At 35.5% G+C, this 72089-nt stretch overlaps 2 protein-coding genes and 1 long non-coding RNA gene across 5 annotated transcripts; 2 read left to right on the top strand and 1 right to left on the bottom strand.

The window, feature by feature from the left end:
- Nucleotides 1-22706: 22706 nt before the first annotated feature.
- On the bottom strand, nucleotides 22707-23821 carry LOC108994968. 2 transcript variants are annotated; one of them, XR_001996789.2, is made up of 3 exons: nucleotides 23468-23821; nucleotides 23100-23326; nucleotides 22707-22952 (listed from the first exon to the last, which is right to left on the bottom strand). It is a non-coding gene; the product is annotated as an uncharacterized LOC108994968 (long non-coding RNA). The 2 variants fall into 2 exon arrangements; XR_004801906.1 differs by having other exon boundaries at nucleotides 22707-23326.
- On the top strand, nucleotides 22923-27272 carry LOC108994967 (receptor-like protein kinase FERONIA). 2 transcript variants are annotated; one of them, XM_018970408.2, is made up of 9 exons: nucleotides 22923-22981; nucleotides 24438-24545; nucleotides 24691-24890; nucleotides 24975-25201; nucleotides 25502-25628; nucleotides 25706-25777; nucleotides 25871-26054; nucleotides 26146-26278; nucleotides 26790-27272. In XM_018970408.2, exons 3-9 carry the CDS (start codon nucleotides 24737-24739, stop codon nucleotides 27039-27041), a joined length of 1149 nt encoding a protein of 382 aa, XP_018825953.2. In that variant the 5' UTR covers nucleotides 22923-22981; nucleotides 24438-24545; nucleotides 24691-24736; the 3' UTR covers nucleotides 27042-27272. The 2 variants fall into 2 exon arrangements, with proteins under 2 accessions (XP_018825953.2, XP_018825955.2); XM_018970410.2 differs by lacking the exon at nucleotides 22923-22981 and having other exon boundaries at nucleotides 24283-24580.
- Nucleotides 27273-30121: 2849 nt separating this feature from the next.
- Nucleotides 30122-51737, top strand: LOC108995086 (cell division cycle protein 27 homolog B-like). The gene is made up of 16 exons (XM_018970591.2): nucleotides 30122-30285; nucleotides 37197-37269; nucleotides 37415-37524; nucleotides 37622-37668; nucleotides 38544-38641; nucleotides 39978-40297; nucleotides 40706-40861; nucleotides 45816-46032; nucleotides 46383-46606; nucleotides 46762-46827; nucleotides 47058-47177; nucleotides 47481-47557; nucleotides 49535-49654; nucleotides 50393-50612; nucleotides 50706-50987; nucleotides 51179-51737. The coding sequence occupies exons 1-16, from the start codon at nucleotides 30181-30183 to the stop codon at nucleotides 51227-51229; spliced, it is 2286 nt and encodes a 761-aa protein (XP_018826136.1). The 5' UTR covers nucleotides 30122-30180; the 3' UTR covers nucleotides 51230-51737.
- The last annotated feature ends 20352 nt before the right edge of the window (nucleotides 51738-72089 follow it).

Here is a 72089-nt window from a genome sequence, read left to right as displayed (position 1 = left end):
TATTAGCTTCATCACTTTTTGTTGCTTCTCTTGAAACATATCGAGCAAGTTTCTCTTTGTTTCAAGCTTTACAAAATAAATACTAAGTTAAATAGTAGGATACAAAAGGAAATACACATTTTGACATCAAGAAATGAATATCGAGTCTGCATTTTCATACTATGCACCAATGCATATGCTAGAAACTGATGAATCAGCATATTAGGGGTATTCTATAGATAACAATAACCTGCCGTGCATACAATAAGGGAACTATAAGGCCTTTATGTTAAGGAAGGAATTTTACTTATCAAAAAAAAATGTTAAGGAAGGAATTTAGAAAATTGACTACCATCCGATAATCACATATTATGGTGGGCTATTCTAGCAGAATTCTGGGAGAGACTTCACCAAGACAGAATACATGTTCATCTACACTTGACACTTCTTAATTTCATAACTTTCCCGTTTCTCAACCCAAACACTCCATAAAAAGAATAGTGCACCCATTTTTCTCTTCTCATAGAGCTTTTTTTTTCAAGTTGAAAAACTCAATTTACCTAAGCCAAAAGGTTGCATTAGCCTCAGTTGAGCGCAGGTGTCCATTTCCTCAAATCCCAAATGACAAATAACCATATAATCAAGATCTTTCCCCATCTTCTTCAGAACCAAACAGTCTAACAGAGGTTGCATTCAAATGCTAATTAAACACATTTTATTACCTTAAAATTATTTATGTCCCACACCATTTAGGTCCCGAAAGAAAATACTCTAAATCCCCATTAAAAAAATATAGCAAACAAAGAATTCTGATAAAATACAGCACATAGCAGTCACCTGCCAGTACCATACACGCACATTCACACAAAAAGATGTTTATGCATAAAGTTCGCATACCTAAAAGAAAAATGATCTAAAAAAACTAATTTCTAAAATTAAAAAATAAAAAATAAAAAATAAAAAAGGGAAAATGTGAGATAGAGAAAGAATACGGACCCATCAAGGCTTAGGATCTAAGTCCGGCACCGAAACCGATGAACCGGCGGAGGTTTCGGATCAAGGCATCGATGAATCAGGCGGGATCTTCCTCCGCACGGCCTCATGGCTCTCGCCATCACCGGATCCACTGTACATGGCCGAGACATCCCTCTGAGTCTCCGAATCGACTCGAACGAGCTCGGCGTTCACTTTTAAGTAGTAAAACTGGAAAAACGCTACAGCCAGGAGGCATTATAGCGAATGAAACAAACCCATTTATGTAGTAGATGATGTACGGCTTCGTTTGGTTACCAAACATCTCTCAACTCATCTCAATTTATTATTACAATTTTTTTAAATTTTAACATAAAATATAATAAATAATTCAACTTTTTTAAATCTTAAAATAATAATAATATTTAAAAATAATATTTTAATAATATTTTATTATTTCAACTCAACTCAATTCAACTCATTTCAACATTCAAACACAACTACTGCCCCAACTGAGTTTTGTAAAAGTTGAGGGCAAGCCAAATATGTAGTGCAGATAGTGAAAACTACATAAATAAACAAATTTACGAGGCTACTTGTGAAAGTTGATTTAAGAATCAAGGTTTTTTTTATAATTTTCAGGAATTTATGAGTAGACCATGTAAATGCCTTGAGGCTGATTTAAGTTTAGAGATAAGATGAGATAGTTTTAAATAAAAGATAAAAGTTAAAAAAATATTATTTTTTTAATATTATTATTATTTTAAAATTTAAAAAAATTGAATTGAAATTTGAAAAAGTTAAATTATTTATAATATTTTGTGTGAAAATTTTAAAAAATTGTAATGATAATATGATATAAGATAAAACACTTTACGAATCCAAACAGGATCTTAAACTCCATTGGGCCTCTGACCTACCCTATCTATTAATTTGACAATTTGATTTCAAGTCCTTCCATTTTAGTTGTTCGCTATATTAGAGCATTTTCAACAAAATAGTTAAATTTTGAAAAAAAAAAATTTCAAATAGCTATTAGGACATATAAATTGATGGCATTAGATTAGACAAATTCTAAAAAAATAGACTTCAACTACATTAAATCTAAATTTTTGGTCATATTTGAATGTGCACTGTAGAATACCAAATCAATTATTTACTATTATTTCATCCCTCTACTATGGCTTTTTCTCTATCTAATGAAATCTATGAAGGAAAAACTTCAAAAAAGGGTCTAAATAAAATTAAATAAATTAGGCAATTAAAATTAAATAAATAGATAGAATGGTAAAATACAATAAAATTAAATAAATTAATAATTAAAAAAATTAAATTAATATTATTTTATTACTATTTAATGAATAAATAAATGATCCAATATGAAGATTTGATGTTAATGGAATAGCCAAAGTCAAATTCATCTCATAATATTTTATTATTATATAATAAAAAAATAGCTATTAAAATGTGAGAATTTGATGTGAATGAAATAACCAAAATAAAATTCATCTCATATTAGCTAAAAGTGAGGTTTAACTTTGGCTAATCCATTGAGAGTGTTCTTAATGACACCATAAGATTTGATTTGCAATTTTATCTCTTATTACTAGAAATATAAGCTAAAAAGAACTGTTTATTTTAAGCTAAAAAAGAATGCTAAAACAAGTAAATAAAGTATTGTGCCTTTTTAGATAAGTTGGTACTTAATAATAGAGAATATGTTGGTTTTGGAAGTATGATCCAACAATGTTTGATTTGCTTGCATAAGCTCAAAAGGTTTTACCACTATTTGGAATTGTGCTTCATATATTATTTACTGAAGTAGTTCTATTTGGAATTGTCTAGATGGTGAAAGAGAAAGTCGACGCATCTGCCATAACACTTCCTATCGCAAATTCATCAATCCAGGTATTGTGATATTCTTTCAATAGTATCGTGTGTTTATTTTATGTGTAGTCACTGTCCACTTGGGTTGATTAACATTATTGTGCTATATGTTAGGACATATCGAAACCACTTTATCCAGACTTTTCAAACTACATGCATGGTTACTACGCTCCAGTGCCTCTTTATGCGTGGTTTCCACCTTTTGTGCCTCCTCCAAGTATCAACTCATATCCATGGAGTAACCAGGTGATGAGTTGGATGATTAAATAGTTCATATGCTTTAATTTTATAAGCTTGAACATTTGTTTTAATTATTAATGTTTTAATTATTTTTTGTGATGAAATTGTAGCAACACCCATATAACTCTCTTCCATTGCCATGTCAAGTTTTGCTGCTTTGAGTAGTTCCACTGCCTTGTATAGTTCTGGTATACCAGTAATGAGACCTCCTCCAACTACCTACCCATATCTATGGAGCAACCAGGTGATGATTTGGAGTTTTCATGTACTTAGTGTCATTCAACGTTTTTATCTTTTTTGATAAATTGCAGCAATATCTATGAAATTCTACTTCTGCTATAATGGATACTTCCGCTGCCATGTCTACTTCTACTTTCATGTCTAGTTCCAGCTCCTATGTCAGTGCAAGCTCTAGTATAGCTGCTAGCTCTTGTTTCGCTTTATCAGCATTTGTTCCCCTAACAGATGTCAATCCATATCCATGTGACAATAAGGTGATGTGTTGGGAATTTCTTTTATATTTTCCACAACAAAGATTGTCATAAATAATATTTTTTCCCTAAACTGCAAGAAAATAAAGTGCAGCAAAATCACTTTGTTAAAGAAATTAGTGAGACCACACTAGACTCGATAGAAGTTGAAGCGCAATCTACTGCCTCTTTGGGTAATATTGTTGATACCAAAGAGGCTAGCAGTTCGGGGACACTTCATGTGGAGCCTACTGATGGGGTGGTACCATTGAGGAGCCAAAGACAAGGATATGCTTTGAATTGGAGCCAAAGTTGATATCTTACTATAAACAATAAGAGAAACGATGTGGTTTTGGGATAATGATGCAGAGGAGTAGAAAGGAGAAGGATGAAACTATCAAATATGTCACTCTGGGATGTGCTCGTGGTGGCAAGGTACGGAATTGAACGTCAAATGTTTCTAAGCCTCAGCCAATAAGTAAGATAGACTACAAGGTAAGGATGAATGTGATGTTGAAGAATGAGAAGTTGTGTGTCACATCGATCTTTAACACACACAATCATGTGCTAAGTCCAAGAAAACCCAGGTTCTTTAGATGCAATAAAGAAGTTAATAAATCTGTTAGGAGGGTGCTGGATACAAATGATTAGGATAGCATACAAATGAATAAGAGTTTCAAAGCTCTCATGACTGATGCAGGTGGGTTTGAGAACGTAGTATTTGAATAAAACAATTGTCGTAACTATATTAATAAGGCACGATACCTACGCCTTGGTAAAGGTAGTACTCAAGCGCTATATAAGTATTTTAGAAGACTGCAAGTTAAGAATGATGGCTTTTTTGCTTTCATGGATTTGGATGATGATGAAGTAATATGAACACGCAGGAATTGAATCTCTTGAACCCACAATCAATTTGAAAACTCCTCACGAAAGCCAAAATCAATTCAATAGATGGATAACCTATACCTGATGAGAACTCGTTTCAAGAACTTAGATTGTATTAAAATCTAGACCCGTTGAATAACCTGTCTCAAAAATCTAGATTACAAGGAGGAATGCCACAAAGGTTGTGATTTACCTTTGATAATTTCAAAACTTCAATCAAGAACAAGATGAGTAAAACTCAACTCACAATAAATAAATTCATCAAATTTCATAAACTTCTTAACATGAGGTTACAAATAGTATTTAAACCAAAACCTAATAATTAAAACCCTAGCCAAAATAATGCCCCATCTTCCAAAAATACCTATGAATGAATAGTGCCGCAGCTACAGTACGGCGCTACAGTACTTTTGAAACCTTAGTTCACTACAGTACTTCTTGAAATCCTAATTCAACAAAATAATAAATTTCTCAACATGCCCTTAAATAGACCCCCTTAAGTCCTTCTCATAATTAAACCCAATAATTCTAAACTAATAAAATAAGTCATTTAAATGAATTAAACAAGTTGAAAGTCTTCAAGGACCCAAAGCCTTTAAGTCATGTTATTGCCCTCTTCCATAGCTTATCAAATGAATCAAAACTGAATCTTCATCCTTTAAGCACATCCTGAATGTTGGGCTCTTGCTAAACTCATCTCAAGTGGATTGCATCAATTCTTGCTTTGCCTCCTTGATCTTCTTGGCCCTTGAACTTGTAATTGGCTCATCTGGAACTTACAAAATATCTTTAAATCTAGGCTCACCTTGGTTCCCATCATGAAGGATGGGGAATGTAAACTACCATGGACAGACAATCATTTTGGGTGCAGATCTTATTTCAAGTGAGGATACAAAATTGTTTGTATAGTTATTTAAAACATGGCTTGAATGCATGGATGGGAAAGCACCGAATGTTATTATTACAGATTAAGATCACGCAATGAAAAATAGGATCGTTATCGTCTTCCCTAACACACGTCATAGATATTGTTTGTGGCACATACTGCAAAAGGTACCTGAGAAACTTGATGTCCATAGTCAATACAAAAGTGGCCTGAAAAGTAAGTTACCATCTCCTGTCTATGACTCCCTTATTGTCGAGGAGTTTGAAAACTAATGGAATATCCTCATTACAACGTTCAACTTGCATGAAAATGCATAGTTGCAAAGCTTATATACAAAGCGAGAGTTTTGGGTCCCGATATATTTGAAGAATTCGTTTTCAGCTAGAATAAGTATAACTCAACGCAGTGAAATCATGAATGCTTTCTTCGATGACTATGTGTATGCTAGGACAAACCTAAAATAATTTGTTGATCAGCTCGACAATGCATTGAAGAAAAAATTGAGAATGAAAACCAAACAGACTTTCATTTATTTAACTTCACAATTTCTTACATATCACACTTGGCACTTGAGAATAAGTTTCAAAAGATGTACATAAAAGCAAAATTTAAGGAGGTTTAACAAGAGATAATGGGGACGATTATTATATACTAAGGATATGGTTGGAAAGTTGTATGTGATGAATGATGTATGCTACACCTCGAATATAGTTTCCAATGTTTGAGTAAATATTGTAAATGTAACCACGAAAGGAAATTCTAAAAAAGTACCAAGTCGCCATGTTGTTAGAGGCAAAGGAAGACCTCGTCTAAGAGGAGGATGTCGACGATGGAGGAACAAGTGAAGAAAATAAAAATTAAGGCTGTTAAGAAGCACAATGATAAAGGAAAAGACAGACTGGTGAGAGTATTTGATAATATATATATTTTAGTATATGATAATATATTATATTTCCATTTATTTGTGAACTAAATATTTTTTTGGATTGTTAGCAGCGTGGATTGGATACCAAACTATTGGAAAGCAGTGGAAACCAATTCGGCTCATCCATAATGGAGACGCAAGAAAATGTACAAAACTTCGTGAGGGGCAACCAAGAAAGTGTACAATAACCAGTGATGGGAACACAAAACACTATACAAATCCTAGTGATGGCCACACAAAAAAGTGTACAATTACCACATTTAAGTTTTATCATACTTGTATTTTTTATGTTGCAAAGCTTACATTTTCTGCTATTACATTCATAGACACTACTACGAATGGATGGAACATAGCTGGAGACGACAAATAGAACGTAGCCAGATAACTTTTTGTAGCAAGAGTTTGAGATATTAGAGTATGTTTTGTGTTGGTGGTGGTTTAAAATGTTATGTGTTGGTGGTGGTTTGAGATGCATTTTGGTGGTTTGAGAAACGATGTGTTGGTCATTTGAGATGTTGTGTATTGGTGGTGGTTTTAGAACTTGTGTGTTGGTGGTGGTTTGAGAAGTTATGTGTTGGTGATGGTTTTGGATGTTGTATGTTGATAGTGGTTTTAGATGTTGTGTGTTGGTGGTTTAAGATGTGTGTTGATGGTGATTTGGGACATTACTTTTTCTTTACTTCTCTAATTTACTGTTTTTATTAATCTCGTAAATCATTGTTATGCAAACATGTAATTGAAGTTATTTTCTTATATCAGGTACAACAAACTTCAATTTTGGATGTCATGGATGCATTGCATGTCTAAATGGGAAGATTTATATAAAAATGAAGTACTCGATTTTATAAAATTGAAGTATTTAAACCAACTATATGAGCAAACGTTTTGTATTCAAGTACTCAAATTATGTACAATTGAAACGATGTAATTAGTTTAATTTATGTCAAAGGCTCTCTCTTGCACAAAGTCTTGCCTTTGAATTGTTTGTTTCATTATGTCTGTGAGATCTCAATTTTTGCTTGTGTTTTAAATCTTTATTTTTACTTAAATAGTGTTATTTTATTTGTGTTATTTTAATTATGTTGTTTATACTCTTGGTATTTTATTTTTAAGTGTGTTATTTTATTTTTGTTAATTTTATTTTAAAGTGTTATTTTATTTGGGCTTGTGTTTTTGTTATGAGCTTATTTTTTTTTGTTGTTTTAAATTGTTGTGTTTGGGCCGTGTGTGTTGTGTGTGTGTGTTTAATATGACCCAGCCCGTTTGTGTGTTATGAGTGAAGCCGTGCGACCCGGCCTAGCCCGAAGCCCCAGCCCAGCCCGTGCCGTAAAGCCCAGCCCCTCCCCTTAAGTCGAATGATGCCATTTGGAAAAGAAACCCTTAGGGTTTCATGTGTTTCCCTTCATGCGCCGCACGCCCCATCTTCTTCTTCTTCTTTCTTCTTTCTACTTCTCCCTTCGTGCAGCACGCAGCAACTGTCTCCTCCCCTTATTCCACCTCATTCTTCCACCTCCACCTTTCCTCTTCGTCTCGTGTCGTTTGGCATGCATCCCGAAGTGCTAGTTGTCCGGCTCCTACCCCACGCGGCCGCCACCTCCTTCCGCAAGCTCCTCGGTGGCGTTGTGCATGGCTTCCATGTGAGATGCCCTTGCTGCCGCACCACACGTCTGCGCGAGATCGTCTCCACTGCCACGCACGGCTAGCGGCCGTTATTTGCTTCTCCCACTGTGCGACACGCGTGCCATGCAAACCGCCTTGCATGGGCTATTTATAGGCCACGGCTCCTTCAAGCTAAATGCATCCGAGATCATCCTTCTCTTGAATTTTGGGTTGGTTATTTTTCTGTATTTTTAGTTTGTAAATCTGTGAGGTGTTGTGGTTTTGCCGAGCTCTTTGTAGTTTCAAAATCTTGGATTTTGCTTGAGTTCGTGATAGATTATTGGGTTGTAAATTGTGGATTTGTGAGTGAATCCGAAAGTTGAAGATTTAGCCATGCTTGGTGTTTGTGCTAAATTGTGAAATTTTATTAGTTGTTGCCGTGAATCAAAACCCAAGTTTTTTGTGACTGTTTTGTCATTGTGCCGCCACCTTGAGAAATGACTTTTCGAGCGATCTTTCAGATTTATTCCCATTTCGTCATGTGTATGTAATTTCTCAATTTTATAAATAAACTGTTGTAATTATATTTTGTAAACTGTTATCTTTGTTGTAAATATTGATTGTGTTGGAATTGTTGGAAATTTAGCCTTGGGCCGGTTTGGAGGATGGGATACGTGTGTAGATGTGAAATTGTATTTCGGCGTTTATTGAGATTTTGTTAATGAATTATTAAAGGTGTATTCCATTAAATGATGAATTGAATATTTATCGTTTTATTAAATTGTGTGGTGATGTCACGATGTTTGTTGGAAATTGATATTGTTGCGTAGGTGCATGTGTTTCATGACCCCAAGCCGAGATGGAGCATTATCTCGGTGGAGCTCCTCTGGTCACTCGAGAGCGTGACAGACTGACGTGACATCCCCTGAGTTGTCGCAGGACGACGACGGGAATGGACGAGACGGTAACGCTCTCGTACCGATTATGTGACCTTTGGCTGGCGAGGTTAGAGGATGTTTGGCCATGTACGCGCTGAGTGCGAAACTGGGCATCGCTCGTTACGAAGTCTCATGCACGGACGTTACCCGTGATGTGACGAAGAGAGCCAGGTCGTGCAGATGGTCCATAGGGGAGACCGTGGCCCATGCTTAATAAAATAATGGTTATGATTGGACCAAAATGAGATTTTGGCGTGAGTGGTTTAAAAATGGTATTTTGGAAAAAAGAACATGTGCTGTTGTTTTATGTGGATTATGTCTGTATGGGGACGCGTGATTTTTATATATCTCTTGAATGTTATTTTGGTTAATTACTTGCTGAGATGTCATAATCTCATTGTGGTATTTTAACCTACGGTTCCGTTTTAAGGTGCCGTAGAGTCTGACGCAGAGCCCGAGTTTGAACCTGAGAGGCCGACTCCGCCAGAAGTATAAGTTGCTGATTAGTTGTTCAGCGTTTTGGGATTTGTTTTCCTTATGATATTTCATGTCTTTTATCTGTCGGATGACTGTATAATTCTTGTAAAGTTATTTTACTGTTTTTGAACAAATTCTGGTACTTAATAAAGAAAGACTTTTTATTTCTCCGCTGCGAATATTATTTTATACACTTATTGCATGTTGTACACACTCTGAGCACTGGTTGATGGAGTGCGTGATCCGTATGGTCATCATCCCGGTATCACGAACTCCACTAAAATAACATGTGGGGGTCGAGGGCACCACAATGTCCAAGGGAAGTACATAAATATTTAAACATACCAATTATTTTCAACAAAAACAATAATCTGATCCGTGGAATGTGGATTATTGACATATTCATTTCACAAAACATCGAAACTTTGTTAAGAAGTAGTGGCACATTAAACTAAAATAAAGTCTCGGGTACAAAACAATTCAGTGCGCCAGGATTGGAACTCTACTAAAACTAAATAAAGTCTTAAGTACATAAGCCAAAAACTTTCAAGTTACAAGCGTTAAGCCCCTAACACCAGTGATGGCGGCTGGTTGGTAATAAACAGGGTGGACCACTTCATAATTACAAAAGTCCCAATCAATTTGATCGTATAAAATACAATGAAATAAATATAGTGAATAGCCAATACACACGAAATAGTGTGTGCGCGTGCCGCATGTCAGCTTCTTGCCTACAAAGTTGGGCTTCATCATTGTGGAATGTCAACTCCATCTTCCTAATCTCTTCTTATCTATTTTGAAGATCTTCATTTTTCCTTAACAATTCTGCTTCTCTCTTTACAAGGGCTATCTCTCTAACATCACTACTATCTATTTACTTGAAATATTTGTAACAGTATAATCCCATATTATACACAAATCACAAAGTATGTTTGATGTTAGAATTTTGAATAAAACATTAATACATAAGTACTATTAACCACTTCTATCTCTTTATTGTACTATGGATATCCAAAGAATGGTCGCCTTAGATTTTTTGGAGTATTTGATATTCTAAGTACAACTTGTTTTCTACAGATGCAAATTGGGTCGTTCATCAATTTAAGATTAACAAGCGATGATGAAGTAACCGATAATGACATTGTAAATTTGGCAAGTTTTATTACAACTGATAAGCGTTATTTTTATCTGATAAGCGTTATTTTTATGTGATTTTTATCACTATTTTATTTATGAGAAATATCATTTTCCCTTTAATACTATTGATTTTATTTTATTTCTACATATTTTTATTTATTTTCTTAGATTTGAAAGAATGCGAAGATTTAGTATAAAATGAGAGCATTTTAGTACAAGAGAAAATACTAAGGATCCAGACCGATGAGAGGCAGGGAGATCTGAATAGAGTCAATGAGATTTGGGTGAGAAGTCTTGTCCCACGAGCTGCAAAGAAATCTTTCTCGCCCAAAGGTGAGAAGACTTACCTCTCAGTAGGCAAGGAGACTCGCAACCAGAAGGCGTGACCAGAAGGTGCGAAAACTTGGCGAGAAGGCTCTAGGCAGTTAGATTGGGCGACTAGTCTAAATGATCAAGTTAAAAGACCAACCTAAACTACATCGTGGGCAACAACTAGAAAAGACGAGATGAGTCTTTCATCCTGGTCGGGAGTCTTTCTACTCGGAAGGCGAGAAGAGGGTCGTGTGGTCTTTATCACCTCCACGCCCACCAGTTATATTTAGAGCACATGACATCTACCCAGTGGGGCCTTTCCGAGTTCCGCAATCAATCTATTGACAACCAAATCTTCCCGAACTTCGCAATTCAAGCCACATATCACTGAATTTTCCATTTTACATAATTCCGATATTCTTGGGATAATTTCTTTTTATGTTAACATCTATCTTTAGAAACTATTTCTCAGATTTTTAGGCTAGATTGTAGCCGCATTTATTTTGTTTTTATATTTGAGTTTTGACATCTATTTAATCTCGTCTTATGGGATGAATATGGAGTCTCTTGAGTCTGGGTTCTTAATCTTAGTTTTAGTTTGAGTCTTTGGTTTTTGAGTTTTTAGTTTTGAGTTTTAGAGAATCTGAGTTTTAGGTTTTCGATAGTTTAGAGTTATTCTTTGAGTTTCTTTTGAGGCGGATCTGGAGAGCAGAGGCAAGAACTTCATGTTTCTTCAACCGACTTCAACGAAAAATACCAGTTTTATTATTTTTCTTTCTAATTCCATTATGAACTAATTCTATTTTCTAGAGCTTTGATGTAACCTAGCATTGAACACATATTTTATTCAAAGTTATTTTATTTTCAATATTTCTATGATTGAGTGTTTATTCATTGTTCTTAATGCTTACAATTCTCTAACTAACTATTGTTCGACATTTTGGATTGCAATGAGACCGAGAGGTAATTTGTGATTAAAGTTCTAGGATTAAACATCATTAGTTGAGCGAAAGCAGAGATGCTTTACCGCGACTAGTGTGATTTTTAAGAAAAATCCAACAAACTTAATGAATCTCCAATTAGTTCAATTCACATAGAGATATGAAGTTATTAGTTGGAAATATTTTTTGTATTGTTCGAGAGAAAATATTGAATAGTTAATAGATTTTTATCATAAACTTGGAATAATTGGGATTCTATAATAAGGAAGAATAAATTGTGTGAGATTTGCTAGGTGAAGTCAAATGCTGTAGATCTATTCTCATTATTTTTAAAATCTTAATTTTAATGTTCTTGTCTTCAGTTTAATAAACCATTCTTCAAATTTCAATTTTCCGAATAGTAATTAATTTAGTCAATTTCAATACTCAATAGCATAATTATTTCCTATGGGTTCGATAACCATTTTCTTTAAAACATTTTACTACTTGTTACGATTTTGTGCACTTACAAATATATTTTTATTCGAACACAACTACATCACATTACAAGGAGCATCAAAATGAACCCCAAACTCCCTTGAGAACAAAATGGAAGTAATAGTTAAGGTGAGTCAAGTGACAACGAAATTTGAATCCATTCAATCAGTACATTAAGTAAGCTTAAATTTCAAAATGTTCATAAGTAAATGAGATCTAAATAAGACAGTTGATATATAGTTGGATTATTGGCAGACTATATATTATAGTTTCATTATTCTAATCCAGGCATTAACATGTCTCTTTAAGAAAAAAAGAATAGTTTTTTTTATTTGTAGTTGTAGGAAAACTCACTAGATATGCCAAGTATTTGTGGAATGATTTCTCATAAACTAAAAAAGTCAACACGTAATTGTTTAACACTAGCTTTGTGATTCAGCAATATATTTGTTTCACCCAATTGCCTAATGTGATGGGATCGAGTGCCACAAGGCACTTCTACCCGTCTAATTATTCAAAATCTCTTTGCAATCTTGTGAGCACAAGCATGTTCACTTTTGACATTCTCATCCCAAAACCTCATCCTCTGGTGAGATGCAAAGCAGGATGATAAAAGAATCACAAGTCAATTAGCATAAAGTGAGCATAAATTCTTCACTTCTGTCATCACCAGACCATGAACTCAGTCAACTAATCTGAATATGAAAGCAGAGTGATATTACTCCTATTTACCTTTGCTTGGTACTATTACTGGTATTTGCTTATAAATGCTCAAGGCATATTTTTGGCACTAGAAATATGTTGTAATTCCTATATTACTTAAACAGATCTCCAGGTATGTATTTTGTCATTAATTTTGCAATGTATAATAACGAGTTCAGTAAGTATATATATACTGTCAGCTACCTTTATGAGAATATAAATCAAGTACATAGCTTAAGAAGCTTCCATTTATAACTTGCATAATTGGTAGACACTAGGTTGCATCTGGATGTTGAATTGAGTTGAGATGAAACTTAAAAGTTGAATAAAATATTGTTAGAATATTATTTTTTAATATTATTATATTTTTATGATTTGAAAAAATTGAATTGTTTATTATATTTTACGCTAGAATTTGAGAAAGTTGTAATGATTAGAAAAGATTAGTTGAGATGAGTTTGATATCCAAAAGCCCTAAAGCTAAGAAAACAAAGGTAGTTTCCACGTGCAAGAGAACAACTCCTGCAAATCAAATCAGTTAAAACTTTTGAATATCCCTAAAAGTTTAGATTTATAAGGTACTTCATCTTTAGTTTATAATTCTAAATTGATTTGCAATTTAGAATTCTAAATTGATTGTCTTTTTAAGTACAATATTAATAACAAGGTCAAGGTCAAGTTTTAACGCAAGTCATGTTAAGACTTTTCTATTAGTATTAGTAGCATTGGCTCATTAAGTACTAATTATACAGAGTCCCAATTTCATTTTATTTCCTATAGCTTTATGGTGACTTATAAAGCCAAAGATAGAAGTACATAACTCCTCTTGGTTGGGTTTCCAATTAGCACCTAAGCCAAACCTAGTTTCAATGTTAAACAAAGGTTGTGCTAAAAATAAAAGCCACAAAATGATAGAGATTTTAATGACTTTTTGTTCTTTTTTCTTTTGGGGCTCAGTATAGAGATGATCATAATTAAGACATATTAGCCAACATATCAAATAAGGTATGGTGTTTAACCAAAGAAAAATTAGTTAGTTCATTAAGACATCATAGATCAATACATCTACTAATCCAAGATGTAAATGCATGACAAGCAAGTCAAATTCTCGCCACAAGAAAAATCCATTCAAGATCCATCCATCCATTCAAGAAATCACAGATCAATACATCCATTCAAGATCAAGACAAATCCACTCCACAAGAAAAATTAGTCGCTTCATTAGTCCTATCCAAGATCAATACATCTCTACTAATTCATGCTAACTAATTAAAACCAATCTACATTTAACCATAGATGCATACATAGGTTCAAATCGAACAAAAAGAATATGTAGGAAAAATATTTCAAAAATAGACTGAGATTGGAGTAGTGAGTTACCCAGGACAAAATCGAACCGAAAGAGAAATCCTCAGACACAGCAACCCACACCGCGTTAGGGTTAGTGTTTTGTTTTGTAATGGGAAGGAGAAGGAGAAGTAGAAGGGGAGAAGGGGAACCGAAAGCAATATGGGAAAAGAAGAAAGAAAGTCGAAACACACCGTTTAAACAGAAGAGGAGAGGCTAATCGTATTTAGCTCGAAACACACCATTATATTTAATCCAAATGGTGAGTTTCAACTCCACGTAGGAGGTCGTCCACGGGGCCCTGCGCACGACGCTTGCGTTTAGAGTTTTTCTTATTCAAATATAACTAAAGAAATCGCATTCGCATTATCACTTATCGAGGTAAAGTGTTTCTTCGTCATCATTAATCTTTGGATACCAACAATATTTGGAAACATTTAGGTGGATAAAAAAATTCTTTCAATTCATCTCATCTATTCATTACAACTTTTTCAAATTCTCATACAAAATATAATAAGCGATTCAACTTTTTCAAATATCAAAATAATAATAATATTTATTCAACTTTCATCTCAACACATCTCATCTCAATTCACTATCCAAACCTCTCCTTAAGAATTGTGATAAATCTCTTGAAATCTGGTTTTAGAAGAAGAGAGAAAAAAAATGATTATTTTTTAAAAAAAAATAAGTATTGTATTGGAGTTTATGAGGTGGATAGACAAAATTAAAAAAGCGTTTGAATAAACTTTTTTAATATTATTTTTGTTGTATTGATTTTTATTTTTAAGTAATGATCAAATGATGATTAGATGAAAAGTTTAAAATTTAAATATAATTTTTTTTTTTGTATTTTTGAATAATGTTTATGAATGAAGTCATGATAAATTCTGAAAATTTTGTGATTTGCCAAACATCCTCCAAACTAGCCTTAACTATCTATAAGTTTAAAGCTTTATTATACGTTTACTTGGCAAATGAATGTTACAATGCTCCTTAAGTTAGGGCTGCTCCTTGCCCTAGTGGACAGGCAGTCGACCATCCTGCCCTCCGCACCCGCATGGGTGATGGATGCATATGGACCCCTACACCTAGCCTATCCCACATGGGCAGGTGACCCCGCCCAACTGCCAGGCAGATGGATGGCCTCATTGTCCTGTCCAAAATTTGTCAAATTCCTAAAATCTACATATATGTTAACCAAATATAGATCCATCCACCAAATTCACACATCAAACTTCCATGGCCAGGTGGACGGATGGGTCATGGCGTGATCGTGGGTTTGATCAAAGAACCATGGCCATAATGGGTCGTGGGTCTTTGTAAAGACAGATCCATGGCTATGACTAGTAGTGGATATCTCGTGAAGAACTACCTTGAGAATAAAAAGTGGAGGAGACGTGATGCGGGGCTTGGGGTCGGCGACGAAGGAGGGGATGAAGAAGATTGGGGGATTGAGAAAGAATAAAGAAGGAAAGAAAGAGATAGGGAATTGGGTTTTTTTTTTGCCTTATAAGGCTTATATACCCTTGTGAGAGAGAGAGACAGAGTTGTACTCCAATACGAAATGAAGCGATTTCATTATAATTATATATATACATGTGTGTGTGATATATATTTATATAGAGAATTTATATCATAAAGTCATAATGTAGAGCACATTTAATAATGCACTTATATGTTATAATTTGATTTAGAAGATAAAATTTAAAATTAGAATATTGCAAATAAAATCTTACTATTTAATTAATGTGAATGATAAACTTTACATACCGACTTGAGAATAAAATAACTCATATATATATTGGGTCGGACGAAAAGGTGAAACCTAGGTGGGGCCAACGCACGGCCCGGCACCCACCCCCCGACATATTCCATGGGCAAGTATCCACCCGTCGTGTGCGTGTAGACGGGCGGGGTTCAATTACCCAATCCCCAAGCCTACCCTATGTTATAAGTTGATGTTACAATATTCAGATGTAAACTAACATTTGAAAAATTGATACTTCAAGTATCTGGACTTACCTATAGAAAAAATCTATTTATAACTTTACTTATTAATATGTCAACCAACTTTTTATATCTGCTAGTATAAAAATATACTTTATATTTTGGTTTTTTTTATAAATATAATTGATTTCATGATAAGTTTATGACTTGTAAATAACACAATACTTACTTTAGCTAACAATACATTTGGTGAGGTTTGGACGTTGAGTTGAGTTGAGATGAGATTAGTTGAAATGAAAGTTAAAAATTAAATAAAATATTATTATAATATTATTTTTTTTAATATTATTATTAGTTTGAAATTTGAAAAAGTTGGATTGTTTATTATATTTTGTATGAAATTTTAAAAAAATTATAATGATTAGATAACATGAGTTAAAACTATTTTTGTATCCAAACCCAAATTAATTTGGGATAGACAATGTTTCTGATCTCGACCCAAAAAAAAAAAACTATAATTTCATGGTCACACTTGCTATTAGGGCTATGCAGAAAAGCCGTCAACCCACACCATCCGTACCAACCGACCCGACCCGACTTGACCGATAAAAGCGGGTTGAACTAACTTGCGGGTCAAACCCGATAACTGTCAGTTTCAATTCGACTAAAACTCCTCAAATTGTCTGCCATCCCTCCCCAAATCTCAAACCCTAACTGTCATCCCTCCCAATTTCTCTTTGTCATCACTGTCATTGTCGTCAACTCCATTCATCCTCATTGTCGACTCCATTTATCTTCCACGTCGACTCCAACAAGCAACAAGCACAACATCAAACAGAGAGAAAATAAGGAAAATATAGGAGTACCTCGTCCACCAAGCAACCAGAAATTCACTTCACTTCCCCACGACCCAATAACATAGCCCTCATCCACCAAGCAACCAGAAATTCATCACAAGTTGGCTGATTAATCGACAAAGCTCACCTTAAAACATTTTGGTAGCCCGAAGAAAAACATCACGCTACCCAACTCATCCCCATTGAGAAGAATGTTGTCGATACGAGAATGGAAAGAGTGGAAGAACTAATTGGCAGCGAGTTTTGAAGGGGAGGAGGCGAAACGATTCTGGAGAAGGGAGAGGAAGATGCGGGTGTCAACGCAGACTGCTGGCACTCGTTCAAGAAGTCCTCCACAATAAGTCCTATAAATTCACTCGACCATTCAAAGTGCAACAACAACAGCTAAAGGGAAATGCGATTGTTTTTTGTAGTGTAGAAGAAATGGGGGATGAGATGGGAGGAATGACTGTTTAGGGCTTGGAAAAGAAATGGGGAGATCGGTATCAACTTTTCAATTCTAAAATGGCAAACGGGTTGACCCGACTAAAGTTGGGTCGGTTCTTTTCTTGTTGGATTGGACACAAGTTGGGTCGAATTTGGTCCAAAATCAGTGCGGGTTAGACGGTGTGCAGGCCTACTTGCTATAATAAAAAGAGTTTTTATTGGACACTCTAAAAAGTAAAATCCTAATTCACATCATGATTTTAATCATAGTTTGAGATCAAAACAAAGGAAATCCACCACATAATTTCTGAGTTTAGTGCTTCTTATGTTGTAGTGAGGTCTAATCGTGTGCATACTACTTGTCCAAAACTCGCCAAAGAGGATGGCTTTCTCAAGAGGACCATGTTCTTGTTTACCGCTTGTCTTACTTGTTTACGGAATATGTAGGCCCCCGCCAAATGATGGCAGTTCAAACGATCTAAAAAAAAAACAACCGCATACTAGGTAAATAAGAAAAAGTCTTCCCACTATATGATTAATTGATCTATTTTTTTCAACCTATTGTTGGTAGTCTCAGTTGGGAGCATCTCAATGATATGATAGGACGTACCAACAATCATTTTAGCAGTTAAAAGGTAACTAATAACTATCTCTAAGAAAAATGAATTTTATTAATTTAGGGTATATAAATTTCGTGTAGGTAAAAATAATTACTTTTTCGTAATAATTTTTATTTGTTTTAAAAGGTATGCGTGATATTTGTATATATCTGTATTTATATTTTAATTATAAAAAACTAAATAAAAAATAATTAATTGATATGTTAGACCTATCAATAATTCATAAACAAACTTAACGATTAAGACTCCGTTTAAATACAGAAACATTCTCAATCCATCTCATTTTATCTCATCATTATAATTTTTTCATATAAAATATAATTAAAAATTTAACTTTTTTAAATCTCAAAATAATAATAGTATTAAAAAATAATATTGTAACAGTATTTTATTCAACTTATTTAACATTATCTCATTTCACTATCCAAACGAGCACTAAAACTTGTTAATAACTTTTATTTGTGACAAAAAATAACTAATATAATTGTGTACTTTGTGTGCACCTTTATGCTCATACGAACGTTTATGATTTAGAGCATTCTCATTGATTTGGATAAATGCATATTTAAAATTTAGCCAATATCATACTTTTTTACATTTGCCTATTCTATTTAAATTCAATCCCCACATTGGATTAGCCATTCACATTCTATATAATACTAAAATATTATTATTTTAATAATTAATTAATTAAATTTATTTTTATCACATTTTATAGTTCTACCAATTAAATGTTAATAATAATTATATTCTAGTTAAATTAATATTAAAAAAATTAATATTAAATGCTAATAATAATTATATTCTAATTAAATTAATATTAAAAAAAGTTTTATTAAATGTTAATAATAATTATATTCTAATTAAATTAATATTAAAAAAAGTTTTATTAAATGTTAATAATAATTATATTCTAGTTAAATTAATATTAAAAAAAGTTTTATTAAATGTTAATAATAATTATATTCTAGTTAAATTAATATTAAAAAAAGTATTATTAAATGTTAATAATAATTATATTTTAATTAAATTAATATCAAAAAAGTTTTATTAAATGTTAATAATAATTATATTTTAATTAAATTAATATTAAAAAAGTATTATCAAATGTTAATAATAATTATATTCTAATTAAATTAATATTAAAAAAGTATTATCAAATGTTAATAATAATTATATTCTAAATGTTAAATGTTAATTATATTCTAATTAATTTAATTTGTTTGCTTGGAGTGAGAAATTAGTATTTTAATATTTGGAGAACTAATTATGGTTCTCTATATTTGGTCAATGACTGTAGTAAAAATACAAATTATTTTGAAGATGGCCAATCTAATGTAGAGTTTTTTTATACAAGTTATCTAAATTTTAGATAATTTTCTCATTTGGCCAAGCCAATGAGAATGCTCTTAGTATGATCAAATTTAGGTCTCGTTTGGATAGTAAAAGTATTTCATCTTATCTCATCTTATCATTATAATTTTTTTAAATTCTTACACACAATATAATAGACCATTCATTTTTTTTTCAAATATTAAAATAATAATAATATTAAAAAATATTATTCTAACAATATTTTATTCAACTTTCATATAAAATTATCTCATTTCATATTACTATGCAAACCGCACTTTATAAAAAAGAATTCTATTTATTATCTCAATATCACATATTTATTGGGAGAAAATAAATAAAAATAATTAAAAATAAAAATATGTGTATGATATAGAAATACCGAGTAAAATTCAATTTACAAGATCAGGTGCCAACACTGTACGAGAGTACTAAAACCAGTCCATGTCACTCTACGAAACAGAAGAGAAGAGAGAGGTGTGGAAAACTATGGGTTGTTGCGGGGAAAACAATATCCTGTCTGTCGCTGACAAGTAAGTTTGATATTCATTCCCAAATTATTATTTATCCGTTACAACAAAAGAATAGAGGGAAAACGTGAATTCCCAGCAATTTCTGCAGTCTGCTTTACGCCTTAACAAGCGGGATTCGTGGAATAAATTAATAATACCAAGTAGTTTTTTCAACGGTTATAGGTTTTGCAACCATTAAGCTTGACCGTAGACTGTAGTAGTATTGGCAAATAGGGTGACGCCAATGTTGCATCATGCGTGATGCAAGATGGAAGTATTCACTATTCCTCATTTGTTTTCAAAAAAATATTTTATCACATCTCATCTATTCATTATAATTTTTTCAATTTCTAATATAAAATAAAATAAATTATTTAATTTTTTCAAATTTTAAAACAAAAATAATATTAAAAAATATATTCTAACAATATTTTTTTAATTTTAATTTCAACTCATCTCATCTCATTTCTAAAAACAAACGAGCCAAATATGAGTATATATACTTATAATTTTTACTTATAAGACTCATTTTATCAATTTTCTTTTGAAATCTAAAATTTATAATTTATAATTTTCAGCATATCAATGTCGACACATGAAGAATTAAGTTTTTCGTAAATACAAGTAACATTTTTCTTAATATAGAGTTATTATATTATCAAGTCGGTATATAGAGTATATCATCTCAATAACTTGAATGGTGGTATTGGATTTGTAAAATTCAAAAATTTTAAAATTAATCTTTCAAATAAAATTATATCATATAAACATGAAGAACTATACAGGCTCTACGCACTAAATTGATGATAGAGTTTTCCTAAAATATGACTAGTCCCAAATTCAATGTGCAAAAAGAATAAACTTATTATATGACAAATGATTTATATAATTAAATTAGCATACATTAAAACATCATATAATAAATAAAACCTTTAAAATAGTATAATTTTGGTTTTCAAAATTGAGAAGTACTATATGTACTTAAAATTTTACGTATAAGATTAATTTTATCAGTTTTATTTTTAAATTTATATTTTATAATTTTTATTATATCAAGAACTAGCACGTCAACACATATCATTATGTAAATAAAAATTGTAAGTACAAATAAAATTTTCTTTCAAAATTTTAGTTGAGTAATGTGATCTATAAATTCATTACTTTTTTTTCCCTATGTTTGGTGAGAAATCTGGCAAAGTTTATTTGAGAAAAATATAGTTAAGGACTATATATAGAGAAATAATAGTTGCAGTTATAGAGTGTGTGAGTAAATATAAAATTTACATAAAAAATTATTTTTTTAATAATAAATTTCAACTCTTTTTGCGTCACACACTTATTTTTAAAAAAGTTAGTAAATATAAAATTCACATAAAAAAATTAATTTTTTAATGATAAATTTGAAAAAGAATATGCAGCGCTTGCACAACTCATGATTATATCTAGTATTAATCTTATGTATACAATGTGACAAAATAAAAGTACACTGGTTGAGAAAATACAAAAGTATTTGTTATAAAAAACTAAAATATCACTAAATTTTAAAGAGGAATTAGTAATTTAGTTTATATATTATTTTTATTTAATAATTTTACTTGTCAATAAAAATGGTAATAAATTGGATATATTATTTTTTTTAGAAAAATGTTGTCAAAAACCCCTTGCATTTTGCCCAAATCAAGATTTGCCCCACACGTTTTTTTAGTAATAGGCTAATAGCTCCTCATGCTAGAATGAATTTTGAACAAGCCTCCATTGGAATTTCCGCCCAACCTAATTAGTAGAGAACATGTGCAGTCCGTAATACCGCCGTTTGGAAAAAAAAATTTAAAACTAATAAAAAAAAAGTTAAAACAAAGAAAAGGGAAAAAAATGTTCACCTTCAACCTAATCTTAAGATTTGGTCCTTTTTGAATAGAGGCACCTCATCTTATCTTATTTAATTTTAATTAATAATTTTATTATTATTTACAAATAATTTTAACTCATTTCATCTCATTTTATTATCTAAATAGAGCCGACTATCACCTATGACTATTTACTTGGCTATCACCTCCGAAGAAATTTATGGCCTAACTAATCTCATAAAACCAGTTTAACAAGATATGATTGTTCATTCATTCTATAATTTTTCCTATGGAAGTCTCTGATACCATGAAGAAATTTATGGACCTCACTCATCTTATAAAATCGATTCTACAATAGAGGATTGTTCATTTTTTATAAATTTATCCAAGACCTTATCCGCAGGTAATGTAAGATTATTTTTCAACAACTTCATCTCATCTCACTATCCAAATGGGTTCAACTCATCTCATCTCATCTTAATTACTTGGTTATCACCTATGACCCTTGCTTTGGCCGCCGCTAAGATGGTCGAATTTGGCCGGCCTAATGGTGGCCGAACTCGGCCACACAATGGTGGCCCGAGCTCACTATTGTGTTCCATAAAGAAATAGCAACCTTGCAATATTGGATCAGAGGGTGATCTATTGTTTTCTTGTTATTCCTAACACATGATATGACCTCGTAGAACACTTCACAATATATACTCCTTTCTTAATGTGAGCCCCATACCAATCTATCTTCATCATTGCTTCCCACCTAAGTTGAATACAACCGATAGAAAAAAAAACGATGAGAAGAGGTCCACTTCCCAATCATTGGAGCATTAGTAAATTAACACATCAATAGAGAAAAAACATGTGAGAGTTAAACAATGATCCTGCACAAAAGTATCTTTAAACCGTGGGGTTTTGGAAGAATGCAGGTAGTGAATCTTTCAATAGTAGATCTCCACACCATAAGAAAGACATCAACCAATCTTAAAGTTGAAGAACATGGTTAGTCTAATTATACAAGGGTTAACAATAACAGAGAATCAACCACAGTTAAGTTCTGGCCAAAAAAGACAAAAAACAGAAGCCCCCACATAAATGGTCCCCTCCCCCTCCCCATACACAAGATCTTCGACCTAAGATACCACTGTCCCGATTAGGATGATTTTTGACCCAAAAGAAAAGAATTCTTTACTCTTCAAACGAGCCAGAGTCAGCACTGGAAATTAAAAGGCTACAAGGTGTAAGGTATGGGAAGCCATAAATTTCTTAACGATTGTAGTAGTTGCATGGTAATTTTCTATTGTAAAAGTGGGGGTGGGGGGAAGAAGAAGAAAATAAAAGAAAGCAGAGGTCATAGTCATACCCTGAAAGAGAACATGGAGTTGATCAGGAGGAACTAATCTTTTTGTAGTTTGGCCATGCATAAACATCCCCATTTTTGCTGCCACAGTCTGAGACAACAGATCCAAACATTATACTGAGGAAAAATCTAACTCTCTCTCCCAAAAGAACCTCTCGCTCTATCTCTCTCTTTCGCTCTCGCTCTCGCTCTCAGCTCTGACACGGGCCGCTTGTACCCAGCTTACAGACCTGCATAAAATGACAATCTCATTCCCACCAATCTCCTTCCACTTTACAGCCTAACCAAAAACCATAACAAATTCAAGGAAACAAACAAAATAAATGAATGAGAGAGAGAGAGAGAGAGAGAGAGAGAGAGAGCCCAAAAACCTTCGCTGGCCCCTGTCCACAGCTCAACTTGTTACACGAAATATAAATATATACAAAAACAGGCAAAAGGGAAGCAAAATTCGAATTCCCATTCAACGAAGAGATATCTGGCCATGGAAACCGAACCGAGCACCTGTTAAGCTCGCTGTAGTATGTTGGCTTAGCTCAGCTGTCCGTGACCCCATCTGAGGAAGAGTCGAATCTCTTTATACAATAATAGGAACTCCCTCCCTTCTTTCCAGATCAGATGACAAAAAAGAGGCAAAAAAGGGAAGCCAGAGTGAATTCAGGGAAGAGACTTGGAATCGATATGCTGATGACTACCTTTTCTTTTGATCCCCTTCAATAATTATGTCTTCCGGTGCCTGCCCATTTAAAGTCACTTTTATCCCTGTCCACATTCACATAGTAATTTGAAAATAAATAAGATTACAGTTGGTAATAACAGCTCACATGGTGATTCATTGATTTCATACAGGGGCTACTCAGCTTAATGATCTCTTTATATATGTCCAAACAAATCTACGAGTGTGTTTAGAGGTTATCACCTCTTTTACTTGATTGTCTGTAAATCAAATGACTCTCTGTTCTACCTAACGTATGTACCAAATCTTTTAAGAGTATCAAATGAAGCTTTCTTTCCGGGAAATTAAGCAATGTCCATTGTAAAAACCAGCATGAATTCTACCAGCAGTAACGGATATGGTAATAACTTCTCCTTGATATTTTCTACTAGTGCCCAAAACATCCCTCCCCCCACACCGGGGTAAAACCAGAACCCATCTAAAAGAAGGGTTTGTTTTGAAAGGACAGCATGTTGTTCATTCATAGGGCTCTCTAGTGTCATTTTGATGAGGTGGTGAATGCTGGAAAAGGGAAGTGGGGTACTTTGACAAGCAAATGAGTTGTCTTCTGAACCCTACTTAACATTTTTAGCAGCATTGATCCTTAACAAATACCCATTTCCCAGGTGGATGCCTCAGATCATTAAGTTCACATTTTTGGGCACTTCTCGGCACCGGAAGTGCTCAAATGCCATTGTAAACGAGGAGGAAGGGATCTAAAATTTCAATTGCTGGTATAAAAGCTTCACTCTTATATTCTTTCTACAAGGTTTCCGCGGAGTAAATCTATCCTGGGTCTAATTTACTTTTCCTTTTCTTTCAACAAACATCAGGTTGTTTAAATTTTTTGATTACTCTTGGGTTCTCTTTCCATCACAGATTCCATGTTCAAGTTTTTTTGGGGAAGACACAAAGGCTCTGTGACATGTCAAAGTCGAATGCAGCCATAGTTGGGGGTGCTGCAGGGGCGCTTGCATTCTTGGCAATAGTCATTGTACTTGCGTGGTTCTGCAAATCACAATGTAAGAGCTTTTCAAACAAGAATTCAGAGACAGGTTCTTCAGATCCATCTGCAGTAGGTAAGGTTTCGTTGCCACTAACACTAACCATGTAGATTTGAGATAGCTAATTCATGTCAATCTCTATTCATCTCCACATCACAGCGGAATGGAATAGAGGTGGACCGAGTTCGGCGGCAGCCTCGTCTGAGGCACAGGGAGCCAAACAGTTCACAATGATAGAATTAAAACAAGCTACAAAGCATTTCAGTGAAAGCAATCTCATTGGCTATGGACGTTTTGGACCAGTTTACACGGGTTTTCTCAGCGATGGGACTGTTGTGGCTATCAAAAGGCGTCCAGCTCCTCCTCAACATGATTTTGTTGCAGAGGTATTATTACTAGGTTTCTTCCAAGATATTCGATTGATGTCTATGTTCTAGCTCTTTTTTTGTCTCCCTGCACCCCCTTTGTTCCGATACCACTAATGACTGAATGCACAATATCTGTAAGTACTCATTAATGTTTTCTGAAGTTGATGAACATTTCCACACCCCTTTGCTTTAACAAAGCAGGGAGTATTATAAGCCTAATTTGGCTTCTCAGTAGACCATGTTAAAAATGACCATCGTAGGCATACTAACTGTATATTTCAAATATGTATACAAAGTAATGGTTTGTATGGCAAACAGGTTAGGTATCTGTCAGAGATTCGACATCGCAATCTAGTTTCTCTTCTTGGTTACTGCCAGGAAAATGGATCTCAGATGCTAGTTTTTGAATATTTGCCCAATGGAAGCATGATCAATCACCTATACGGTATGACCCGTTTCATGGCATTGATTTCGGATGATGATGGAAGGATATATGCCATTTCTGACTCTCATCTCTGGCAGCTACTGGAATAGATTCATCAACCAAATTGGAGTTCAAGCAACGGCTAACTATAGCTATTGGGGCAGCTAAAGGTAGATCCAACAAAAATCCTAATGATGCTGTTCTGGAACTGACAAGAATCGATAGAGAGTTGAATTTAGAATTGATTGTTTTCACTAGTGCAGGTTTATGCCATCTTCATGGCCTAAGACCTCCTTTGGTGCATAAGAACTTCAAAACAGCAAATGTCTTGGTTGATGAGAACTTCATTGCAAAGGTTTCAGATGCAGGGATCTCAAGACTGCTTGAAAAGATAGACGAAGCAGGTCCATCTCGAACATCCAGTGTCAATGTTTTCCGAGATCCAGAGTAAACTTAATTTCCTCTGATTGCATTTACATTTTGGTGTTAAATAAAATGACTTTCACCTATGCATATTATCATGTATGCCAATGTTTAGGGTAGGAGCATCAGGGACGATCTCTGAAATGAGCGATGTGTACAGCTTTGGGATATTTCTCTTGGAGCTTGTGACTGGACAGGAGGCTCTGCATATTGACTCCTTGGGATCTAATGAAAGTTTTTTCCGTTGGGTAGGTATAATGCTCTTTATTTTTATTAATTGTTTAAAAGAACTCTTTCCTTCCTCTCTTTTTTTTTTTATTCTTTATTCTTTTTTTTTTTTTTTGGTGCAAAAAACAGTTTTTTGTAAGTTTTTCTTAAATACATTTAATATTTTTTCTCGGACTTCTAAAATGCTGAAGTGTATATTTATTGATACGACCTTTCAAATTACGTCAAACTTAAATTATCAAATTTGTAAACATTTAACACAAAAATGGATGACGTAACTCAACAATGACAAAGAAATCCGCTTCAAAAAGTATCCTAGCTCTTATTGATCTTAATGTTGTTGAGAAAGGTTATTGTTTAAGCAAGCCCAAGGCTACATTATTTTCAACGAAAAAAGTTCAGACCTAAGCTAGAATAGAATTATAGAACCCTGTTTTAGTAACCTTTGATCCTTTCAATTAGCAACTCACACAAAGGACTGGCCACCATTGCTTTGTTTTTGAACATCTCTTATTTTTTAAACTTGTGAAGGTCGAATCAAGGTTGAGTCTAAATGATTTTGTGGACCGAAGACTGGGGGGAAGTTTCACCGCCGAGGGAATGAGGGATTTGATCAGGCTGACACTACAATGCGTGAGTTTTCCAGGAAAAAGGAGACCAAAGATGGAAATGGTTGTGGTGGAGCTTGAAAGTATACAAGAGAAAGAGATGGCAATGACCACAGTCATGGGTGAAGGTACTGCCATATTTACTTTAGGCAGTCAGCTATTTACATCATCATGAAGATGAGTTTTCGTTGGTGTTTGTTAATGCTTGGGCCAAGCTTAAGCTCAAAACACCGCATCCAAACAAACAGCTAGCTAGCTGTTTGATTTATTATTTTGGGAGACACGAAGAGAGGTCAAAATGCTGTAATTTTTTTTATTTGCTAAGCCAAACTACTACGGTTGAAACCCATGTAAGTATGATTGTATAAAGTCAATGAAGCAAAATATTATTGGCTTTCCATTAAGAACGTTGGCTTTCCAGCCGTGACCGTTGACCCGAGACTTTCTTGAAACGACACATACATCAACCACGGTTTCGTTTACTTGGTCCCAGCTGCAAGAGGAAAAACGTAGTAAATAAGGTAAGAGTGTAGACCACAAACAACATAGCATTGTGTAGTAAATTAAGAAAGACATTAATCAACAGACGGATTAGGGTTATGAATCTATGAATCCTATCTTAGGTTGCTCATATTTCTAATCTTGTAAGAGAAATAGTTTAGTCACAAATAAATTACAGAAAAATAAATCTACAAATTGACATGACTTGATGCGGTACATTAGATTGTAAAATTATTTTTATTATAATATAAATCTAACGGATCACATAAAATCACGTTAGTTTATAGATTTATTTTTATATAATCAATTTTTTTGTGTCCGTAGCATTTTTCAACTTGTAAAGAAATGATTATTTCTGCCAGACTTTCAATGTCTCTGATGTCGCATGAATAGTAATTATTCTCCAATATGTATGCGGATATTATCAAGTGTGTCTATGGTGTTACAAATACAAGACAGGCACTCCCCACCTGCTTTGCCCGCAAGATTCCCTACCCCATTCGTGTCCAACTAAAATCCACAACGATTTGTGTCAAGGGTCCACCAAAGATTTAGGTTATCCTAAACATCCCCCCCAAAAAAAAAAAAAAAATTGCTTTCCTTAAAATCATTTCAAGAAAAGGTAATTTATATTTCCATAATTCATAGCTCCCACAGACACTGTAATAAGTAAGGACAAAAAATGAGTGATGCAGCGAATAATGCAAAAGAAAACAAGTGGTTGTGTGGATATCTTATGATAAGGTAAATTAATATTAAACTTTAATTAAAGATTGAATCACCAGACAAATACACAATTTTCATAACTTTACTTTATGAAAATTGAGAGAAATTCTATAAAGTTGTAAAACACAAATACTCTTTATTTTCAAACAAAATAATTTTACGAGAAAGAAAGAAAGAAAAAAAAAGAAGAGTAACTCAAGGGTGATGAATCAAAAGATTGTCAAGATTTGGAAGGTAAAGCGTGACACCTACATGATATGAAAAGAGTTTGAAAACCACGTGCAGGAGAAAACCAAAGCAATTATGAGGATAAAGAAGCTGGGATCATGGGGTAGTTATATGCATTGGGGAATCGAAGATACCGTTTGAATAGTAAGTTGAGATGGGATGAAAATTGAAAGTTAAATAAAATATTATTATAATATTATTTTTTAATAATATTATTATTTAAAAATTTAAAAAAATAAAATTATTTATTATATTTTATGTATAAATTTAAAAAAATTATAATAATAATTTTAGATGAGATAAAATATTTCTTATATCCAAACCGGAACTAAGGAATCATGGTGGGGGAAAGCCAAAAACATTTCGATACAGTGAGGACGAATGACCATTCGATCAAAGGTTTTGTCATAGCCTCCAACATCTTTCTTTATTTCTGATCTCAGGAAGTGGAAATTTCGTGAGCAGCTTCTGTAGCAATTGATCAAAATGTGGGCTTCCAAAGTCTCTTCTTTTTACTATAGCCTAGAGAAAAAATTGGTCAATTTGTTTGATACATAAATAATTTCATCTCATTCTATTTAATTTTATTATTATAATTTTTTTAAAATTTTATATAAAATATAATAAATAATTTAATTTTTTTATATCTCATAATAATAATAATATTTAAAAATAATATTTTAATAATATTTTATTCAACTTTTATATAAATTTATATTTTCTTACCTCACTATCCAAACATTAGCAAATACTTTATTCAACCAAGAAAAAGCAAAAGCATTGGAGGGTATCACTTCTTTATGGTCCATTCACATTTTTTTTTTTATCCATTTAACTTCAAATGAGGATAAAAGTTTGAGAGGTGTAAAGTGTGATTTTTCCTCGTATGTAATTATTATTTTCTTTCAAGAGTTGTCATGGAAATTGAGAGTTTTCTCTCTAAAAGTTGAATCCAAGGTATACTATAAATAAAATAATATAAAGTTGAGTTTCAATAAAAGCTAAAGAAACAATTAAGCCCTATTTAGATTTATTTTATTATTATAATTTTTTTAAATTTTTAAATAAAAATAAAATTAAAAAATATATTTTAACAATATTTTATTTAACTTTTAACTCTCATTTTAACATAACTTATTGTTCCGTTATCCTAAAAAAACACATATAGATGAGTACAATGCATTAGTACTTTGAAAATGTCTAATAATTATTTTATGATAAAGAGAGTGTGAGATCATCATCTTGAAAAAAAGAAATTGTATTCTGTGAATACCAAATAACATAGTCGAATCGTCGTCCTTCTCCAAAAGATGGAAGGAATGAATGAAGCGATCGACCAAGATGCCTTCTGTTTTGGTTTTCCTTGGATCTCTAGAAACTGCAAAAGCCGAAACCACCTAATTGCCTCCATTAGAAAAAAAAAAAAAAACAAACCAAAACCTTTTAATTCAGGGAGGGACAGCGTTGCCCCCATGTTACGATTGATGATCAAAACCCAACTCAGGCTGTCTGCCACGGGTAAAGAATAAAGACCTTCTGTCTGTCTGTCTGTCTGTCTGTCTTCAGCCTCTCGTCCAATTGTTTGGATCTTTGGATCTTTGGACCTTTGACCATCACTCCTCACAAACTTGGATTGGGCCCAAATGTTAGGGTAAAACGACGACGTTTATACTCTATCATCCTGCTGTTAAATCCCCCATCCCTCTCACGTGCCTCGTGACGTGCCGCCTCGATTTGAACCTAAGCCGGGTAAGCCCCCAAATTTAGAAAAAAAAAAAAAAAAAAAACAATCCCCTCCTGGCTCCACCCCCTCGGCCCTCCCCACCCCCCCACCTCTCTCTTTGAGAATCGAAGCAGCTATGGAATCAATACTGGTAGAATGTGTACAGAACAGCCTTCGCCATTACATGTACCGGAACGCCATTTTCATGTGCGAACGCCTTTGCGCTGAGTTCCCTTCTGAGGTACTTTTTTGTTGTTTTTAAACTGTTCACTCGCTCTATACTTCCTCGCCTCTTTGCTAAAACTAAAAGGAAAAGTTATTTCTTTCAAATCTTGCGGCATTATGTATCTCCACTTGTTTTTTTCTTAAATCTGTGTTCTCAATCATCCAACTGAGGCATTAGGTTCAAGTATCAAGACTGACACTTCAAATTTTTTTTTTTTAAAGTAATCTTAGTTTAGTTCATTCTATATCTATATCATTTTTTCTTTAGTTGGTGTGATGAGAACTTTGCAGGTTTATATTGGGGGTCCTCCCGCCCCCGGGGAGAGGGTGGGGGGGGGGGGGGGGGGGGGGTTATGCAAATGTGGCATAGAGTTCAAGAAATGTGCTAACATTTTACTTCTTGTTTTTGTATCCTCCCTGGTTGAAGTTGTGGGTAAACTCGTAATCAACTTACTTACCCGCTGCCCTAAAAAAGGAAATTCCACTAGTGGAAACGGTTCATGGAATTGGTTTACTTTACACGCTTTGTTACTTCCTTGGCTTCGACTAGGAACTCCTTCTGGCAATTTTCTGAAAATAGCAAAGCAAAGTGGTTTTTAGTTTTTCTTTCGGGTGGGGGATCAATTTCTGTTCATTACAGCACACATTGCTTGCCCAAGTTTTTGCTTTGTTGAATGATAGTAAAGGATATAATTATTATAGGCTAAATTTATTATCATGTCTATCAAGTAATTTTTTCTCTCCAAATTTTTTTTATTTTTTTCTTCTCTCCGTACACTTGAGGGAAAATGCTGTGTCTCTCTGTTGGTGTTCTGCTATTGCTGGTTGAGACCAGTGTTGTTTAGCTCAGTTTTTTTTCCAGTACTTTATGAGTAGTTGTGTTGTGATGGGGTCGAGTAGCAATGTTGTTATTGATCAAAAGTGCTTCAAGTTTAAGAAGATGAATGCAAGGTGGTGGAGAATCACTGAGAGCAGCTGTTGCACTGTGAATAACATTTTCATTGATCAAGACTCGTTGGGATGGTTGGTTGTCATGGTGGAGGAAGGTGTAGTTTTTGAGGGACCCTTTGTTTTCATCAGATCGGATAAAAATGGCTCTCAGGTGTTGGTGATGCAGAGGTAGCGTAACTCTTATGGGAGCTTTTTCTCCTAATCGGAGTTCGGTCAAGAGAAACGGTGCGGCTTACTAGTGATACCGGAAGGGAGGAAAGGGGCAGGTTGGAGGAACTTTGGAGAGTTGTTGAAGGAAATTTCTGGAACTTCATCTGTTTTGGGAAGGAATAATAGAGGGAGCCACCCATGGATGCCTCCTCCACCGCAGGGGCATCAAGTCTTCTCTTCGTACAGAGAGGCCTTGTGTCGAGCTCCAAAACCTGCAGAGGGGTCAGGTGCTACTTCCTCTCTGGTGAAGGTGCGGCTCTGTGAAGATGCAAGTTTGGGCAGGTGTATGTCGGGGCCAAGTTTGGCAACTCTGCTGCATGCTTTGGCAGAGATGGAGATGCAAGTGGGGGGGTTTACTTCTTAATATGGGAATATTAAACTGCTGCATTGAGGAGGGATTGCAGAGGGAGAAGGCTCTCTAAATGGGCCGGTTTATGATCCTGGGCTTAAGTGCAAAGGTGTGGCTTCTGATGGGCCTCAATCGCAGGCCAGTGGCCCAACTCTATGGCTAAGCCCATCTCTCAGGCCTAGGGCACGAAGCCTGCTTGGAGACGTAGGGCTGCCTATATAGAAACCCCGTCGTCGTCCTAACCTCCACCGTTGGTGGTGGGTTAGGGGTCGACGTCGATGGTGGTTAGTTCGTTGGAGGCGGTGGTGGGTTCGCCGGAGAGGTATTGGGTGTCGGAGTTGGTGTCGGTAGGGATTAGAGCTGATGAGCCGAATCTGAGTAGTGCCGTGAGCTGCTTTTTATCGCCGGAATCTACACAGAAACAGAAATAGACGGCTTCCCTTGCGTCAGCGACCCAAGTGACGGCAGCCACAGGAACGACAACCCAAGCGACGGAAACCCTCGATGTAGCCAATTGTCTTGCGCAAGTTTTGTTGGAGCACGAGGAGCTTATGGATGGGCTACCACCCATTGAGGTGGCATAGACTTTGTCGCCGGCATGCTCTAGCCTATTTCTCGACTCTCTAGCAATGTTTTGAATACCGTACCGGACGTCGTACCGGTCAAGGTACTGGAACGAAATATTTCGGTACCGGTACCGTTTCGGGATAGCGTTTCGGGATAACGTTTCGGAATAATCGATATATAAATAAATTATATATATAAATATATATAAAAATTATATTCCAAAATAATAATCTATATATAAATAAATTATATATAAATACATATATATAAAAATTATAAATAGTCTAGTATGAATTAGGGGTTAAAAAATAAGTTTGTAGTTTGAAAAAACGAAAAAAAAAAAAAAAAAAAACAGGCGAAATATGGTACAATCCGTACAGGCCGAAATTTAGTCCGGTATGGCCGGTACCGGCCGGTACGGTCGGTATTTTAGCCAGTACGGAACATATATAGTACTTGTATCGGCCGGACGGCCGAAACGAAAAATTTCGGCCGTACCGGCCGGTACGGTACAAAATTTAAAACACTGCTCTCTAGTGGCGAAGTCACTACCAGCGTTGTCACAATGTGTTTTGTTGGACTTGCAAAGTCTTGAGAACTTTGTAGGTTTATATTGGAGGTCCCCCCGCCTGGCACTACCAGTGTCTGAGCACTGTTTGTGCCGTCGACACCTTCTGGGTTGGTTATTGTCCCCTTGGCGGCAAAGGCATTGGCCCAAGTGTCGGATCAGGTTGTTTCTTCGGGACTGGAGATGGAAGAAGAGTCCTGTGTCTTCAAAAATGTTGGCTCTTTGGTTCTGTTTACTACTAATAGGGATGGGGAGGATGAACCTACTCCACTCTACTCCTTTCATCCCAATGTGTCAGATTGGGTTATTCAGAGAGCGATGAACATTAAGCATATGGTAGGAATTTCTTACGGGGATTTCGAAGTTGAAATTATGGCCCTACTTATAGCTGCAGAGGCTGTGAATGCCCAATCCAAGTCTAATCAATCCTTGGCTTCGGCCAAAATAAGGGAAAGAGAACTCAAAAGGCTAGATTGGTTAATGAAAGAGGATGGAGGTGAGAAGAGCTCTACTTGGGAGCGTAGTAAGGGGAGGGGTAAAATGGTTGTCCCATGAAACCAAAAATAATATCATGGAATGTGAGGGGGCTGCATGATCCTAAAAAGCGGCTCCAAGTCAGAAATTTACTTCGGCAATGGAAATGGGACATCATATGCTTACAAGAGACTAAGTTGAAAGTTATCACAAGACAAGTAGTTTGCAGCTTATGGAGAGGACAACATGTTGGGTGGTCTTACCTACCATCAAAAGGAGCTTCCGGGGGAGTTCTAATTATGTTTGACACAAGGGTGGTGGAAAGGGTGGAGGAGTGTGTGGGTGATTTCTCGGTTGCATGTTTTTTTGTTAATCTAGAAGACGGCTTCAAATGGGTTTTCGCTAGTGTTTACGGCCCAAATATTGATTCAGTGAGAAGATTTTTTTGGGAAGAACTGGCAGGAGTACTTAGTTGATGGGAGCTACCAAGTTGCATTGGGGGGGACTTTAATACATCTCGCTTTCCAAGCGAAAGGTCGGGAGTTCCTCACATCACTCCAGCCATGAGAGATTTTTCTGATTTCATTTTAGAATAGGAGCTCATGGACATTCCACTATCGGGAGGCACGTTTACCTGGTCCAACAACTGTGATTGTCCATCTTGGTCGAGGATTGATAGATTTTTGCTAACCCTCAATTGGGAGTCACACTTCCCGGATATAGCTCAAATAAGATTACCCTGTTTTTTTACTTAAAAAAAAAAAAAGATTACCCCGTTTATGCTCTGATCATTTTTCCATCATTTTAGATTGTGGAGGCATCCAAGGGAGTAGAAGGTATTTTAAATTTGAGCATATGTGTCTTAAAACTGACGGTTTTGTAGACAGGGTCAGACAATGGACTTCTATAGTTTCCAAGGCTTTCCAAACTTCATTATGGCAAAAAAATTGAAAGCGCTGAAACAGGACCTGAAGATGAACAAGTTTTTGGCAATGTGTTTCAGCAGAAGCGCTCTCTTATGGAGGAACTACAGGGTCTGGAAGGCGAGGAGAAGGCCAGAACCCTTTCTGAACTTGATAAAATTCGTAAGAGTTAGGTAGTTGCTTATCTTGAAAGGGTTACTTTGATGGAGGAGATTTCATGGAGACAGAAATCAAGGGTACTCTAGCTTAAGGAGGGGGACAAATGCACGGAATTCTTTCATAAAATGACTAACTCTCACAGGAGGAACAATACTATTGATACACTGATGGTAGATGGGGTAGCTTCTTCGGATCGATGGTTATCAAAAACCACATTGAACATACTATCAACAACTCTTATCTGAAGAGCATAATTGGAGATTAAGAGTGGATGGTTTGTCTTTTTCCACATTAGACCAGTTGAGTGCAGGGTGGTTAGAAAGGCCATTTACAGAAGAGGAAGTGGACAATGTTATCAGAGGTATGACAAGTGATAAGGCTCCCGGTCCGGATGGGTTTACTTTGGGTTTCTTTCAAGTTTGTTGGGAGGTGGTCAAGGAAGATAATTATGCAAATCGTTCATGAATTTCATTCTAATGCTAGATTTTAAAAGAGTCTCAATGCCACATTTTTAGCCCTCATTCCTAAAAAGGTGGGGTCTAGGGATGTGAGAGACTATCGCCCTATTAGTCTTGTGAATAGGATGTACAATATTCTATCCAAAGTGTTAGCAAATAGACTAAGCTCGGTGGTAGAAAAACTAATCTCTAAGCTGCAAAATGCGTTTGTCAAAGGTAGGCAAATCCTTGACTCGGTACTTATCGTAAATGAAGTCTTGGATGGTCAATTGAAGTCTAGAGAACCCAGGCTACTTTGCAAGTTAGACATGGAGAAAGCATATGATCATTTCAACTAGAAGTTCATTCTTTACTTATTTGGAAGATGTGGTTTTGGGAGAAAATGGCAGAAATAGGTAAAATTTTGTATCTCTTCAGCTCGTTTCTCTATCTAGGTAAATGGCTCACCGATGGGTTTCTTCAACTTCTCTTATGGCTTGAGACAGGGAGATCCACTTTCTCCTCTACTTTTCTTATTTGTCATGAAAGCTCTCGGCAAGATGATTGAGGGCCTGGTGGATGGTGGGTTACTCCATGGTTTTTCGGTGGAGAATGGCGATCTCAACATTTATCACTTGTTATTTGCTGATGACATGCTTATCTTTTGTGGTGCACACCTTGGACAAGTCCAAGACTTAAGGGCGCTACTCCTTTGTTTTGTTGTTGTGTCAGGTTTGAGCATTAACCTCGCAAAGTCGGAAATAGTGCTAGTGGGGGCTGCCCCAGATGTGGAGATTTTAGCTACTACCTTGGGATGCAAGATATCTTTGCTTCCTATGAAGTATCTTGGCTTACCGTTGGGTGCCTCTTTTAAATTTGAAAGGATTTGGAATGATATAGTTGAAAGGGTGGAGCACATATTGGCTGCTTGGAAGAGACTATACTTGTTGAAAGGTAGTAGGTTGACTTTGATTAAAAACACTCTTTCTAACTTACCCATCTATTTTTTGTCTTTGTTCCCGCTTCCCACAAAGGTGGCTAACCGCATTGAGAAGTTACAAAGAGATTTCTTATGGAGTGGATTGAGGGAAGAGTTCAAATTCCACCTGGTTAATTAGTCAACAGTTTGTACCCCAATTTCTGGGGGAGGGTTGGAGATTTGCCACTTGATGAAATTCAATCAAGCTCTTTTATGTAAGTGGTTGTGGAGGTACCAAAATAAAAGGGAGGCCTTATGGAAGTCTGTTATAGATTCTCAGTTTGGGGAAGCTTGGGGAGGATGGTGCTCGAATGAGGTACGAGGCACTTATGGAGTGGGTTTGTGGAAAAACATAAGGAGCCTTTGGGGGACCTTCCGAGGACATGAACATTTTGTTGTAGGTGATGGTTCGTGTGTCCGTTTTTGGTTTGATATATGGTGTGGTAACCATTGTCTACGAGATACCTTCCCTGCCATCTTTGCGCTTGCTAGAGTAAAGGAGGCATCGATTGCTAACCTTCTGGTCTTTTCAAATGGCACCCTTCAATGGAATATTGACTTCATTAGGGCAGCCCATGATTGGGAGTTGGAGTCTATTACGGAGTTCTTTGCTGCATTATATTCCGTAAGTATTCTGGAGGGCTCCGGAGACAAGATGCATTGGAATCATTCTAAGAATGATATCTTCTCTGTGAGTTCTTTTTATCAAAAGCTCTCGAACTCTGAAATGTCTATGTTCCCGTGGAAGAGCATATGGAAGACGAAAGCTCCTTCAAAAGCAGCTTTCTTTGTCTGAACATCATCTTTGGACAAGATTCTCACCACAGATAATTTGAGGAAACGACGGGTTATTGTCCTAGATTGGTGTTGTATGTGTAAGAAGCATGGGGTATCAGTTGATCATCTGCTTTTACACGGAAATTCTTAGGTAGCAGCAATTTGGAGATTGGTACCAATATGCATGTGTTGGTGTATTTGGAGGGAGAGAAATGCTAGATGTTTTGATGATCAAGAGAGAACAATGGATGAACTTAAAGTTTTCTTTTTTAAGTCATTGTTCCTATGGGCGGGGGCTATAGTTTGTAACAGACTTAGTGTCCATGATCTTTTTCTTTCTATTGTAACCTCTAGCTAGGCGTTTTTTCATGTATACTTCCTATGTACCTGAGCTTTGCCTATTTCTATGAATACAATATCTTTGATTACCTATAAAAAAAAAAAAAAAAAATTTATCATGGTTATTAGATGTTTTCTGTCATTCCTCTTATTTTTACTTAACTCCTTTACACTTTAATTTTTCTTATATGCAGATGAATTTGCAATTATTGGCTGGCTGTTACTTGCACAGCAATCAATCTTATGCTGCATACCATATTTTAAAGGGTATTTGCCAAAGTACTTAAAAATGTTTCTGCCATTGTTGAACCAATCTGTGATTAAGATTTTGCTACTTTCTATTGTGCTTAATTTATTGAAAGTTTTCTCATCCACTAATCTCTCTCTCTCTCTTCATTTATTGTATATGAAGGAACGGAAATGGCTCAATCGCGCTACTTGTTTGCACTATCATGCTTTCAGATGGATCTTCTTAATGAAGCCGAAGCAGCATTATGCCCTCCTAATGAGCCTGGTGCAGAGGCAAGTTTATGTATTTTTTAAGCAAGTGTATACTTGCTCCGTTGATTTTCAGGTGATGATGAATTGCTTGTTGTTGTTATTTATCTTCTTTCTGCAGATTCCGAATGGTGCAGCTGGTCATTACCTTTTAGGACTTATTCACAGGTTTCTCTTTTTTTTTTTTTAAAGTAATAATAATATGTAGGTTGCTCGATATAGATGTACAAGGGCTGTATCATTCTGTGAACTTACAGGGCTGTATTTCCCTTTGCTAGATATAGATGTACAGCACAAATCAGAGACAGATAAATCATACAATACATTATTTACTTGTCTAATAAGCAACATTTGTCATGACAGAATTAGGCAAAAGAAGCATAATTAATTTAAGTTTTCTTTCCTTTTTGCCCAAGATACAGTCTCTATCATTCTCAGCGTATGCTTCTTGTTTCTTTGCTGCCTATTATTTTTTTTTTGATAACCGAGGGTGTTTGGGCCAGCTTGCGCACACCTCGACTAATCCCATGGGACCCTGAAATTAACGACCAGGTAAACCTCCAGTGGCCCTAAGGAGACTCGAACTGGTGACCATTGGGGAGCAAACCCAAGGCCGGACCAGCTGAGCTACCCCTCAGGGTTTTATTAGCAAGGATACAAGGCCACATTCTCTTATTTATTCCTTTGTTTGTTTCTGTTCAGAGGCACTCTAGCTACTCCAAAATTCTGGCTTGAACTTGTGCTTAAACAATGTAAACAGGGTCATTAAAGCCCAATTTTTTCAATTTCATTATATGTAGCTTTGTATCCTTTGTGCTCTACGTATTGTGTTTACCTTTTTTTTATGACTAAAATAGTGGTTCTGAGTTCATTTAATTGTCATGTTTGAATTTCAGAACTAACAGAAATTCTGATATGGTTAAGCGTTAGTTTTTTCATATGCAGATTGAATAATTGTGTCCATTTATATCTTCCTTGATATTGTGCACTTTTTATTTCAGCATATTCGCTTCTCATTTATTGAGGTTTTTATTCTGTTTTAGGTACACTGATAGAAGGAAAACTGCCATACATCACTTTAAGCAGGCATTATCCACAGATCCTTTAATGTGGGCTGCATATGAGGAGCTTTGTGTCCTAGGTTTGTACAAAGAATACCGCCACTATCAAGTCCTTGAACTGCTGTGTCCTGGCATAATTGATTAATGAGCAATACTAGACTCTCATCTCACTTTCATCCCACTATGTAAAATGTGACACTTTTAATCACCCTTGGATCACCCATGCAGCTACTGATCTGTTATTTCTAAGGGCTTAACATGTTATGTTTAGGAACTAAATTTAATTATGAGCCAGCGTACTTCATATATTTGGTTTCCTTTTGACTTGGTAATTATTATATCAAAATTGAATTTAGCTATTAATATTAGATAAATTAAACTCAATCATTAATATTCGATGATTTCCCTGCAAATGTTCTTTTCTCATTTGAATCATCTCACCTTGTGAATCGTTCATGGATGCACCTAATGCCATTTTGCTTGCTCTATGATGGCACAATTCTAAGAGTGTAAGTTTCTTTCCTATTCTAATATTGAAGTTGTAAGTTTCTTTCCTATTCTAATATTGAAGTTGGCCATGTGGATGTGTGATATCATAATCAAAATGCGTGCTTGCAATTCATGGTAAGTTGATTACTTAACATATTTTTAGTTATAGTTATGGGAGAGAAATCATATCCTGCCTGCATGGATGGTCGTGATTGATGATATGGCTCTAACCAATACCAATATAATTTGAAGTGGTCTACCAAAAAAAAAAAAAAAAAAAAATTTGAAGTGGTCTCAGCTTCATCAGGCTAAAACGACACCTTGTCCTATTGCCTCACTAAGTCCCACATTGGACGGAAGAAATAACATATAGGTGAATGAGTATGATAAAAGCATATTAAGTGTCAGGTCCCACATTAGTTCTTTAGTATGTAGAACTTGGTTTTATAATGATTCTAACTTGTTGTAGTTAGAATAAGTCCAGGCGTGATTTGGATTTTCTTTGGATAGTTCCAAATAGTATAAGAGCTGACCTAGTAAACACCACGTGGAGTTGGAAATGTGACGTTGGCCCTGATGAGGATGTCACGAATTTGAGTGGGAGAGATTTTAATGCCTCACTAAGCCTCACATTGGGTGGGAGAAGTATGATAAAAGTGCATTAAGTGTCAAGTCCCACGTTAGTTTATTGTTTGGTGGAATTGAGTTTCTAAGGATTCTAAGGAACTCCAATTGTAGTATTGACTAATCCTTTTGGATAATCTTAGACATGGATTGGAATTTCCTTGGACCGTCACACTAAATCTGATTAAGTAGTTTTCTTATAATTGAGTGGTATAGTATTGGTTGCTTAGTGACCTTTGATGCTTGACTTTGTACTCTTGGTCCATATTTAATCAAGCCTCTTTTTTCTTTTCATTGTTCTAGGTGCTTCTGATGAAGCAACTATAGTTTTTGGTGAAGCTGCAACTATTCGCATACAAAAGCAGTACTTGCCCCAGGGATCATCTTCCCAAAGCTTGCCCATGTCAAATGAGGATCATAGCTTAGTTTCTGCTGGCAACTTTGGCCCAGGTTCAGATGACACCAGTCCAAGGCAATTGAAACACATGCAAGGAAATAGCTTAAGAGATATTCCTGTCAATTATTATGGAGCAGCTGCACTGGGAGGAGCTGCTACTCAGCCTTCAAATGGCGGTTTGTCTAACATATGCTTCTATAATACCCCTTCACCAATGGCCTCGCAGGTAAAATAATGTATATATTGCACCTCATGATGTTGTAGTGGTTGGTAAAGTTTTACATTCTTTTTTTTGGGGGGTATACTACCAACTAGTTACTACTGTAGTTAGATCCTTCAAATTCTAAAGGAAGTTAATGTTCTTATGCTAGTGAAATACAAGGTTCTCTCAACTTTTTTGGGCACGCTTTCATGTGAGCAGTTCTACATTCATAATCCAATTTGATGTTGCTCGTTATAAGTCATGGATGCAAGTGAAATGTGGAAATCTTCCGCCTCTTTTCATGTATAGATTATGGACACAATTTAAAAGAGATTTTGTATTTTGCACGAATATGTATAGTTAAATACGTATTTTTTACTTCCAATATCTCTTTTTACTGTGAAGATCAATCAGTGCTGCTGCATTTTACAGTTGTCGGGTGTTGCCCCACCACCTATGTGTAGAAATGCACAGCCAAATAGCCCGAACCAAAGCACAGTCAATGCTGATAGCTCTCCAAGGTCCACAGTGAACTCTACCATTCAAGCCCCTCGAAGAAAGTTTGTCGATGAAGGAAAATTACGGAAGGTTATAGCTTTGCAAATTCATGCTTTCTTCTTTTAATGTCATTATGTCATTCAGATATTAAAGACTAGTTACGTGCATCACTGCATTCATATATCACGTCTCTTAGAATAATATGACTATTCCATTATGCAGTAATTCGTTCTTAAAAATTTCACAATCTTGAATATCACTTTTCCTCTCTATTAGTGTGCATCTATTGTACATGAAACTTGGGAACCTATATAAGTTATTGCTAATGTATGTGGTAACATGTAGGCCTTTTGAATAAGCTAGAATTGAGCTGAGTCTCATCAGCTTTAGACTCTACATGATGTTCTATAAAGTTGGGTTCGAATTGTTGTAGGTATTGCTCTTTTGAATTTGGAAACGCTTTTATGTGTTAAGTTGTGAACTTTTGCAGATGGCACTGGTCTTTAGTTTGCCTTTGAGATAATTTTGCCATCTGGTTTGTGCTCTTTTTATTTTCATTTTGTGAGGTTATCTGGTTTCAGAATTTCTGCTTTTCCTTGCCTTTTTTGGGTACTAAATTTCAGCTCATAGCTGGACTCTTTTGCTTGTTGGGCTGATACAGCCTTCAGTTCATTACATAGTTCCACCATCATAATCTGCAGTTTAACTTGCCTATACATTTTGTTAGAGGACATGTTTGTAATTAGTATAAGTGGGGGGGCGGGGGATAAAATCATCATTTTAAAGCTTCGATTATAATCTTCAAAGGAAGTATCAATTTACTCTAGCACTTTTCCAATCTCTGCACCATGCCATCAGCCATTACAGAGCTCAATGCAGGAATTATTGCAAGACAGTATCAACAATAAAAATGTTTCTTCAAAAAGCAAATGAAGGAGAGTTCAACTCATACTCAAAAGCCATTGAACAAGCCAGAAATTGAAGCAAAAGTTCCCCAAGCATCATCCTTAGGCTTCGTTTGATTCCTTAACTCCTCTCAACTCACATCAACTCACATCAACTCATCATTACAACTTTTTCAAATCCCAACACAAAATATAATAAACAATTCAATTTTTTTAAATCTCAAAATAATAATAATATTAAAAAATAATATTCTAACAATATTTTATCATCTCAACTCAACTCAACTCAACTCACTTTAACATCCAAACACAACCTTAGTTTCATGTTGTTAGAAGACATGTTTATAATTAGTAGAAGTGTGAGGGTGTAAGTGTCAATTTAGTGTATATATACATTTGTACATCAATGAAAGTGAAAAAGATCTTTCCCATATGTATCTACATGGTATTAGAGTGTAGTATAAGTTGGATTGATCGTGTACGGTGGTTCACGCCCAAATCGATATGGTGCTTCCTTTTGAAGTGGTTTCCAGCCACTCTCCGGCGTCTTCTTCGGTACTAAGCACCAGGTGTGGACTCACCGGCCTTGTCTATGGTTACCAGCATCGTCGTTGCCGCCGGAATCGATACGGTGGTTCCTTTTGTCATCGGGACCGAAAGTGTTTGAAGTGGTTTCCGGCGTCTTCTCCGGTACTGGGCACCAGGGGTGGACTCGCCGGCCTTGTCTGTGGGTACCGGCATCGTCGTCGCCGCCAGAAAGGGCCTCCATCACTGGCAAAAGGTTGAAGCCTGAATTGTTTGGTTGCAGGGATAAGCTATCCAATCGTTGAGTTTGAATAGCCAAAACCTAGAGTAAGAGTGTATTCCTATCCAGAATAACACTTGTTCGACATCTATGGGGACCAATCATGTGAAGCATGTCAAATTAGTAAACATCATCGTGTGTCGTTTATACCTCGAGTTGATAAACGAGCCTCGAGTTCTTTTGAATTGATTCACTCTGATATATGGGGACCAATCAACATTGAATCAAACACATTTCAGTATTTTGTCACATTTATTGATAACTACTCTCGTGTGACATGGGTGTTTGTGATGAAGGCAAGATTTGAGCTCCTTTCCATATTCAAAGTGTTTTGGAAAGAAATTAAAACTCAATTTAACAAAAAAGTTCAGATTTTGCATTCTGATAATGCTAGAAAATATCTATTTGGTGCCTTTGTTGCTTACTTAAGTAGCAAATGAATTGTTCATCAAACTTCATGTTCTTATACACTCCAACAGAATAGGGTGGCTGAACGCAAAAATCGTTATTTGTTAGATGTAACCTGAGTACTTTTACTGCACATGCATGTTCCTAAACGATTTTGGAGTGATGGTGTTCTTACTGCTTGTCACCTTATTAACCGTATGCCTTCATCAGTTCTCGATGGTTCCTCTCCTTTCTCCATCTTGTTTCCTTCATCTCCACCATTTACCCTTCTTCCAAAAATTTTTGGATGTGCTTGCTATGTTCATAACCTTGGCCCAGGTTTTGATAAACTTGATCCACATTCTACCAAGTGTTTTTTTGTTGGTTATTCTCGAACTCAAAAAGGATATCGTTGTTATAGTCCTGTTCTTAGACACTACTTCACGAGTGCTGATGTTATCTTTTTTGAGTCCATACCCTATTTCTTTGACACAGTTTCGAGTGTTAAGTGTGATCCTCTACCATTACCTACTCTTACATTTTTTCCTCCTGTTGCCGGTCGTCCACCTCCACCCCCTCCTCCAGTTCGTTTACAGGTTTACTTTTGTTGCTCACGGCTACCAGCTTCCATGCCTTCACCAACCGTGTCTCCATCTTCGGATCCTGAGTTACCTAGTATTTCAGACTCTCCACCTATTGCTCTTCGCAAAGGTACTCGATCTCGTGTTACTCAACATCCAATTAGTCAATTTGTCTCATATCATGCCTTATCTCCTTCATTCTCATGTTTTACCTCTCAACTTTCAAAACTTTCTGTTCTTAAGACAGTTCAGGATGTTTTATCTGATTCGAGATAGATGATAGCTATGAAAGATGAAATGGATGCCCGTCACCATAATGAGATATGAGATCTTGTTCCACTACCACCTGGTAAGTAACCTGTTGGCTGTAAATGGGTATGTACAATCAAATTTCATTCTGATGGTACGTCAGAAAGCCCTCTTGGTTGCTAAGGGTTACACTCAAACATATGGCATTGATTACGAGGAGACTTTCTCCCCGGTTGCCAAAATCTCCTCTGTTCGAGTGTTGATCTCTCTTGTTGCTAATTTAGACTAGTCCTTATTTCAGTTGGATGTTAAGAATGCATTTCTGCATGGCGACTTGCATGAAGAAATTTATATGGAGCAACAACCTGGGTTTGTTGCTCAGGGGGAGTATCGAGGTACTGTATGCAAGTTAAAAAATGCATTATATTGTTTGAAACAATCTCCTCGAGCATGGTTTGGGAAGTTTTCTAATGTTGTATTGGCATTTGGTCTCCATAGATGCCAAACAGATCATTCGGTATTTCACCTACATAGTGATGCATGTCACATTTTGTTGGTTGTATATGTGAACGACATTGTAATTATTGGGAGTGACTCTGTTGGAATTGCTAGGCTGAAATAGTGTTTACATGATCAGTTTCAGACAAAAGACTTGGGCAAGTTGAGATATTTCCTTGGAATTGAAGTTAGTAGATCTAAAGAGGGTATCAACCTATCTTAGAGGAAATATGTACTTGATCTTCTGGAAGAAACTGGCATGCTGGGTGCACGACCTATTGACACCCCTATGGATCCAAATCGTAAATTCTTGAAAGAGGAAGGGGAGTTGTTTGGAGATCCAGGTAGGTATCAAAGACTTGTTGGAAAATTGAATTATCTCATTATCACTAGGCCAGACATCTCTTATGCAGTGAGTGTACTGAGTCAATTTTTACAAACGCCTAGAGTCTCACATTGGGATGCTGTAATTCATATGCTTCGTTATCTTAAGCGAGCACCTGGCCTTGGATTTGTATCCGACCAAATGGACATCTTAGGGTTGAAGCATTTTCAGATGTTGATTGGGCATGATTCCTTTTAGATAGAAGATCTACTACTGGATATTGTACTTTTGTAGGAGGTAACTTGGTTACATGGAAGAGTAAGAAACAGGTAGTAGTAGCTCGGTCTAGTGCAGAAGCTGAATATAGGATAATGGCTCACACTACTAGTGAGCTGGCATGGTTGCAACACTTCCTTCAAGAGATTGGGTTTCCAGTTCCTACCCCTCTTCAGTTATTTTGTGATAATCAAGCCGCAGTGCATATTGCCTTTAATCCTGTGTTCCATGAGAGGACTAAACATATAGAGATTGATTGTCACTTCATTTGAGATAAGATACTAAGTGGTGACATTGCTACACCTTTTGTGAAGTCTACAGATCAACTCGCAGATGTGTTTACTAAGTCTTTGTGTTGGAGTCGGTTAAAACTTATTTGTTTCAAGTTAGGTTTATATGATATATATGCCCTAGCTTGAGGAGGAGTGTTAGATGATATGTTTGTAATTAGTATAAGTGTGTGAGGGCATAAGTGTCAATTGTATGTAGTGTATATAAACATTTGTACATCAATGAAAGTGAAAAAGATCTTTCCCATATGTATCTACACATTTTATTGCAAATTTCTACCTGATCTTAATAATTTAATTGTTATGTTTGTTCTATTCTGTGTACAGTAGGTGAAATTTACATTTTGTTCATTAGGCTTCGTTTGGAATCACAACTTCTCTCAACTCATCTCAACTCATCATTACAACTTTTTCAAATCCCAACACAAAATATAATAAACAATTCAACTTTTTCAAATCCCAAAATAATAATAATAATAATAAATAATATTCTAACAATATTTTATTATCTCAACTCAACTCACTTCAACATCCAAACGCAACCTAAGTCATTGAGCTCATCTTAATAACTTCATTTCTTGCAGTAATTATTTGTACTACTTGCTTGGTATATCCATGTGCAGGTAGTTTGTTGGAGTGATTTTATGCCATTTTGAGATTTATATGATGCACCATATGAATCATTTTTCCCTTAAGATTTAATTTTGTTTCTCTCTTTTTCTTTTCAGATTTCTGGGCGATTATTTTCTGATTCTGGTGCTCGACGAAGTACTAGGATTTCTGGAGATGTAGGGGCCAACACAAATATGAGTGCCACAATGGTAGTTGGAAATGGAACTAGCAACTTTTCAAAATATCTTGGAGGTTCCAAGCTGAGTTCGATGGCATTTCGTGCTGTGACAGTTCGCAAGAGTCAGTCATGGACCAATGAAAATATTGATGAAGGTAATGAATCTCTTTCACTGACTCAGTCAAATATTCTATCAAGTGAAGATTGAGATGTGCAAAAACAACAATTTCTCACTGGTATTGCTTTTCATAGTTATCCTCTGCCACTTTGTTAATAATTGAACTTCATTGGAATGAATGTTATAGTAGTTACTTAACTCATGTATAAATTGAAATCAATTGCATTGTGGATGTGACGTTTGTGTCCTATAGGTCACAGATGATGGTGTCCAATACATCAATCTGAAATTGGCCATCCATTAACTCGAATTATTTTTATCATGTGATATTTCTGGCTAATGGATATTAAAGTAACACCCTAAAGCTGTCAAATTGATCTCGTTTAGGGATACACAATGAAACTTTTGCTGATCCTCGTTCAAACATTATATCAACAACTTCTAGTACATCTCCCTATGGTGATACTAGATCTCTTGATCAAGGTGCAATGGTTCCAATTAGTGGAGGTATCATGAATGATTCAAGAGCCATTAGTGGCGCTTCAGAAATAATCGACCTTCTGAGAACTCTCGGGGAAGGGTACAGACTTTCGTGCATGTACAGGTGCCAGGTATTACATGATTATCATGGAATAAATAAAAGAGATGGTTTTATTTAAGGAGAACAGGAAAGATGACACGTTTGATAATATTAATGGAATTATATTAGAAAGCACCAAACACTGAACCTGAGATAATTTTGTATTTCCTGGCTTGTGTTGTACAGGAAGCGCTGGATGTCTATCTTAAACTTCCACACCAACATTATAACACTGGCTGGGTGCTTTCCCAGGTAGTTGGGTAGTTTAAAATTCTGTCCTTGACTCGTATCTGGACTTTATAGCTCTCTACTTATGCATGCTTTTTATTAATGTACTGGCTTTTGTACATGCCATTATCCCTAGATGACTTATTTATTATTATTTTTTTCTGAGCACCTAAATGGCTCTTTTGCTAGAATGGTAGAATGCGTGCATATTACTGATTGATTGGCATGTTAATCCATTCATGTTTCAAACACAGGTTGGAAAAGCATACTTTGAAATGGTTAATTATTCAGAAGCTGATGGGGCCTTCGGTCTTGCCCGTCAGGCATCCCCTTACGGTTTAGAAGGAATGGATACATATTCTACAGTTCTTTATGTGAGTTCTCACTATACTGTACTTGAAACAAGTGCTCTTCTTTTCTCACCCTGTGCGGGGGGGTGGTTAAAAGATGCAATTTGAAAATTTACTCCCTTCGATGGGTAACTTCAGTGAATTCAGCTGACCACAAGCTGCAGGCTTAAAGTTGTCGTTACTCTACTTATTTTGTCCTAACTACTATAATCTTAAGCAACGACTCTAATATTATATTAACTTGCATTGCATTTGTGATACTGGATGTTTGCAACAGTAGTGTTTCCTTGACTTGCTTCACTGACGATTATTCCATTTCCATTGCAGCATTTGAAGGAAGATATGAAGTTGAGTTATCTGGCTCAAGAACTTATATCAATTGACCGCTTAGCTCCTCAATCTTGGTATTCTTTATTAACCTTTCTTTAAATAACACTGTACACACTTCCTTTGTACTGGGGTAATTGACTCACTCAAAAATGAGTAGCACAAAGGCTATCCCAAGTGCAGGAGGATGTTGCGTAATAATTAGAAATAAATTCCTACATCGTCTCCTTAGGAAAAATTACTTAAAATCAAACTCGTTTAAAATGGTGAAAATATTCACAAAAAGAAAATAAAAATGATAGTATGTACAATGAATGGAAGAGTGCAACAAGAATGAAAATGACACTAGTCATGAACTAGATTCATATTTTTGGATTTTTGAGTGTCAAAATGAAATGTAAAAACAAACTAACAAATTGAAATTAACAATAAAGAAAATCAACTAAACTAAACAATCTTAATTAATCTGAAAATTAAACAATAAAAAGAAATTATTTAAGTCCTAATTAAGTTTTAATCGATCTAATATGTAATGAAACTGAGAGTAATAAAACTAATCTAAGAATTAAATTAGATTAGAAAGTAATTGAAAAAATACGAACTGAAAATTGAAAAGCCCCAAAATCAAGATTCTAGGGTTCATCCTTGTATTCAAATCACAAATTCTCAAAATTAATCCATAGCAATTGTAATCACTGTTAAATGAAGGCTTAAAGAAGCGAGAAAAATAAATAACAAGAAGTAAATAAATAATAAATAAAATGCCCAAAAGTCTAAGTCAAATGTCTCAAAAATAAATCACAAACTTTAAATTAAAATTAAATAAATAGTAGAGAGTGAAAAGAGCAAGCCAAATGAATGGAGATGGAGGTGGTAGGCAATGGAGGAGGCGGCTGGAGCGGCAATTGGATCCTGAAAGAGTTCTTCAAATGTGCGGCATTGCTCTCAAAAAGTCCCCAATTTCGTGCTAATGATATGCTTAAATATGGTAGGAAAGAAACCCTAATGTCTTCATATTCCTGCACACAAAATCGCTTAAATTTTAGGACTCAACTTGACAGCTATGTACGCGTTTCAGGAGTTCGAATTCGGAAATCCTTATTAGAGACAATTTTGTAGTCCTTTAAGATAGCTTTCCAATGCATCAAGCATATCAATCTGAAATTTGAGCAGAAAGTTATGATTAAAATACTAAAGTGTGTCCATTCTATCTCCTAACGCATTTTGGACTTTAATCCGAATTACTTTCAAGCCCCATCATTATCCTTATTTGAAGAGTCCTATACTCTTGAAAATTCTTAGGTTTCAACGTCTTGTCCACTTGAAAGTCCTTTGAATTTGAAATTAAAAATAAAATAATAGAAATTAGAAATAAAATAAAATAAGAATAATAGAATATAAAAAATATGTTGTGCATGTGAATGAACATTGTCCAATTAAATCACAAGTTATAAAATTAAGCATAAATCATGCTATTAACCAATTTAAATCACAACTTGGATTTATTTATCTTAACCATTTTTTCTTCTAAAAATAATAATAATGTAATGAAATAAATAAAATATATTGGTTCTAAATGTATAAAATATGCAATAATTCAGCTCAATCAAGAACGACCTATTCAGTCCGAAATAAAATTCACCTTACAAAAATAACACGGTGCATTCTAGCCTTAATTCTTTAATCATTCTGTCTGGGACGCCAGGTTTTACTTGCAGACCTCAGGGTGATACAGTGGGTAGTTCTATTATTTTTTATCTATAAAACTCTTGATTCTTGAAAGATATGGAGACTCTTATTTCCTGTCTAATTGTTCAGTTGAGGGATGGGAAGGTTTATCTATGATGGCTACTCATAGCAGTGCAGTGATTTATTGGTTTGTGGGCATTAATCACCTACTTTTCCTGTCAAAGTTAAGCTGGGACATCAGTCTGAATTTTCAAAAGCTTTGGGTTACATTACTAGCATTGTTTTTGGTAACAGTATTCAGTGTTCTTAGTTTTCATGAGCAACATTATTATTCTTTATAAGTTCCCTTTTGAATGGACATGTAGGTGTGCTATTGGAAATTGCTATAGCTTGCAGAAAGACCATGAAGCTGCACTTAAAAATTTCCAGCGAGCTGTTCAACTTAATCCAAGATTTGCATATGCACACACCCTTTGTGGTCATGAGTATGACAGTCTCTTTTTCCCGCCCTGATTTAACCCTTAAAATTGAATACCTTGGAGTGTACCTTTGCTTTGATGTTCAATTCTTACTTTTTATTACTTCAGCTATACGGTGATGCTGCGTCCAACTCAAGACCCTTTTCCATTGAAGTGCGTTTGGAGGTTTAATTTGCCTTCCAAAGTTGCTTTGTTTGGTTGGATGGCTTCCCATAGGAAATCTCTGATTGTGGACAATCTGAGAAAACGTGGGCTCATTGTTATATATTGGGGCTACATGTGTAAAAAAATCTAGTGAATTTGTGAACCATCTGCTACTTTGTTGCGAAGTGGTTAGGGCTTTATGGGATGATATTTTTAGGACTGGAACTGCATGGGTGATGCCCATGTAGGTGGTGGATCATTTTGCTTGTTGGAGAGGTCTTCAACGCATCCCACAAATTATGGCATTTCCTCTGTCTCGTGGTAGATTTGGCTTAAAAGGAATTGCCGGAGTTTTGAAGATTGGGAACAATCTTTGGAAGATCTTAGATGTTTCTTTTTGTGTACCTTATTTCTTTGGGCCTCAGCTATTGTTTTCATTTCCTTGTATCCATCTCTAGCTCCTACTTGTAACTAAGTGTTCTCAGTTGTTTACTTCCCATATATTTGGGTTATGCCCAGTTCTTGCTTTAATAATCTTTATTGTTATTTATAAAAAAAATAAAGTTATTAATGATATTGCATTTTCATTCTTATCTGCAGATATGTAGCTTTAGAGGATTTTGAGAATGGAATTAAGAGCTACCAGAGTGCACTTAGGGTTGATGCAAGGCATTATAACTCCTGGTATGGGCTTGGAATGATATATCTTCGTCAAGAGAAGTATGAGTTTTCAGAGCATCACTTCCGGATGGCTTTCCTAATAAACCCACGTTCTTCTGTTATATTGTCTTATCTTGGTACAGCTTTGCACACGTTAAAGGTTGGACTCATTGTAATATTGATTCTAATATTTTGCCTTCAGGAAGCCATCGTCTTTGAAAGCTCTCCTAATTTTGTTTCTATCATCTGACAGAGAAGTGACGAAGCTTTGGTGATAATGGAGAAGGCTATTTTAGCAGATAAGAAGAATCCCCTTCCCATGTATCAGAAGGCTAATATACTAGTGAGCTTAGAAAAACTGGATGAAGCTCTTGAAGTCCTGGAGGAGCTTAAAGAGTATGCCCCTCGTGAAAGCAGCATATATGCGTTGATGGGTAAGATTTATAAGCGGCGTAATATGCATGACAAAGCGATGCTTCATTTTGGTCTTGCTTTAGATTTGAAACCACCTGCAACAGACGTAGCTGCCATTAAGGTGATTGACTTACTTCATGACTATTTGTTGCTTGTAAAATTGCCCATCTGCCATAAAGCATGCGTCTTTTAGGTTTTTCTGCCATTTTTGTTTTTGTTTTTGTTTTTTTCGTTCTAATTAACTTTGCAAATGAATTGTAGGTCTTCGAACTTTTGCTATATGATTCTTTGTTGTCTTTAATCTTGTGACAGGCTGCCATTGAGAAGTTGCATGTGCCAGATGAACTACAAGACTACTTGTAGATCTACTCGATATTGGCCCTTGACAGGCAGAAATGGAGGGCGATTATTCGGCTCAGATAATCCAGCCTCCAAGGAGTTTGACCTGCTTGTGCTTTCGATGGATGATGAATATAACGGCTACATGCTTGGGGCCTGATTGTTTGTGCTGGTGCCCCTTTTAGTTGGCAGATCATGTGGAACTGACCTCGTTCTTTTGGTGATTCGCATGCGACCCGAGGTTTTGATATAACAAATGGGTTAAAAGCTATGATGCTTGTATGGAAAGTGGCATTACAATGCCAAAGAAATCTTTTATAATTAGTCTGTATTAGCCATTCGTAGGTGTAGTTGGCCTGCCCATCCAATTCATACAAGGTCTTAATATGTTCTATATTATTTAATTCTGCTGATCAACATGTATAGTCAGATTGCTGATCTGCATCAACTGATCTAACCTGTGAAAATTAGTGATTTACTTTTTGATTTGAACATTATGACTCAATTATATGCTGTGTGAATTGTCTTTTCAGACTATAGCTTGTATGTAATATTTGCTTATACGGATAATGTTAGAATACTATACCAGAATACACAGCGGAAGCGATATTACCTATCAGAAATATATTGGATCTAGTGCAGTTCTACGGATTTTCTATTGTCGTTGTTCTCCAAAATCTTCACGTCAATGGTGGAGTGCGCAACTTGATAAGATCAGAGAAACATTCACATATGTCACAAACTAAAAGTTGGGACTAGAGAGAACCATGCTTAAGAGAGAGATTTTCTATTTGTGTTACAGGTATCTCCTCCAAAGGGGGGATGGACTATTTACATAGCTCCCTTTAAGTGTAACCGTAACCCCCGACTGGCCCTTGAGGGTCAACTATCAAGGCTCATATTGTGGCTTGATAGCCACTTTATAACCCCAAAGAGATGGGGAATGAGTGTCTACTATGGATGCCCCTTTATTACATCTCCAACTTGCATATAATGGGCAAGATTCTATGTCTGCTTTTTTCAATATGTTCTCAATCTTGTTTGTGCTGGCAAATAGGTTGTGCGACCATCAAGCACACTTGTAAAAGAAAAATGGGAGCACTATACCAAATCTCACCGAGAGAAGATCAACGTAGCAACATCCTTAAAAGTGTCTCGTTATGTCCCAACTCATTTGGTCATATTAGATTAAGCATCCCTAATCCCTCTAGAGTCCAAATGACTCGGAGCAATGCTCAAATTGCATAAAACATGATGTACTCACTGCTATATCGCAAATCCCAAGAAGCAACATAACTTTTCGGCAGTGAGTACACATCATTATCAATGTGTTACCAAGTAGTCTTCCCTTCGCTCTCTTGTCATTTAGTTTCAGTCTAGTCGCTTTCCCAGCATTGTCTATTTAAACCGCATCATTCATGGTTATAGATAACACGCTAAAGTAACAAACACTAAAACATCAACCTCGTAACATAGTCAAAGGTCTCCTAAGGACATAAATAAATTAAGGTCATCAATTATGACATACAAGACTCATATAGTGAGAAAGCAGTGATCCATTTACTCACATATATTGCTTGTCGCAAAAGTACATGTAGTATAAAATACATACTACGATGGAGTTCTCTTTTCAAAGAAAGAGCGTATATCTAATCTCAATACATCGTATAAATTTTAGTCTAGTTGCTATCTCATCGTCTAACCCGAGTCCCTCCATTTGCTCGCTATCCGAAGCACCAAAGAAGATCTCGTATCTGGCTAAACCACATTCTACATGGATTGTGGGTAACCATACACGATCATTTTAAATATGATGGACCTCATCTTAGCTCTCACTAAGGCGACATATCTTTTGTACCTTACAACTTATTCTTATCTGGATAAGTACTGAGTGACACATTGTCTCATCTTTGCTCGCTATCCATTTGTGGCGTCAAAGGCGATCGCTCGTGCAAATGAGTTGATTTAAGCTTGTTGACATACATTTTTCACCATAACTACCAAATTTATGGTGGATGTGTGTGCTTATTAAAAATGCTTACAGTCACTCTACATGATCATAGAACACATCAATATCATGTGCATAACGAGTAATACCACGAGGAACAGAAATCAAATGGTCAATTACAAATAATTAAACGACAAACTCTTGTTTAATTACCATTTCTCTCCACGCGCATTCTCATGTGTAGTAACTTCCTAAAACATGCTCCTACCAAAAGACTTTTTTTATATATAAAAGTCATTTGCACAACCATGAAGTCAGCGACGACTTATCGTGAATCTCATTTAGGTCAAACTCACAATATAAACTTTAGATTCTAGTCAGCAAGTTCAACTGTGATTTTTAAGAATTTACAAGGTGACCACAAATCTCATTCAACAAACTTAATTTGCGACTTTAGGATTTAATATGACTCTCTTGTACTCAACAACATATGAGATAACCAACATTTATTTTTCATTAAAGGTAAAGCAATTTGGGCCTTTGCCCCTAAGGACAACAATCATAATAGTCTAGTCATTACTCTTAATGACTTTTCCAAATCACAGCACAAACTCACTAAATCAAGTAAGCCATATTACCCCGTAACAAAAACTCAACCTCTAACTCCCATGAGCAAACTATAACAAAAACACCAAATAATATAGGCAAAACTAGATTCTTTTGTATTTTCGATCTCATTACTTGTCTATGAATTTCGAACAAGAGCTTCTAAAAACTTTTATATTTATTATAGATTGTGATATTAAATATGTGAATTTATTAAATGTAAGTTATTATGTATTTTCGTGAATCACTATCTCAGAGAGATGAATTGTTTAGTGGTAAGGGTGTGCTGTTTCAAATGAAAAGGTGGGAGTTTGAAACTCCACAAGTGCACTTTAATTTATGTTGTGGAATAAGTGAAGTTTTGGACTTGGATAGACACAATGCTTGGGCCGGCCAAGTCTTGCACGTGGGCCAAATAGTCACAACACTTGGGGTACTTGCACATGGGTCGAATAGGCACTTTGATAGGGTGCAATGCTTCAAGAAAATCAATTTGATTGAAAAGACACTTCTAGAGGCTCAAACCAATGACTTCCCTTCCCCAAGGGAGGCGCCTGACTACTAGGCTAGGCATATCCTTTGGTCTTTAAGTGAAACATTATGACTTTTAAACCAGTAATTGCCAGTTGAAAAGTCACAAGTTAAGAGTTGTGATCTTTCATATGGTGTCACTTCATTTTCTATAAATACAGGATGAGACCCACAAATTTTAACATTCCATTCTCCCATATTTTCAGTCACTTACACAATTGATTATGCTTATATTGTTGAGTTTTCTACTTTGTGGCATAATCGTTTAGCATATTTGAATTTTAAATCTTTAAAGTTTATGTCTGAACATAGTTTAATTCCATATAATCATGAATATAGTGCTAAATGTGAAGTTTGCATTCAAGAAAAAATGACAAAAAAATATTTTCCTAAAATAGACAGAAAAACATAATTATTAAAACTTGTACATTCTGATATTTGTGAACTAAATGGTATTTTAACTAGAGGAGGTAATAGATATTTTATTACTTTTATTGATGATTTTTCAAGACATACGTATGTATACTTGATGAAAAGTAAGGATAAGTCATTAAATATGTTCAAATCTTATAATTCTGTTGTTGAAAATCAAAAGAAAAAAAAAATTAAGATACTTCGTAGTGACAAAGGTGGTGAGTATTTTCCTACTGAATTTTCTTTATACTGCGAGGAGAATGACATAATACATCAAACTAGTGCACCCTATACCCCACAACAAAATGGTTTAGCAAAAAGAAAAAATAGGACACTAGTTGATATGTTAAATGCTATGATTTTGAATGCAAAATTGTCTTTTCATTTGTGGGGAGAAACATTGCTCACGACATGTTATTTGCATAATAGAATACCTTATATAAAATTTAAGATTTCACCATATGAATTGTGGAAAGGTAGGAAACCAAATTTGAAATACCTAAGTGTATGAGGCTGTTTAGCCTTTTATAGAGTTCCAGACCCAAAAAGAACAAAATTAGGTCTAAGGGCAATCAAAAGTATTTTTGTAAGATATGCTGAGAATTCAAAAGCATATGGACTTTTGGATTTGGATTCTAACGTTATAGTAGAATCAAAGGATGTAGAGTTTATTGAAGATAAATTCTATAATGACTCTAAAGCAGTATCAGATTCTACTCAAATACCAGAATCTGACTCGAGTCAGAAAATGAATTGTATAATTCCTGACACATTGATTGAACCGAGAAGTCAAAGAGTCAGAAAAGAGAAAAGTTTAGATCCAGATGTTGTATCAGCTCAGGATATTGTTTTCATTTTGGAAGGAAATAGAGCTGATATTTGAAATAAGATACTCATTATATTAAATATAGAAGAAGATCGAAAAATTAAAAAAACTATGACTTCTAGAGATGTTGCATTTTGGAAAGAGGCGATAAATGATGAAATGAACTCAATATTGTCAAACAATACTTGGGTTTTAGTAGGCTTGCCTCATGGATTAAAATTTATTGGTTGTAAATAAGTATTTAGGAGAAAATACAATACAAATAGGTCTCTTTAAACTTTTAAGGCCAGATTAGTAGCCAAATGTTTTAAACAAAAAGAGGGCATAGACTATTTTGATACGTATGCTCCAATGACTAGATTTACATCCATTAGAGTGCTTATATCACTAGCTTCAATATATAACTTATTTGTACAACAAATGGATGTTAAAACCGCTTTCCTAAATGGTGAACTGGATGAAGAGGTGTACATAGAACAACCAGAAGGATTTGTTATGTATGGGCAAGAAAAGAAAGTTTACAAATTAATTAAGTCATTGTATGGATTAAAGCAAGCACCAAAACGATGGCATGAGAAATGTGATTCGGTAATTTTATCTCATGGATTTAGGTATAATAATGTTAATAAATTTATTTATTCTAAATTCACAGATTGTTATGGTGTTATAATATGTTTTTATGTGGATGACTTGCTTATATTTAGAATAAATATAGAATGAATATCTGAAACTAAGAAGTATTTATCTTCAAAGTTCAAAATGAAGGATCTTAATGAAGTTGACACTATTTTGTTGTCAAAGTAAAGAAACATAGTGAGAATTATGCTTTATGTCAATCTCATTATATTGAGAAAATGCTTCTTAAATTTCAACATTTAGGAATTAAAGAAGCAAATACTCCATATGACTCTTCATTTAAAATAATTGAGAATGTTGGTAGAGCGGTTGTTCAGTTAGAATATACTAGTGCAATTGGTAGTTTAATGCATGCAATGCATTGTACTAGGCTAGATATTTCCTTTACAATATGTTAACTTTCTAGATATATGGGTAATCCTAGTATGGAGCATTGGAAAACAATTGGTAGAGTAATTGGGTACCTTAAAAAAACTAGTTCGTTAGGATTGTAGTATACCAATTTTCCTGCTGTACTAGAAAGATATTGTGATGTTAGTTGGATCACTAGTACAAGTGATAATAAGGCTATGTCTGGTTGGGTTTTCACCCTTGGTAATTGAGTTGTTTCATAGGCTTCTAAAAAATAGACATGTATTTCACATTCTACAATGAAATCTTAATTTGTAGCCTTGGTGGTAGTAGGCAAAGAGGCAGAATGGTTTATGAATTTGTTATTTGACATAAAGTTGTGACCAACACTGATGTCAGCCATTTCTTTGCACTATGATAGTGAAGTTACTATGTCTAGGGTTTATAATAAAGTCTATAATGAAAAATTTAGACATATTAGCTTGAGACATTAATATGTCAAACAATTAATATGTGATGATATTATCACTATTGTATATGTGCGGTCAAGTAAAAACTTAGTAGATCCTTTCACAAAGGGACTCTTGAGAGATTTAGTGAATAGTACATCTAGTGGAATGTTTTTGAAACCTTTCTTTTAAAAAAAAGTCACCTGTAATAGGAACCCAACCTTACACTATTAATAAATAGTTTAAGTTTTAATGAGTAATAATAAGTTATAGTTATGTGAATGAGATAACATTGAAATTTAATTTAATGTGAGAAACCCTTTCAGGATGGTCAATGCTGACTGTTACGCTAAATGTATGATGAATATTATACTTTTAATGAAGTTCAATAGTTGTATAAGTGTCTGAAGTAACAGAGACACAAAATTAACTTTATTTATGTGAACATAAGAGGTGGGGACAACTTCTAGCAAAAATTTAAGGTTTACTTTTGAAAATGTTCATGAATGCCAGGATGGAGCACGTGGATTAGCGCAAATAATTGGTGAGTTATCTCGTTAAAATTGGATGGAATCATATGTGTCGTATTTCCGTTCTTAACATATAGAGTCTTGGTTTAAACCTAGGCCACCATTGACTTTTATAAGAATTTGAGATATTTACACTAATTGAAGGTTTAAGTCGAAAAATATCTTCTTGTATGCATGATGATATCAGTATTTGACTGAAATTTAATATCACAATCTAAGTGGAGGATTGTTATATTTATTATAGATTGTGATATTAAATATATGAATTTATTGAATGTGGGTTGTTATTTATTTTCGTGAATCACCATCTCAGGGAGATGCATTGGTTTAGTGGTAAGTGCGTGTTGTTTTAAATAAAAGGGTGGAAGTTTGAACTCCACAAGTGGACTTTAATTTATTTTGTAGAATAAGTGAAGTGTTGGACTTGGATAGACACAATGCTTAGGCCGGCCAAGCCTTACACGTGGGTCAAACAGTCAACACTTGTGTGCTTGCACATAGGCCGAATAGACACTTTGATATGGTGCAATGCTTTAAAAAAATAAATTTAATTGAAAAGACACTTCTGGAGACTCAAACCAATGCCCACCCTTCCCCACTAGGCTAGGCATATCATTTGGTCTTTAAGTGAAATATTATGACCTTTAAACCAGTAACTGTCAGTTGAAAAGTTATAAGTTAAGAGTTGTGATTGAAATGATCTTTCACATGATGTCACTTCATTTTTTATATATAGAGGATGAGACCCACGAATTTTAACATTCCATTCTCCCATATTTTCAGTCACTTACACAATTTTGTAAAGAAAATTTGAAGGAAAAACTTCAGAATTGCTATCTGCAGTTGGTGACTTCGTTGTATCTTGGAAGTGAATTGCTTGTAATCCGGTAGCAAATTCTTTCGAGTGGAGGCAATTATCACCTTAAAGATAGTGTTCTACACGCCTCAAAGTCGTATTTATTTTTCAGATTACTGTATTTGCACAATTTTCTTCAACAATAAATGTTTTCTTATACACAGTCTCACAAGACGAGAAGTCTTAGCTATTTTTCACAAGCCCATGTCCATCACCTCGTAGTATACATTCCCGAGTTTTCACCGTGCATGCTCATTGTAGCCAACACACATGATTTAGGCAAAGGATGTATTTATTAGTGACAGTGATAGACATGTGAAAGCCCATGACACTTTATTTTCTCGAAAGAACATGATCAGCTTACTACTTCCTATCACCAATTTACTACTCCTTTTATTTTGTTTTAATTTTTATTACTTAATGGTTAAAGAATTGACTATTAGTGAAGTTGTATATTTTTTTAATTTTTTCTTAATGATTAAGAATGTTAAAATATACTTAAAAGAAAATAATAAAAAAATAAAAATTTCAAATACACTGTAGATTAGTAAAAGGGTGGTAAAAGGGTAGTAAGCCTATCATTATTATTATTTTTATACTTTTAAATATTTAAAAAAAAATTCTTAACATTATTAAAAAATATTTATTTAATTCTTAAATAATAAAAAAGGTCTTGATAAAAATACTAGAGACTCAAAATCAGGATCCCAAACATTTCTCCTTCAAAATATCTTGCTAAGTATGAATCCATTTAGGAGATCTCTGACCAAATAGAGAGGATGCTTTTTTCACCACAATAGTTCTAAATCGATAATCCTGGAGGAGGACAAAGTATAAATTCTAGCCTCAGATTCAAAACTATAATGACTACAAAAGTTGAGAGAAGGAATAAAAAATTTGGTGACAGTTGTCCAAGTTTGAAATATTCCATATCAGAGGACTTTGATTCTTTCGTCCATGTTTCAAATATGAGGGTTGCTAGAGATACAAAGGAATCCCATACATTGATGTGACACACTAATATGCCATGTCTTTCTCTCTCTCACTTTTTTTTTCCTCTCTTTGTCCTCCCTCTCCCTATGCCTCTCCCCTCCTCCCATTTCCCTCCCTTTCCCACTAGCCAAACACCGCTCTCTCTGTGCCAACGTTGTGTGTTGCTAGTGTGTCGGCATTGTCTGCGCCCCCCAGGGTGGTTCCCGACCACGCAAGTTGTGCACGACAAGTTCACAACACTGTCATGAGCTCAGTGTCCCCTCCGACTATCGCTACTTGGACTGTTGAAAGTTTTTGCAGACTCAGAGGTGGTTCTCGACCACCTCAACCAACTGACGATGGTCGTCGACCACGACACAGTGCACGAAATGTGCACGACAAGCTCATAACATTGTCGTAAGCTCCATGTCCCTGCCAGCGGTGCCGTTTGGATAGCCGGAAACTCCTGCCCACCGTGGGGGGAGAAAGAAAGGGAAAATGGGAGGAGCGGAGGGGAGAGGCACAAGAAGAAGAAGAAGAAGAAGAAAGGGGAGACGTGCAAGTGTGCCACATCAGTGTGTGGAATCTCATTTGTGGGATTTCTTTATGTCTCTTATATTTTTCTTCAAATATATTTTCTGCACATGTTTAGTTTTTATATGCATGGTTACGTATATTGTTACGAACCCCTTTGTATGGAATAGCAGATTAAGAGTTACAATGGATGTAATAAGTGAAGGCTGAGTTGAGTGAGTGATTGGGAGAGTGTTGCGATGTTTCTATTGTAATAAAATGGATTGTTGAATGTAAAAAGAAACCTTGAAATTGTATAGAGATGCTTCAGGAAATGGAATAATTCATGTAGGAAAGCTGTTTGATAGAAATACTCATAGAGTCATACGTATTGAAAATGAAGACTACGAGGGCTTCCAAACCTTCATACACAGATCAATTCTTCACAAAGATTCTAGAATGCCTCTCCCTTCACTCAGTCCGTCCCTTATGCTAATGCAGAATAACAACCCACCCCAATACAATACTGACACATAGCTTTTAACAACTAACTAATAAAAGAAACAAAATACAATATGAAACTGTAAATTTCCCAGGCTGCCAAAATGGTGTGTAAAGCACTAATTATTGAAACTGTGCATTTAACTAAATTCTCCAAAATAGTGCGCTGAGTCTTCCTTCTTCATCCTCACGACTCCTTCTTGTACACTTCATTTCTTCATTTCTTCAGAACACTTCCACGCCTTTCTTCTCTTTTGACAACATCTATTATTATCTTCACTGCCTTGGAGGGTCATAACATATATACATGATGTCGGTTTGGGCATCGATTTATCCCAATCCGGTTCTAATCCTTTTTAGTTAATATTAGTGAATTTGCTTAGATGCAAAAAGTACATAAGTACATACATAGATTTGCTTTTAAGCAGATTGGTCCCATGTTACTGTCAATTTTCATTTTGAATAATTCCATCTACATGATAATTAGATTCACATTTACGAGGAAAAGCTCATAGGGTTGTGTGTCACCGTGTGCTGTATGATTCTTGAACTGCCACAAGGATTTAATTATTGGAGGAATTATAGGAAGTCCAACCATAAGGGCAAAAAATAGAACACCAACTTGAAATTTGTTCAAGTTAAAATCCCTCTCCCCTTTGTAAAATTCCTACTCTCTCTCCCTTCTCAATTTATCCGAGTTGCTTTAGACACCATCTTTTTAGAGGATCCCACTCCAGAAAAATGACCAATCAACTCGAAGTTAAAACTACCAGCATATGAGGTATACACCGACATCTCAACAAAATCCAGAATTTTATTCCAAGGCCTACCCATCTTACCATATACATTCAGAAACACATTATGAATTATCAAGGTCGATTCACATTTCCCTTCTCCCTTCTTCTTAATAAGACTTACAACCATATATGTACGATTCCCACTCCCTGGAATTATTTTCACAAGTAGAGTTTCAGGGTGATAACTAGGTAAAGATCCGCGAAATCTCTGTACTACTTCTGGCAGGTTCCCTAAAGCAATCTTTGAACGTGAATCCCATTTCAATCGATCTCTAAAGCAATATTGGTTGGAGCCATTGAGATATATCGGAAGCATGATTACCAAAATTGCTACTACCCACAGTAGAGTTCTATTCACCAAAAATTTTTGCACATAATTTCCTCCTTTTCCTCTATCAAAGTGCCACCAGATTTGTTCCTCTATCAAGTGATATTCCCCAATCTTTAGCTGTTTTATCCCATACCACTAAAAAACAACCCTAATTAGCAATTCCTTGAGCAATTGAATGGCTGCATTTGTATTTACTAAGAGCAGTTTTCTCTATTGCCCTCCGCCAAAGATTACAAGAGAATCATGAAGGGCTTTAAATATCTCAAAATTGCCTTCCGTGATATACTTTGCACCCAAGTCTTGATAGAAACTAAAAATGGAGATTGGAAAAATGTACCTACCACTGAGAGTATCGCCAAATTCTTCTATTGTTTCAGCTTCATCTGTCCAAGTCTTAATGGTGTTATCGTAGCTACAAGCAAACCAAACACCCGTAGTTGGCTGCCACTAAATCATCTCAACCTCTGGAATATGTCCCTGTAACACCGATATACACTCGAACTCGTTGGTAGGCTGCATTTCCCAAGTCCAAACCGATTCATCTCGGCCACACACTACAAGGAATATTCCCGATGCATACCATGAAACACCTTTTACTTCATTCTCATGATCATCTCTTTGCTTCTTCTCCTCAAGTTGAATGGCATTTTGACGCCTCCATTCACGAAGAGTAAACCCTTCCTCGGGCTCCATCTCAGTCGATGGTGGGAGCACGGGCCCATCCGAGACAAAAACATCATCATTAGTGCCATTTTCACCTACACTGTAACCATTTTCGTTCACCGCATGGATCTGATCATAAGGAGATTGGGAGTAGCTAGCATTTGGGTCATTACATCCAAAAAACCCCGGAGAGTCAATGGCATTTTCGACAGCGATGTCACCATTCGCAAGGAACCCTCTAGATGTGGCAGCTGGGAAGTTGGAATAGGATCCGGATCCGTAACTGCCGCCACTGAAGCTCTCATCATCGTCATCAACGAAATGACAAGCAGAAGAGTTCACATTCATCTCCTAACCATCGATGCCGTACGTGTCGAAGGAAGACATCTCTATCGAAATGCTACTCTGACTGTATTGCACCATTTCTCTATAAAACGTACAAGTTTTTTTCTCTCCTGAATGAAATGGTATCTGAGGGTAATGGAACGTTCTCCCCTATCAATCAGACATCCTTTGTCGCTCCGTGCACTACTGACTTTTGATTTTCAACAGTTGAATCTATCTTCTTCGCTTCAAGAACAACATACCCATCGTCAAATATCGTCATCCCTATCAACATAACATCATCTTCTAAAACAACTCCTCTGTGTCTCACTTGGTGTTGCTCCAAAGGGTAGTGTAGAGGAAGAATCGACTTAAGATTTTTAGATTTTTACCGTCAGAAGACTTCATTGTAAGAACCATTTGGCCAGGATCTCTATAGAAATCATCATATAGTGCACGATGATAATTCTAAAAACATATTTAAAGTTCTTCATTACTCAACTCCATGGCAAGATCGTTGGCTCTAGATACTACTTGTTATGAACCCCCTTGTATGGAATAGCAAATTAAGAGTTACAATGGATGTAATAAGTGAAGGCTGAGTTGAGTGAGTGATTGGGAGAGTGTTGCGATGTTTCTATTGTAATAAAATGGATTGTTGAATGTAAAAAGGAACCTTGACATTGTATTGAGATGCTTCAGGAAATATAATAATTCATGCAGGAAAGTTGTTTGATAGAAATACTCATAGAGTCATACGTATTGAAAAGGAAGACTTCGAGGGCTTCCAAACCTCCATACACAGATCAATTCTTCACAAAGATTCCAGAATGCCTCTCCCTTCACTCAGTCCGTCCCTTATGCTAATGCAGAATAACAACCCACCCCAATACAATACTGACACGTAGCTTTTAACAACTAAATAATAAAAGAAACAAAATACAATACGAAACTGTAAATTTCCCAGGCTGCCAAAATGGTGTGTAAAGCACTAATTATTGAAACTGTGCATTTAACTAAATTCTCCAAAATAGTGCGCTGAGTCTTCCTTCTTCATCCTCACGACTCCTTCTTGTACACTTCATTTCTTCAGAACACTTCCACGCCTTTCTTTTCTTTTGACAACATCTATTATTATCTTCACTGCCTTGGAGGGTCATAACATATATACATGATGTCGGTTTGGGCATCGATTTATCCCAATCCGGTTCTAATCCTTTTTAGTTAATATTAGTGAATTTGCTTAGATGCAAAAAGTACGTAAGTACATACATAGATCTGCTTTTAAGCAGATTGGTCCCATGTTACTGTCAATTTTCATTTTGAATAATTCCATCTACATGATAATTAGATTCACATTTACGAGGAAAATCTCATAGGGTTGTGTGTCACCGTGTGCTGTAAGTAAGGTACTGAGAGTACTTGAGGCACTCTCAAATACTCTCACTACTATTCTTTATTTTATTATTATTTTTCACTACTTTTCACTACTATTCAATACTCGATTATTACTTTTTCATTATTTTTTCACTACTATTCACAAACATTTTTATTATCCAAACGTACAAGACCAAGCTAAGAATGGTGGTTACAAAAGATCTACAATTGAAACAGCTAGATGTCAAGACAACTTTTGTTCATGGAGACTTAGATGAAGACATCTACATGCACCAGCTCGAGGGATTCCCAGTATAGGGGAAAATGAGCCTAGTTTGCAAACCGAATAAGAGCTTGTACGGTAGGGGTGCTACCCGCACCCTATGGGGCGGGGTAGCCCCCTCCTCGCCCTTGCCCCGCATGGGGGTGGGGGGTGGGGTTTCCCACCCCATAATCTGCCCCCGGTCTAGAATTAATGGATAATCACGTGATTGATCGCTAAAAGACCTAGTAATGGAGAAGACGCAAAATAAATAGAGAAATAATATTTACAGTCATGGATTGCGCAAGCTTTACACATTCTGTTTAAAAAAGTGAATAAATCTAAAATTCATACTAAAAAATTAATTTTTTAGTGGTGGACCCCACTCTTTTTCAATTTTTCAAAAGGAGTATGCATCACTTGCACAATCCGTAATTGTATCTAGCATTCCTCAAATATATAGAGGATATCTAGCAACGTACATTCTTATAAGAGATTACAAATTTCAACTACGAATATTCTAGTAAAAAATACACTATAATTAAAAAAAAAAAGAGCCTTAGTTTGTGGTAGTAAATAATAAATACCGTTATGACCCAACTTTAGCTATGTTTTAATAAAAAATTAACCTCAATTGTACAATTGGTAGTTCGAGTGAACACTAGATAGAAAGCTCCGTGGACATAGATACATTGCCAAATCACTAAATAAAAATCTTTTGCAGCTCCGTGGACCCGTAACCTTCTTTCTTGATGGACGCTCAGCTCATTGATGGTGGTGAATGACGGAGCTATGAGAAAACCTTGCAAGATAAAAATTCGAATAAGTGGGAGTCAGTTTGAAAGATGAGATGAATTCTCTGTTAGGGAATCAGATACGGGAGCTAACTGAGCTTCCAACAGGAAAGAAGGCTTTACACAACAAGTGGGTACAATACAAGACTGAGCATGACGACACCAACAAGTATAGAGCCAGACTTGTGGTGAAGGGATTTGAGCAGAAGAAAGACATTGACTACTCTGAGATTTTCTTATTAGTGGTGAAAATCACTACTATTAGAGCTAAGAATGATGGTTACAAAAGATCTACAATTGGAACAGCTAGATGTCAAGACAACTTTGCTTTATGGAGACTTAGATGAAGACATCCACATACACCAGCTTGAGGGATTCCCAGTATAGGGGAAAAAAAGCCTAGTTTGCAAACTGAAGAAGAGGTTGTACGGTAGGGGTGCTACTCGCACCCTATGGGGCAGGGTAGCCCCTCCCTGCCCCTGGTCTTGCGGGGCAGGTACCTTGTTCGAGTACCAGGGTACGGGTGCGGACACCCACTCCCCCCCCCTAACCAGGCATCGCAAATGGGCCCTCGGCCCAAAACATGTTTCTGGGTCCAAAATGGTCTAGAAACAATTGAAATGGGCCCAAAATTGCCCAGGTTTTGAGCCATTTTGGGCATAGAAATTAACAAAAAAAAGAAAAAAGAAAAAAAGAAAAAAGAATTCACAATAATAAAAATAATATACTACTAAGTTGCAACCAACTAGAAGTACTAAGTAATAAACTAATAATCATAAACTAAGCTAAGCTATTACAACAATACAAATTAAGTTAAAACAATTACAAAATTACAAATATATAAAGGATGTTGTATCAATATTACAAATAAGTGAATCACTGAATACAACTAAGTGAGCTGTTTGACATTTGGGGCGAGTGGCCATGGATGGAAAAGACATGTAATTAGTGCTGCTTGCTGTGAGTGAGACTGTAAGATCAGAAAATCTAAAACATTAACAATTTAATAGAAAATAAATTAGAATTATAAACAATAAACAAAAATTAAAATTACAAACATATATTAGAAATGAAAAAATTACAAATTAAAATCTGACTAACCAAGATAAGATGAGGATAAATATTAGAATAGATCATTTGGTCCTTGGGCTCGGGATTATGATTGAGCATATAATAGTAAGATTATAAAAGCTAAAAAAATACAAGAAAAATAATTAGATACAAAAAATTATATAAATACGAAAAATAATTAAGGGACAATACAAATTGTACCAACCTATGGCTAATGGCAATGATGGGTTTAATATCGTAAAGTCATACTGCATCGGAGGTAGACGTCATCTCATGTATTACAACAACATTTAAAGTTGAAATTACTACTGATGAAATGAATATAAATAAATCAAAATAATAAAATAAAATTAACGATTACCAGATCAAGGCTCCTCACCACCCTCCTCCTCGTCGATCTCCTTAAAGTCAAGAACATCCGAAACTTGAATTTCTATCTCGTTGATCCAATTATGTGTGCAAATCAATGACTCCACAGTGATAGTAGACAATGAACTCCAGGTTGAATCCAATATACACCCTTCGGTACTAAATGTCGACTCTGACGCAATGGCGTTAATAGGGATGACCAAAATACTGTAGACTATTTTTGTAAGGTATTTCATGGTATTGGTCTTCCACCATGCTAGTATATCAAAGTCTCATGTATATGGGAGAAAATCCCCTACCAAATTAATGTTACCTCCAACTTCGCCTCTGCAGATTGATGAACTAGTAGCGTTCTGTGAGAGGCTCTCACCCCACACCAACCTACGCCTTTTCCCCATCTTGACTTCTGGAGGAGGCGGGGGGTAGGTATAGGTTTATTACCATTCCTGATCACGGTAAACTCATCAAACAATTTATCAAGGGTTTCTCTAACTATTGTCCCAATAAGCTCAGTCCATGCATTCCCGTGCGCAAGTCCCAAATCATATATCATGCCATCAATCTTGATCTGGGGGTTAAGAGCAACATCCATATATAATAAAATATTTAGCCTACTCAAATCTCCCTAATACTTGTCATATTTGATCCTCATCATCAATGTCATCTCCTGCATCCTAATATGGTCACCCCTACACATTTCATCCAACTCTTCTTTCACCTTACATATTTACTGACATAAATAATTGGATATAGGGTACAAAGAACCAGATAGCCTCAATGTGACCTCGTAGAAGAGTCTAACAAATTCTACAAAAGTAGTAACAATCTCTTAATTATCATCAATAGGCTTTCCTAATCTCTCGTGCTCATCAAAATATTTGAAATATTGAATATTTTCATCACCCAATAATTCAAAAGCTGCCTTATATTCTTGGATTGCCTTCAACATTAAGAAGGTTGAGTTCCATCTTGTAGGAACATCAGTACAAAGGTCCTTCTTGGATTATATGCCCGCATTCCTCACTACAATCTTGAATTTCTCCAATCTAGCAGGAGAAGATCTCATAAATCTCACAGCAGTTCTGACTCGTGCAACCGAGTCATCAAAATATTTCAAACTATCAGTGACAATTAAATCCAGACTGTGTGCAACACATCTAACATGCAAACAACCACCACCCAAGATTGTCTTATTTGTCTCTCTAAGATAGATCTTAAGAAGTCCCAAGGCAATATCATTAGGCAAGACATTATCAACTGTAACTGTTAAAACCCGTGCCAACCCTCACTCTTTTATTGCGGCCTCCAAGGCCTTCCCAACTATCTCACCAATGTGATCGAAAATTTGACAAAACTTTACAATTTTTTGTGTAGTATCCAATCACAATCAATGAAATGCACAATCAAAGACATGTAAATATAATTTTGAACGGATGTCCAATTATCGGTAGTGAGGCAAACTACTTGACCTGCCAATTGGCCCATTAACAAATCTTTCTCTTTCTTGTAATATTTTTTTAATATCTTTTGCCACTGTGTGGCGAAAATGAAGATTAAACCTATGTTTCAAGTAATTAGAATATTCTTGAAACCCTCTCCCTCCACAAATTAAAATGGTAGCTTGTCCATGATCACCATACGAGCCAACTTTCTTCAACACTCATCGGGATCATACTTAGTATACCCCTTCAATGTTGAACCCCCACTACTCTCATATGCTATTTTTTTAGTCCAATTTCTATTCTAAATTGAATCTTCTTTTGTAAGTATTTTAATATTGGAATCTTCTTGAATTTTTATTCTAACTAGACCTTTAATTGTGATGTACAATATTTTTTATAGTGACATTCATAGAGTTTACCACAATAGTTACACTTTGCTTGGGGGTTATTGGAGTCACTAGCCTCTAATTTGGTAAAGTGAGACTAAACTATGGAAATTGGTTTCTTGTTTTGTGTGGACTTGAGGGTAGGGCAAGATTTTGTCTCCGTAGGGCTAGGACTAGGGTCCGTGGGGATATTAGCAGGTGTAGGGTTAAGTGTTGCGGTAGGGATAAGAGAATCATCACTAAAATTTACTGGAGTAGACATTCTTGATTCTCCAAAACAGTAAAAAATCTGAAATGAAAACATGCTACTAACATCAACACCACAGGTTCATAGCAACACCAAGGATTCACATAAACACCACAAATTCACAACAACACTACAAATTCACAACCACTAACATCAATTGTTTATTTAGCAATTTTCAGTAATTAATATAAAATACAATTTTCAAATCAATTGTACGTATTCAAATCAATTTTCAATTTTCAAATCAGTTAATATATTCAGCAAACAACCCAACCAATTTTCAAATCACTTGTAAATTGTAACTTTTTAAGTTTGTAACTTAGGGTTTCCCTAAATTAAACCCCTAACATAATTAAGGGTTTTAGATTGAAATCCTAAACTAATTTAGGGTTCCAATCTGAAACCCTAAAGTCAAAAAATACATAAAAAAATACACAAACATCAAAACACATGCACAAATCGAATCTCTGTGGCACACAATTCACAATAACACAATCTCATCCTTATACTCCTCCATTTAATCTCATGCTTCCTCTAATCTCCATAACTAAAAATAATAATAATAATAATAATGTAAATCGATTCGATTAACTTACTTTCGACGATAGAGATGCAGATGGAAGGCGACAGTAGAATGTGTAATGCGTATGATGGAAGAACGAAAACAAAGTAGAGATGAGAGAGAGAGAGAGAGAGAGAGAGAGAGAGAGAGAGAGAGAGAGAGAGAGAGAGAGATTTCACTTTTCAGAGGACAGAGAGAAAAGAGGCAAGGGGAGGGGAGTTCCGAGGCCCGGGGGGTCGGGGGCAATGTTTTTAATTTCGTACCGTACCGGCCGGTACGGTCGAAATTTTTCGTTTCGGCCGTCCGGCCGGTACAGGTACTAGATATATACCGTACCGGCCAAAATACCGGCCGTTTCGGCCTAAATTTCGGCCTGTACCGGCCTATATTTCGCCGGTACCGGCCGATATTTCGGCCTGTGTTTTTTTTTTTTTTTTCAAACTACAAGTTTATTTTTTGACCCCCAATTTAAATTAGACTATTTATAATTTATATGTATGTATGTATTTATATATAATTTATTCATATATAAACTATTATTTTAGAATATAATTGTTATATATATTATATATATAATTTATTCATATATCGACTATCCCGAAACGGTACACGAAACGGTACCGGCACCGAAATATTTCGTTCCAGATCTTGACCGGGCCATCCACGATTCAAAACATTACAAAGACTTAACACCCTATAGACAAAACAACATCGTTCTGGGGTGGGTCTGTTGTTTTTAAAAAAAGCCAACCATAAAACGACCTTTTTTTGTCATATAGAAAAGAATGTCATTTTATGATTGGTAAAATGATGAGTTATCCGCTCTCCCTCATGATGATGAGCTACACCGATGAGACATTATAAGGTGCTGCACAAAAGAATATTAGTGGTAAAAAAAGAAAACCTCACACACTCCCTTGCGTGTTTACACTCGAATAATGGCACTCCACTCGTGTTTCACTCTTAATTGGTTTTTTTTCCGATAATAGTTTCACACTCTCTTACCTTTTACCTCAAGAGTTTTCCCACTCAAGTTCTTTAAGAACTAATTGAACTCAATCAAGACAAAGCAACCTTGTTTTATCCTAATTAGTAATTAGCTCTATGAGACAAGAACAAGAGAAACATCGAAGGAATGAAAAAAAAAATGACACGTGAATCAAGGAAATTATACGAATGAAACAGTAACTATAAGACAAGATACCAACTAGAATAATGTATGCAGCAGCCCCTTTGATGATAAGGCTCAAGAAAATTTTTAGATTTTCTTTCTTATCTTTCCACCAACTGATTTGATCACAATCAAGAATAGACAATTGAGAAAACCCTAAAAATAACTCAAAAACCCTAGGACAAGTGATATACGGCAACCCCTAGAACAAAAGATTTCAGCCAACACAAACTCTATAACAATGAATTTCAGAAACCCTAACAATAGTGAAGAAATCTGGCAGCCACCTCTATTTTTTTTTTGTAATCAATCCTAGAAGAATAAAGCCCTATAATTAAATATGCAAGAAATAAAAGATAGAATCAGACTTGATTGAAAATCTTGCTCTGAATACCAAATGATATGAACCCGTGGGAATGAAATCCCTTGAACCCACAATCAATTTGAAAACTCCCCAAGAAAGCCAAAATTAAGTCAATGGATGGAGAATCTAGACTCGATGAGAACTCGTTTCAAGAACCTAGATTATATTAAAATCTAGACCCGTTGAAGAACCTGTCTCAAGAACCCAGATTACAAAGGAGGAACGCCACAAATGTTGTGATTTACTTTTGATAAGTTTAAAAGTTGAATTAAGAACAAGAGGAGTAAAACTCAACTCACAATGAATAAATTAATCAAATTTTATAAACTGATTAAAATGAGGCTTCAAATAGTATTTAAACCAAAACCTAATTAAAACTCTAGCCAAAATAATGCCCCATTTTCCAAAAATACCCTGAGTGTACAGTGCCGCGGCTACAGTACGACGCTACAGTAACTCGGCTACAGTAACCCTAACCCTAGTTCAATAGAATAATAACTTTCCCAACATGCCTTTGCATAAGCCCCCTTAAGTGCTTCCCATAATAAACTCAATTATTCTAAACTAATAAAATAGGTCCTTTAAATGAATTAAATAGGTTGAAAGCCTTCAAGTGCCCAAAGCCTTTAAGTCATGTTATTGCCCTTTCCATAGCTTATTAAATGAATCAAAACTGAATCTTCATCCTTTAAGCCATTGAACTTGTATTTGGCCCATCTTGAACTTGCAACATATCTTTAAGACTAGGCCCACCTTGGTTCCCATCAGCCCAGTTCGTCCCCTGCCTTCGTTGGGGAGCTAGATGCAGATGGAGCCACCCGCTCCCCGTATCTGGCAAGGCAGTGGGGTGCGGGGTCCCACTGCCCACTCCTATTGTACGATATGAAACAATGTCCCAGTCAGTGGTACAAGAAATTTGATAGTTTTATATGCAGTTTAGGGTACAACAGATGTCAGACAGACAACTGTTGTTATGATAGGCATTTTGACGACTCTTATATCATTATATTGTTGTACGTATATGCTATGCTCATTGTAGGACTTGGCATTGAAGAGATCAATTATCTGAAGAGATAGTTGTCAAGGCAGTTTGCAATGAAGGATTTAGGTGCTGCAAAACAAATCCTTAGCATGAGAATTATCAGAGATAGTCAAATGTACGGTGAAACTGTCACAAGCAGATTATGTGAATAGAGTGCTTAACGATTTTAATATGTACAAAATTAAGCCAATGAGTACACCATTGGGAAGTCACTTCAAACTAAACAGGAAACAATAATCGAAGTCAAAGGAGGAGTATGATCTTATGAGTAAGGTACACTATGCCTCAACTGTTGGTTCTTTGATATATGTTATAGTTTGTACAAGACCAGACATTGCCCATGCAGTGCGAGTTGTGAGCAAGTATATGAGTAATCTAGAAAAACAACATTGAGAGCAGTAAAATGGATTTTGAGGTACCTAAGGGTCTCCTCAGATACATACCTTTGTTTTACAGAAGCCTGTTTAAGGGTACATGGTTATGTAGATGTTGACCTAGCAAGTGACACTGATAGCAGATAGAGTACCACATATTTTATATTCACTATGG

This window comes from Juglans regia, chromosome 7, assembly GCF_001411555.2.
Source record: "Juglans regia cultivar Chandler chromosome 7, Walnut 2.0, whole genome shotgun sequence".
NCBI classification, from domain to species: Eukaryota; Viridiplantae; Streptophyta; class Magnoliopsida; order Fagales; family Juglandaceae; genus Juglans; species Juglans regia.
This window is presented reverse-complemented; position numbering and strand designations above follow the sequence as displayed.

Coding starts and splice junctions, on each gene's coding strand:
- LOC108994967 (XM_018970408.2), top strand. CDS start 24,737: ATGTCAAAGTCGAATGCAGCCATAGTTGGGGGTGCTGCAGGGGCGCTT. Junction 26,055..26,145: donor AATGTTTTCCGAGATCCAGA/GTAAACTTAATT, acceptor GCCAATGTTTAG/GGTAGGAGCATCAGGGACGA. Junction 26,279..26,789: donor ATGAAAGTTTTTTCCGTTGG/GTAGGTATAATG, acceptor AAACTTGTGAAG/GTCGAATCAAGGTTGAGTCT.
- LOC108995086 (XM_018970591.2), top strand. CDS start 30,181: ATGGAATCAATACTGGTAGAATGTGTACAGAACAGCCTTCGCCATTAC. Junction 37,669..38,543: donor CTTTTAGGACTTATTCACAG/GTTTCTCTTTTT, acceptor ATTCTGTTTTAG/GTACACTGATAGAAGGAAAA. Junction 40,298..40,705: donor CTTCACCAATGGCCTCGCAG/GTAAAATAATGT, acceptor TGCATTTTACAG/TTGTCGGGTGTTGCCCCACC.